This window comes from Tachypleus tridentatus, chromosome 2, assembly GCF_004210375.1.
Source record: "Tachypleus tridentatus isolate NWPU-2018 chromosome 2, ASM421037v1, whole genome shotgun sequence".
Lineage (NCBI taxonomy): Eukaryota > Metazoa > Arthropoda > Merostomata > Xiphosura > Limulidae > Tachypleus > Tachypleus tridentatus.
Window position 1 is genome coordinate 45,112,075 of NC_134826.1, and position 72,089 is coordinate 45,184,163.

General features: G+C 33.8%; 1 protein-coding gene across 1 annotated transcript; it reads left to right on the forward strand.

Moving 5' to 3' along the window:
- Positions 1 to 2,101: 2,101 nt before the first annotated feature.
- On the forward strand, positions 2,102 to 39,872 carry LOC143242490 (cholecystokinin receptor type A-like). Its single transcript, XM_076485923.1, has 5 exons — positions 2,102 to 2,729; positions 17,252 to 17,452; positions 18,914 to 19,084; positions 37,112 to 37,618; positions 39,483 to 39,872. Exons 1-5 carry the CDS (start codon positions 2,282 to 2,284, stop codon positions 39,515 to 39,517), a joined length of 1,362 nt encoding a protein of 453 aa, XP_076342038.1. The 5' UTR covers positions 2,102 to 2,281; the 3' UTR covers positions 39,518 to 39,872.
- The last annotated feature ends 32,217 nt before the right edge of the window (positions 39,873 to 72,089 follow it).

Consider the following 72,089-nt stretch of genomic DNA (forward strand, 5'->3'; position numbering starts at 1 on the left):
GGAACAATTCAAAATATTGAAAGATTAAGAAATACATAATTTAGCACTAAAGCGCATAGAATACTTTTACTATGAATATAACAACTGGTCTACATGCTTCGGGTCTATTATTTTATACTAACTTTTCTACTAACAGAAGAAACTGAGAGTTTATCTGTTTATCTCTAACTTTAATAACTTTTCAAAAATGTCACTAAGCTCATTTATTTATATAAAACAAATTCCAAAAGCTTCAAATGTATGCGTCTTGTGGTAGGAAAGCTGTTAGTCTATAGACTAGAAAACTTGGATCAACACAGCTAAGAATTATGAGATATATTTATGATCGAAGATCTTGTTACATTTAGTATCAAGGTACGTTTTAATTCCCCAGTGAAGAAATCAGCTAGAAAGTGGGTTACTTTGAAGGACAAAAGCAGTGAAATATGCGTTTTTTTGTAGTATTTAAATGGTTAAAATATATGTTCCATGCAAGGATAAATTAAGGGTTATTTACATTATTGAGGTACGTGGTACCTGTTACATTGTTAAGCCATATGTATCATTTAAGAGATGTGTAAGTATCGTTAAGATATATATGATATGAGCTACATATATTATTGAGGTTTGTTTTGGTTGCTGACGAGTACAAAGCCACACAAAGAACTATTTGCAAGCTTTCCACAGCAGGTATCGAAACCCGAATTTTAGTGTTGTAAGGCTGCAGACTTACTGCTGAGCAATTAGGGGTTGTATGATTAAGGTAGTTGTTACATAAAAAAACAGGTGCGTGGTTTGGAATTGTATAGTGTGATTAAGAAACGTGCTAGTATTTTTCATTATAAGGGGTCATACATTGACGACTAGTTATTTCTCCAAAAAGCCAGAATTTATCGATATATCTTGTCTAGACGCTAAGTAGCCTTTCAGCTGTTAAGTCATTAGGACAAATGAGATTAGTCAAATTACTGATTCATTTTCTCTAGTTATAAGTAGCTTTTCGGTTGTTACGTTACTAACAGGACTAAAGTTACTGATAAATCTTGTCTGGACGTAAGTAAATTTCCCGTTGTTTGTTTTTTTGTTTGTTTTGGAATTTCGCACAAAGCTACTCGAGGGATATCTGTGCTAGCCGTCCCTAATTTAGCAGTGTAAGACTAGAGGGAAGGCAGCTAGTCATCACCACCCACGGCCAACTCTTGGGCTACTCTTTTTCCAACGAAAAGTGGGATTGACCGTAACATTATAACGCCCCCACGGCTGAGAGGGCGAGCATGTTTGGCGCGACTCGGGCGCGAACCCGCGACCCTCAGATTACGAAGCGCACGCCTTAACGTTGTTACGTTACTAACAAGAGTATAACTTTTGATACGGCTTAAGTAACTATTGAGTACCTGTTCATGGGTTATTATTAGTATAATAAAGAAACTCAGAGAACTAAAACCTCTTGAAACAACAATTATTGCTTGTTCATTTTAAAACCAGGTGGCTTGTTGTAGGAAATAGTTTGTCCTATTAGGTTACTTCATTATTTATACGAACAGCTAGTGTTGAATTATATACCCTATATCACTCACTATATTTGTCTGTTAACAATAATTTCTAAGTCACTTAAAGTAGAGATATTAGCGCAGCTTTCCAGTGAACGTGTTCTGTGTTACACGGAGAAAAACAAATACCTGACGAATATATCGGCGAGCAAATTCAAATATAAACATGATATTTACGATATATCTACGATATACTTTTACACCAGTTTGAATACATTTTAAATACTATTAGCCTCCTTTTATGTTAGCAAAATTAACATAGTAATAGTTTGAATAATTTTGAATCGTTATGTAATAAATATTTGAGAATTATACAATATTCAAAATATTCAAAAACGGTTTTGAAGTACTTAAAAGGAACAGAGAAGAAGCGTCATCTACGAGTTTTAAGACTCAATCTCTTTTAGACGTAACAACCTCAATTTCCTATCGTTATTGTATGCTCATGCGCAGAGACAAAGCGCGTGCAAGGAAAACGCTGTCACATCTGAAACTGGACATCAGATCTGGAACGCCAACCACTTAGATCAGTTAGATTCGAGATAAAGATCGTTTCAAGGAAGGAAATCGACTTTTTAAGAATATCTTCTAGAAGACACGCGCTTTTGATTTTACATTAAATTCCTCTAATTTTTCTCCATTTTTAACCATTAACTGATTTACTGGCTTTGTTAATTAAACATTTATATAAGGACGACTAATTTTCACTGCGATACATCTGTTTCTCTTGGAGGGTAAATCAAGTCCTAAATATGTCTGATTTATTCCGCTATCTGCTTAAGATAAACTCCACAATTTTGGAAGCCAACAATTTCAGCAAAGATGAATGGCTTCTTATAGAAGGGGAACTAGGGATTTCTATGTTAGAGAATAACACGGAAAAAAACTCTTCTCATAATCACTTTCAACCGAAACATCCTGTTTCATTCTCTTTCGACTTTATCTGGACAACGGCTGTAATAACACGCGTCTGTCTGTATTCTGTTATCTTTATATTCGCTGTCTTGGGAAACGCCTTGGTCATCACCATCTTAACCCACAACAAGAGAATGCGAAACGTCACAAACACGTTCCTTCTGAACCTGGCTATCAGTGACATACTTCTTGGAGTCTTTTGTATGCCTTTCACTTTGGTTGGAAGTTTACTTAGAAACTTCATATTTGGCAACTTCATGTGTCGTCTTATCCCTTATTTACAAGGTGAGAGATTGTTGTTGTTTTCTTAATGCTAACAAAGGTTAATTGGTTTCAGTCTGTTTGTTTTGGTTTGTTTTTTAATTTCGAGCAAAGTTACTCGAGAGCTATCTGCGCTAATCATTCTTAATTTAGCAACTGCAAAATGAGTGACGGCTAGTGCAGGTAGCCCTCCTGTAGCTTTGTGTGAATTTCAAAAAACAAACAATTCTTTATAACTATTAATTTTAACTTTGTTTAACTCCAGCTATTTTCGCGAGACATATGTCCTTATATTATATACGTTCATACAAATTTCTCTACAACTTTTACCTATGGTAAAGAAGAAGGCGTTATTTTCCAAAAGCGCTGGATTTATTGAATTTATTTCCCATGCACATATTGCGACAGTCACTATTTTAAAGTAGCATAACAGGAAATCTAAAAAAGAAAAGTACAAAAACAATTTTAGATATCTTTCAGCGTATGTCTTCAAAGCACCGTGTATGTATATGTAGTTGTAGGCTCTTCAGATGTATCTAGTTTTGCGTTGCTTAAACGGAATGTACAATAAACACAGCAAAGTATCGTATAGTAGTAAGAAAAAACGTTTTCATGTAAAGATATTCTTACACAAATTTGAACACTATCTGAAACACAAGATAAAACAACAGTGTTCCATCATGGACAATTGTTATTAAAGTAAGGTTTGTGAACCTGACGATGACCGAAGAAGGTTGAAATGTCGTTCGATCCTCTATATAGAGTTTCCTCTACCCATACTAGCCGTTTTTACATATATATAGACATTCTTACTTATTTAGTTTAATAAAATATTCTGTGTGACGTACAACAGGTTTCTATCAATAAAGCATCCTTTACAAGGGCACCCCAACTGGAATAGCGATAAGTATTCGGATTCAAAACGTTAAAATCAGGGGTTCGATTCCCCCGTCGTGGACACAGCAGATAGCCCAATGTGGTTTTGATATAAAAAACACGCACACACTTCTGAAAGGTACAAAAGGTCTTTTTAATAAAACATTTTTATCACAACAATTATGACCAGTGTATTTGAAAAGAGCATGCATTTATCATAACAGACATCATCAGGATGTCTTGCAGTTTAGTTTTAAAACAAATAATATTGCCATCCTATTTTACATGTGATCAATAATTACTAATATCATGAAGGATAAAACAGCTGATTATTAATTTTATCTTCTTACTTTTGTCTAATTTGTTTCAAAATTTAGCACAGTGCTGTGCAAGATCTATTTGTGCATAGCTATTCCTAATTTTCAATTGATATATCAGCCTTATCCAGATCGTAAGACTCTTACTGATCTCACATTTTTCTCCTTTTCACGCTAGACGGCCCGGCATGGCCAGGTGGTTAAGGTACTCGAGTCATGGACTCGAATCCTCATTGTACCAAACATGTTTGCCCTTTCAGATGTGGGGGCGTTATAATGTGACGGTCAATCCCACTATTCATTGGTAAAAGAGTTGGTGGTGGGTGGTGGTGACTAGCTACCTTTCCTCTAGTCTTAAACTACTAAATTAGAGACGGCTAGCACAGATAGCCCTTGTGTAGCTTTGCGCGAAATTCAAAACAAACCATTCACGGTAGAAATACCTAGTTGCCTTGCGCAAAGATTTTAAAATATTACAAAGCTTTCGCTTAGTATTTTATATAATTCAATTTGGTATTTTAATACTTTTCTAGATTGTGGAAATTTTGTGGACAGACACAATTTCGATAAAAACAAAACATTCTTTTCATTTTAGAACATCTATTTTTTATTAAGATTCGAAAGTTTCAACATGTTTAATTTTCTGTAATTTTTCTGATAATTTATTTTATTAATTAAAGCAGTAATCACTACAAGCTGTAACTCATTAAAAAAAACATGACCAATGTTCACAAAACTTTGTCAGTAGCCCGGGACCTCTTCTTTGAAAAAGGCTTTGGTTTGAATTTCGCGACAAGCTATACGAGGGCTATCTACGCTAGCCGTCCCTAATTTAGCAGTGTAAGAGTAAGGGGAAGGCAGTTATTCATCACAACTCACCGCTAACTCTTAGGCTAATCTTTTACCAACTAATAGTGGGATTGACTGTTACATTATAACGCCCCATGGCTGAAAGGCCGAGCATGTTTGGTGCGACGGTGATTCGAAACCGCGACCCCCAAATTACAATTCGAACGCCTTAATCATCTGGCCATGCCGGGCCATTCAAAAAGGCATTACATTTACTTGGCTTAGACTAAGTATCGTGTTTCTGTCAAATATACCTAATAAATTTAGGCTGCTTTGAACAAATATAGGTTGTTTTTAAGAAATAATAATTTCTTTTATTTATGTTTCACGCGTTTTTGCTAACATAACAAACTTCGTCTTTTGTCTTGCTAAAAAAAATATTATTTTAGTTTTGAGATATAATTTATAACAACATATTTTCAGAGACGAGACGACTGCCGAAAGAATTGTTACAAAACTTGTGTTGTTTTGAGCTCCTCATTAGAGTTCTATGTCTACATATCCTCACGGAAACTTTGCGGGTCAATATTTTGACAAGCTATGAATTACTTCTGAAGTTTCATTAGTAAATATTCAGACCACATGTTGTAGCGCAGTAATAGGATGACAACGAAACGTTGTGATAATGCAGATACTGACAGACAAGGAAAACCATTTGAAAAATATTACATAAATGTTTTTAAGACATGATTGTTTCTTAACAAATATAAACCTCCATTTTGGAACTTGCAGAAGGAAAAGTTCACTTGCGAGACTCCTCGAAGCTGCACAGAATTGGAAGCTAGAACCTTTTTTTTTTGTAATTGTTTTTCCATACATTATATTAAATAGATATTATATGAAAATACTATGTCAGTTTTTAAACATTTTTGAATACAAAATTGGTAAAATATAATTAGAATAATGTCATTATTTTGAGGTATGATGTGTAGGTGAGCTGTTGACATGAGAATAATGTCCTGATAAGTTATTGTTGTCTTCTTGATGTAAAGCTACACAATGAGCTATTTACACTATGTCCATAACGGTGAATTGAAACCTGGATTTTTTTTAGTTGTAAATCTGTAGACTTATCGTTCTATTAAGGAACGTGATATTAGGACTAACGAAAGTTCGGCTAATCTGAGTACTCACAGTTAACTCTTGGATTACGATTGTTTAAAGATAATAGGATTTGACCGTTATTCTTGAGGTGCGTTTTTGTGGTATTGGATCATGAGCCATGAATACTTGGAATAACAAAAGATGAACGTTTATCACTAAGCACGAAATAGATAAAACAAACACGAAACTGTAGTTCGTCGCTGTAGAATAACAAGAGTAGAGATGTACGTTAATTTGATCTGGTTATTTTTCAGTTTATGAAAGACAGACAACTGATTTAAATTAACATATAACTAATGTAATTTATCTTCCTCATGTAGGATCAATCTTGAATAAGGAAACACATTATGCTAATATAATAATAGGTAGGCAAATAACGATTTATAATCATAAGGAAGAATTTTACTGATAGTAGAAAGTACTTCATGTTTCCACAGAAGATTGATATACATGTTATTATATTAGCATAATGTGTTTCCTTATTCAAGAATCCTTCCAATATTATTTTTACGAAGGTTTTCCTGTCAGACAAGAAACAAATATGGATTAAACTCATATAAATTGACGTATTCATTGTGTGGCAAAAATCCGAAGGACTATTACCAAAAATAATCATAGCTATAAAAACTGATAATGCTAACACGGATGAACAGTTAATCCATAGTAAGGAACCACATGTTGAAGTGACTGATAAAGGTAACATGGAACGCCAAGTTAACCCATGCTAAAAAGTTACGTCATATGCTGCAGTAACTGATAAAGGTTACATGGAACGTCTGTTAACCCATGGTAAGGAACCACATCTTATACTGAAGTAACTGATAATATGAATGCGATCGAATATCTTTATTTTTCATAAATTTGTCTTTGGATAAAAACGTCGTATATAAGGTAAATTTATTGGAATCCCATTTTAAGCTGACAAGATAGAAACAAAACATTATAAAGAGTTACAAACAGGTCACAGTTTCGCGTCAACATTAGCTTCAGTAGGGGAGTCAATTAAATGAAGACAGTTAAAATTACTGACTCATTCATATTCAGACTTGATTGAAACGCGTAACGTAAATTACCTTTGGGGAATGGGGTAAAACTATCTTGTTCAAGTGCAACGTCGAGATTATCTCAGACGGAAAGAAGATTAAATATAATTTGAGTGATGAAATGAAACGATTACTATTTAACCTTAAGTATTGTCAAGACAAAAAGAAATTACTTTTATAATTATCTTAAAACTGAGATAAATTTACGTTTTATAAAAAGATAACTAACTCATTCTTACCTATTTGTCCTAATGTAATAGAGTCTTTATATGTTTGTTTTTTGTTTTTTTAATTTTGCGTAAAGCTACACGTGGGCTATCTGCGCTAGCCGTTCCTAATTTAGCAGTGTAAGACTAGAGAGAAGGCAGCTAGTCATCACCACTCACCAGCAACTCTTGGGCTATTATTTTACCATCGAATAATCGGATATACGGTTGAAATGGCGAGCATAGTTTGGTGTGACGGGAATTCGAACGCGCGACCCTCGGATTACGAGTCGAGTGCCTTAACCACCTGGCCATGCTAGGTCCTAGATTCTTTAAAAATTATAAGAACTGTCGAGTATCATAACGACATATCCACTAGTATTTATCCTGTCTATAAAAAAACAATATTTCTCACGTTTTTGAAGGGGATGAGGAACTTATGTGTACTCTGATAACGCGTGTAAAGTATCAATCCTAGTATATTATAGTAATTTATATTTATGTTTTCATTTAAAACTGACACGTTACCACAAGCCAAATAATTTCACACTGTTGACAAGTTCCACTATCGTTTATAAAGTACTTAAGGTGGAGTGACACTTTGGACAGAAACGTGCCCGTTCTTTCATGCCCCCTCAAATTTTTCTTCAAGATAACCCATTTAACAAGGGAAGGTTTTCACCTTATCTTCAAATATATATTCATACCGTCTCCGACATACCGTTTAAAACGTAATGGTTTTTTATAACTGTAAAATAAAAACTGAAACCTAACATTTTCAAAACTGATTCTGTGTCAGTTTCTTTCTTTTTAACTATAATAAAGGAATACGCCTACAGTTTTCCAAAGTTAATTGTCTATTTTAAATATGACATAGATGAAAGACCAAACTCCTATCTCATGGCCTGTAGTTATCTTGTTATAAGAACATGGTGTTATCGCATTTACTTCTGTGGCCGACAACTAACCACTCTATAGGACCTCTAGATATATAAATATTAGTTTATTTTACTACAAGCTGATTAAATTGTTTTAATCCTTTTTTATATCAACTACGTAGCGACCAATACATAACATTCTGAGAGTGTTACTTAGAGAAAACACAAGTAAAATACGCGGGTTCTCATTAACAGGGCAAACAACTTATGACAGCCTCTGTTATTTTTATAACTTATATGACAAGTTGCGTGTAGAAATAAAAATATTTCGAAACAGTGTCGAAAGTTCCATGACCACTTACAATGTACTTTATTGTACGTTCAGTGAATTTACTATGTTTGTTTATAAAAGTAACTTTATATTATGAGTTAACAAAACTTGGGTGATATCGAACAGACATAATTGAATAAAAAATGAAACATTTGTGCTTTGCCAATTCTTAGTGGGGCTCAGTATGGCCCAGGTGGCTAGGGCACTCGACTCGCAAGATGAGGGTTGTGGGTTCGAATCCCCGTCACACCAAACAACGCTCGCCATTTCAACCGTATATCCGAATATTCGTTGATAAAATAATAGCCCAATAGTTGGCGGTGGGTGGAGATGACTAGCTGCCTTCACTCTGGTCTTACACTGCTAAATTAAGGACGGATAGCTCAGATAGCCTTCGTGTAGCTTTGCGCGGAATCCATAAACAAAAACAAAATATTTTCACTCGACAACACAAAATTCGATCTCTAATAACAAAAGTGCTCTACTTTTATGAAGGACAATTTTAACTAAGATATCAGGATCTACACTCAAGGCTCAGACGAAGTTTTCACAGTGGAAAAGAACTGTCAACTTACTAGAAGGAAAATATATAACAAAGAGAAGTTGTAACTGAGGTATTTAACTATTTCTGCCCCTTATTTCATTTCAAAACCATTCTATATATTTTATTATATATAAATTCCTGGTCTTAAAAAAATCAATAATGTGGGAAGAACACATAGGAGATACTTTTTTATTTACATTTTATTTTCCTTTTTTTACGGAAAAAATCCCAACCTTAAATGAAATTGTTGTTGTTGTTTTGGCGTAAAGCTGCACAATAAGTTTTCTGTACAGTGTGATAGCAAACCCGGATTGTACTAGTGATATTAGTATAACAATAAATATTTAGTTGTATTATCGCTTTATAACTTTGGTATATTTATAATAAAGCAAAATGTTTATTACTAAAAAAAATTATAACATATAAGAGGAGAAATGACAGTTATTAACAAATTTGAAGCCCAAGGTACTGCTGGCCTGGCATGGCCAGGTGGCTAAGGCGCTCGACTCGTAATCTGAGGGTCGTGGGTTTGAATCTCCATTACATCAAACATGCTCGCCCTTTCAGCCGTGGGGGCGTATTATTGTTTCCATCAATCCCACTATTCGTTGGTCAAAGACTAGACCAAGAGTTGGCGGTGGGTGGTGATAACTAGCTACTTCCTCTCTGGTCTTACACTATTAAATTAGGGATAGCTAGCGCAAATAGCCCTCGTGTAGCTTTGGGCGAAATTCAAAAACAAACAAGCCATTGTACAGCCTTAGGGTAAAAAAAAAACACTATTAGTTGCGTTAAAACTGTTGGTTTCAGAATTTTCTCAACAGCTGTCTTTAATTCTGAACTGATTGATTAGCACTGACCACAAAGCTAAATAATAGGTGTCCCTAATTTTGAACTGATATAGTAGACTGAAACCAACTAACTAGTTACTAACACTGACCACAAAGCTATATAATAGCTATCTTTAATTTTGAACTGATGGAATAGTTTGAACTAACTAACTAATCACTAGAGCTGATCACCAACTCTGTAGCTAATATTATCTGATAGAATAATGAAATTTTATTATAATCCTCACGGCACATTTATGGCATCAAAATGCATCGCTGGATTTTGCAGCAACCGCTTTGAACCATGAATATTTAGATACACAGACCAACTAAACTGACCATTCAGTGAACTACACCTAGCAGTGAGTAAATTGTATATGTACGTGTGTATGTGTGTGTTTATGACTAACTACAAAAATAAAAACGTTATAATATTTGAATATCTAAGAACTGGCATGGCTATCTGGTTTAGGACACTCGACTCACACTCTATGGGTTGAGTGTTCGAATCCGTATCACACCAAAACTTCTCAGCTGTAGGAATATATAAAGTGACGGTCTATTCCACTATTCATTGGTAAAATAGTAGCTAAAGAGTTGGCGGTGGGTGGTGAGAACTAGCTACCTTCCCTCTCTTCTTTCACTGCTAATTTAGGGGCGCTAACACGGATATTTCTCGTGCAATTTTGCGCGAACTTCTAGACAAACAAACTGAATGTCTAGTGCCAGTTGAACAAAAACCGTTAGGAAACAAACAATGAAACGGTCTTCTTAAAAATCTAAATATGTTTCACCTGTATATTTCGAATATTCAATAGATTTAGCTGGTTCGATAGTTGCTGAAATTACAAAGTTGAATATTTTTGTTAGTTACTTATATTATTCATATTGGAGACATTAGAATGTAATTAAATGCCTGAAACTTCGATTTAAATAAAACGCAAAAAAATGAATTTCGTCCTACTATTCGTGTTAAAAGAAAAACAACTGTTTCATATTTTATAATTTGTTTCAATTTCCAGTAGATTTTTATCTGTACGAGAAAGTTTTAAACTGTAAACTTTCATTTAATTATAAAATAAGTTAATATTAAATCACCTTAAAATGTAAACACAAGTAGGCGTGAAACAAAAGAAAAAGCTTTCCCGACAGTTCATTGCAGAACAACGTTGTTAGCTCATCTACATAGCGTTTTTCTCTACCCATACCAGCCGTTTTTACGTATATATATTCTCTAAAGTACTCTTCCGAAAGCTCGGATACTTGCATTTGAACACGTAGAAAAACATGGGTACTATTAATAAAGGTGCAGAGCACCAAAGTGTGTAAGAAATTCGAAATGTTCTCAAGAATAAATTATTACATTATTCTGCATACTGAATACATTTAACTATAATATTTAACATATCGTTTATCGGGTTTTATGACATCAGAAAAATGCAAGCATTTGATTATAGTAAAGCCACATCGGGCTATCTGCTGAGTCCACCTAGGGGACTCGAACCCCTGATTTTAGCGTTGTAAATCCATAGACTTACAGCTGTACCAGAGGGGGGACCGTCAGGAAAACACGCAGGTTCAACAAGTCTTCATACAAAACGATAAATACTTTATGAAATGGGCGTCTCTTTTTGAGGAGCAACAGTTTTTCAACTGGTTTATTACCAATGCTCATAAGTTTGTTAGTTTATCATATCATTTTGTCAGTTTTCTTATTTTCCTTTTATTTGTGCTAGGCTATTAATTTCACTTCTACACTAGTATGATTAAATTCCGGAACGTAACATACAAACTACAGCTCAACTTTTGATTTGTAATGAGCTTACTTATTTAACTTGTACAGTTTTTTATGCGTTTAATGCTTAGTCTTTTTTTCCTTTTCATATAAAATCCATTCGACTTTATTTAAACATTATAATAACGAGTATATTTAAAATAAACTAATCATGCCTGTTTTCCTAGTAACGTGATATAAAAACTAGAAATATTCTGTTCTTCTGAAAGATTTTCTTTAAAGACATGGATTTTGTTTTGAATTTATTAATTTAATTTTGTTTCTCAGTAGATAGGAAGATTAAATTTGTTGTCAGTATTAATAGAAAGTAAAGTTAGAACTTAGCTATTAATTATTAAGAACGTTTCGAGGGAATTATAATTGATTTATATACTGATTATTCATTTTTCCTTTTACTGCTCTTACTGATGATTGTTTGAAGTCCAGTACTAACTGAGATTTCCTATTATTTTAAAGCACATATATCATTAAAAAGATTTTATATGTGTGTTTTCCAAAAACTGGTTTGGATGAAGTTCAAATAATTAGCTTTCTAGAGTATGTTTCGTTAGAACCTGTTAAGCCTAACCTCAAAGGAATAGTTTACCTTTACTTCCCATAGCGCATAAAGTACAGATAGTAATGACTGCGTATCGAAGAATCCCATAAAAGCTGATTGGTCACGTAATAACAAGAGATAAAAAAGGTTTAGTAAGTAGCAAGTTATGTGTTTGTTTGTTTTTTTATTTGTAGAAATGTTTTGTTTGTTTTGGAATTTCGCGCAAAGCTACACGAGAGCTATCTGCGCTAGCCTTCCCTAATTTAGCAGTGTAATACTAGAGGGAAGGCAGCTAGTCTTCACCACCCATCGCCAACTCTTGGGCTACTCTTTTACCAACGAATAGTGGGATTGACCGTCACATTATAACGCCCCCATGGCTGAAAGGGCGACCATGTCTGGTGTGACGGGGATTCGAACCCGCGACCCTCAGAATAGAAGTGTGAGGCTGCATCAGCGGCTCAACAGCAAAAAGAAGCTTAGTATATTAGTGTCGAAAATAACCAATACTAGCTAAAAGCTTACATTCTAGAAAATTCTTATACACGTACTGTTGTGGAAAATTTTAGGCTTTTATAAAGCGCTGTCTGCAAACTATTAACTTTCGAAATAGTTGAATGTTCGAAAGGTGAGGAAGTCAGTGCTTATATTAACCTTTAGGACTCAAAACGTCCTCAGACGTCACAATTTAAACAATCAGAAACATCCCTGAATATACCGATGTGCAAGAGCACTCAGAACAGTTTATGCAACCAAAATTAAGATATTATAAATTGATCAGAGAGAAGGATGGCTTTTGTTTTCAAGGCTAATTGTAAGTACTTTTAAATCATTGTCTTTGAGGATGTACACAGTAGAGAAAATGTACTTTGTGTAGAAACTAAACTTAAAAAAATAGATTTAAAGTGAGTTTCTCTACTTAAAAGATGGAGATGTGACTTTGTTTAAGTATCACTTTCTACTTACTTATATAGTATTACATGTCTTAATATTTTCAAAGTAAATTAGTAAACAAACATTATTTACCTATCTTGAGGTTACTGCTTTTCACAGAAAATAGTATTTACTTTATTGTTTATATGGGACAGCGGTAAGTGTACAGACTTACATTGTTAAAATCCGGGATTCGAGTATTTTCGATGGACACATAGCAAGGTATTCGAATGTGGCTTTTCTCTGAAACAAACCATTATTATCTATATATAAAGGAGAGAAAGTGAAGGAGGGATTTGTTAAATCTCAGATTCTAAAAAGAAGAAAAGGTATCTGAATAAATAATTTAGTGTGATTATTGATTTCTAAAGCACTTTTAAGATAATATGATTATTGATTTCTAAAGAACCTTTAAGATAATTTAATATGAGTATTGATTGCTAAAGCACATATAAGATACTTTAATATGGTTAATGATTTCTAAAGCACTTTTAAGATAATTTATTATGATTAATGATTTCTGAAACACGTTTAAGATATTTTAATATGATTATTGATTGCTAATACACCAATAAGATACTTTAATATGGTTAATTATTTCTAAAGCACTTTTAAGATAATTTATTATGATTAATGATTTCTAAAACACGTTCAAGATAATTTAATGTGATTATTAATTTTATAAATCGCCATTTTAGGTATAAAATCAAGTTTATCTGCTGCTATCTTATTGTCAGAACGAAACCATATTTTAAAATTATAGAGTTTCAAATGATATTTTAATGAAAAAGCTTTTTTTATTCTTGTAATCTTATGCCATCTAGAGTTTAAATAAACGATGACAAATATCATTTGTTTTTAACCGTTTTACGATTTTTCCGAAGATTTTTATTTTGCAAGAATGTTGTTACGAGTTACAGAAAAATGTTAACAGATTTCTTTTTGCTATGGACTTGTACTATGAGTTACACGATGGTTCTAGTTTTATTTCAACAAGATTTATCGACTGTCATCGATATTTGCGTTCAGAAACTCTGGCAGCTAGATTGAATATTGAGTTGTTGCTACGAAATATTCGAACTCGTAGAAGAGAAAAAAAAAGGTTTAAATTAGCGCGAATTCTGCCATCTTTGAAAGATAGAATGCACGAGCCAACTTTTTATCTCCATCTTTGAAAGATAGAATGCACGAGCTAACTTTTCATCTCCTAGAAATTTCATAAAACCACCTGATAAAAAAAGAGCTTGACAGTGAAATCCGGGTTAAACAGACAAAAATAAGATCTGCAGTTTACATTAAAAGGACTCTTTAAAATCGTTTATTTTTGTAACACTAAGAAAATCGGACTATTGAAAAGGTCTCGTCAGTTTTGTTTGAATTTAGCCCAAAGATACACGGGGACTATTTGTCCCTAATTTAAGAATGAAAGACTACCAGCCCTTAGTCTACTTACTCTACTATCAACGAACAGTGTAACTAACTGTAACATTATAACGTCCCCTCGATTGAAAGAGCGAACATATTTGGTGTGACGGGGATTCGAAATAGTCACTCCTCAGACTGGGAATTGAGTGCTCTAACCACCTGAGCTCACCCTTATAATGTTATGACCAATCCCACTATTTGTTGGTAAAAGAGTAGCCCAAGAGTTGGCGGTGTGTGGTGATGATTATCTGCCTTCCCTCTAGTCTTACACTACTAAATTAGGGACGGATAGATAGCCTTGTGTAACTTTGTGCGAAATTCAAAACAAACCAAACCACCTGGGCATGCTGGGCCTATCTAAGTATCATTAGCACTTGTTAACATTCTTAGTGAAATCTTTTGAAACACAACAGAGGAAAAATTGTTGAAATTTATTACTCATGCCTCACCATTTATAAGTCAACTTAAATTTGAGGTACATAGAAATTCTAACGTTTTTTTTAAACTGAACTTTTATTTTTATATAAAAGAAATCACCCTCTATATATATGTGTGTGTGTGTGTATGTATGATGGACATGTTGACATGGTGTATATGTATATATATATATATATAATGGGAACTTTAGCAGGATTTATGTTCTCAGAATGATATGGACACGGAATATATGTAATGAATTTGTTTACTCGGTACTTATATTTGTTTGTTTTGAATTTCGCGCAAAGCTACGCGAGGGCTATCTGCGCTAGCCGTCCCTAATTTAGCAGTGTAAGACTAGAGGGAATGCAGCTAGTCATCACCACCCACCGCCAACTCTTGGGCTATTCTTTTACAAACGAATAGTGGGATTGACCGTCACATTATAACGCCCCCACGGCTGAAAGGGCGAGCACGTTTGGCGCGACGGGGATGCGAATCCGCGACCCTCAGATTACGCACGCCTTAACACGCTTGGCCATCCCGGGACCGGTACTTATAAAGGGCATGTTTCACAAATAACCACTGTGGCTAAGTGATGAATTTGAAGGCTTATAACGATAAAAAATACATTTCGTACCCATAGCTGACTCAGCACAGATAGTTCATTTTGCAACTATACGACTAACAACAAAAGAAAACAACATATTTCACGGTGAAATACTTATTCGAAAGTTACATAAAATTGTAAAGAGGTAATAGAACAATGACATTTCATTAATATATCTGCATGCTATTCTAACAATGCAGCTTTCATAATCAAAATACAATGAGCATTTCATAGCTCTCACTATGAATATGTAAAAAAAACACAAAGTAAAATGTATTATGGTGCTGAATAAAACGTTTTCATGAAATTTTAATACCAAATAAGCAACTTTAATAAGAAAGTTCTACTTTCTGAAAGTAGCAAAATATTTGAGGATTTGTTGTTAGCTGGGTGTTTTCAGATAAATCACGCCTTACACGATATAATAGCTAAGGTTTAAGATATTGAAATTAGTGGTCAGATCAAAAGGTTATTAAAGTTAAAGCATAACTATGTATTAGAGCGACTGGCGAAATGGAGGTTAGGACTTGGTTTGGTTTGTTTTGAATTTCGCGCAATGCTACACCCACCATCAACTTTTGGACTACTTTTCTACCAATGAATAGTAGGATTGACCGTCACATTATATCTCCCCCACGACTGAAAGAGCGAGCATGTTTGGTGTGAAGGGGTTTAGCACTTGAAACAACGGCCACCTTGTAAAATTTACTTTCACTCTTATAACACACTTAAAGCTGAACGTGTGAAGCATTTCCATATTTTTTATATCAAATCTAGAAATGTTCCCGATAAGCTAATTAATATTGCACGACTGGCTTTTTTTGATACACAAACTGAAAATGTTTTTATTATTTGTGAAATCATGACTGCGTGTGTTAATACATACGAGACCGACCAGCACAAAGCTATACAATGGGCTATCTGTTCTCTGCCCACCACGGGTATCGAAACCATGTTTTTAACACTTAAGTCTCCAGTGGCACAGCGATATGCCTGGGGACTTACAATGTTAAAATCATGGTTTCGATACCCGTGGTGGGCAGAGCACAGATAGTCCATTGTATAGCTTTGTGCTTGATTCAAAAGAACAGTTAATGTTTATTGCCCATCTCTCTACTATAATGTTGTGAATACTCACGTCAATCAAAGGAAATAAATTAAAAACGCACTTAAAAAAATCGCATTACGATATAACACAAAAGAAATAATTTAGAAACGTATCTCTACAAAAGGTTGCAGTATTGAGAATGGCTTCGAATTATACATTTATTTCTTCTAATTGGATGAAAATCGTTAGAAATGTACCTATTTTCTGATATATATATCTTTTGTACTTTTGTTATTCTTCAAATTCTGTATTGACGTTTAAGCCAGCGTATATAGACAGAGTCGTATTACTACCGATTAACACCAGAGGACTGTCTGACATATGAATTTGGAGCGACTCCCAGCACTTCAAACACTAAAAGTATGTGTATCAAAAATACGTTATCTGGTTTACATTCTAAGTTGAGTATATGTTAGAGCATCAGAGAACAGCTTGACCATTTGAAATTCCGCCCTCCCTAGTGTCTACAGGTAGAGTTCTCTTATACTGCCCAGTATGCACTCTATCATCCTTCCTCAAGAAATGCTGTCTAGTACCACACCGGCTTTTGTTCGTTGTTTTCTTTACTTATTCTTGTTAACAGAGCAGGAGTAAAACATTCAAAGATCAAAGTTGTTAATATAGTACGCAGCTAGAAGTGTAGTAAATTAATGAAATATGAGGTTTTTTAACATTTGTTTTAGTGTTAATAATTTTTATATGGTACTCAGCTGTTATTTGTATTATATAACTTCATTTGCAGCTGTTTCGGTCTCAGTCAGTGTGTGGACACTCGTGTCTATTTCTATCGAACGATACTACGCCATCTGTCGACCGTTAGTGTCTCGACAGTGGCAAACAATATCACATGCCTACCAAGTGATTTTTTTCATATGGGGAGGTTCTTTGATGATGATGTTACCGGTTGCTGTCCTCAGTCAACTCATACCTACTAATACCCCAGGCGAGTAAAACAACCTGAAACTTATTTTATGTACTTCCTAGCAATGGTAACTCAGACATTGCAATGCATTCATTCTTTTTATATCCAAGTATTTAATATAGACTATATTTCCTGGAAAATTTGTTAGGTGGCGCTTTAAAAGCCACGTTTTTATTCTTTATAAATTCACCTGTAATTCCAAAAATATGCGTATATGATATGAAAACTGTTTGTTTTCTTTAAAAATAAAAATGATATTATTTGGGATGATGGAAATGTACTAGCTTAAGTTGTACATGTAATGTTATTATTGTTTAAATATTGTCTTAACGTGTGTAGTTAAAAAGGAGAAAACATTTAAGTTCTCTGAAAATAATGACTTTCGATAAAACATTTTTGTCACTTTTTTAAGGATAATTCATTTGGTACTGTAGCTGCTGTTATTGTTCATAGGATAGGCAGATTTTTTGTCATTATGGTTACATATTTCTACCAAGCAAAATGTTCTAACTATGGCAGTAATGATAAGCTATATACGTAACAGAACATTTACACTATTCTTCGATACAAAATTATTTTATTTATTCGTTATTGTAACGTAATAGTTATTACTTATCATTTTTTTTTATCATTGTACTGATTATTCGACGTTTTAAATCGTGCTTGATAAATTGTTAGTATCTCAAATTTTCATATTAACCATAAATGCAATTTTCAATTATTAATTTAAGGTTGCCATAAATAATAACAGAATAATTGTACTAACTTTGTAGATGGCCGGGTTACTAATAATATATAAATCAAATAAAAATATTTAAACAAAAATATTTTCAATAATGAAATTAATCACTGCTTAATCTCATCAATATTGAAACCAATCAATGTTAAGACCTGAATATTAAAATTAATCACTGCTTGAGCCCGTCAGTATTGGAACCAATCAATGTTAAGACCTGAATATTAAAATTAATCACTGCTTGAGCCCGTCAGTATTGGAACCAATCATTGTTAAGACCTGAATATTGAAATTAATCACTGCTTGAGTTCCTCGATATTGAAACTAATAACTTCTTGAGTCCCCTGTGAATTTGTTTTCGTGGTCAGTTAATAACAATGAACTGAAAATGCGTGAGATTACTCATTATGGCCCATGTAGACTTCACGAGCGGTGAACAGTATAAAATAAGATCAGTAAATTGAGAGTTCAGATTTATATAAACCTCGAATTAGTTCGTCATTCTCCTAAGTAGCGACCGTCTATATAATCTATTAACAAGAATCCTGTAGGAGAGCTTTATGTTCATAATTTTCATTAGCTATAAAAATAAGCTTCTTAGATAATTAAACCCTCAATTATGAAATTGTCTGATAATTTTGCTGTGAATTATGTAACATTTGTCTAGTCTTAACTAGGGTAATTTTAGTATATATTTTACCTAGAATATTTAATAACTACAATTATTTTTACAATGGTGGCAACAGGAAAACTGAAGTGTAGAGAGGTATGGCCTAACAACTATATGGAGAGGGGATTCAACTTGTTCTTGGACGTACTTCTTCTGATTGTTCCTGTCCTTACCATGTCCGTGACATACTTTTGTATTATAAGAACTTTACAGAAAGAAACCAACAACGTGACGTCATCTGAGCCCGGTAACAATGTGTTTTTTTATTTTCATACATTATGGTAGATCGAAACGTGACGTTTGTTTTAATGGCAAAGTTACGCAATAAGCTGTTTACTGGGTAGCTCAGGGGTACGTTCGCAGGCTTACGACACTACCAATCGGGGTTTGATCTATATTGGGCAGATCACAGATTCCTCGAGTCTTAGTGTTGTAAATCTGTGAACCTTACCATCGCTGGAGATGTAAAGCTTTTAAATATCATGTTTGTTTATTTCAGTGTATATATATATGTAAGTGTGAAAGGTCCGTGAATGTGTCCTCTTTCAAGACCAAATAAAACGAAAATTAAGAATAGTATGTATTTTTATTTCTTGCTTTTGAATTTTATATATCATGCTGTGTTGTATTGACTGACTGACAGACAACACACTACTCTACAGTAGTACGACTAGTTAAAACATGTGATCCCTCCAAGCAGTCTTTGAACCTTTTTTGAGGAGACAATATTTCAAGCTCACCACTGAACCACTTTTAAAAACTTGTGAATCAAAAGAAAAATAAATAATGATAGATAAACAAGAAAGTAGAATGGTAGACACACAGTTAGATAGACAGATAAACCCAATACTGACTAAATTAAACTATTTCGTTAAAGTATCCTAAGTTATTTTTCCAATTCTAACCTGAACTGAATATGTAAAAATAAAATTGAGTAAGACTATATTAAAATATCACAAGATAATTAAAACGATACAAATGTCGTTCCGAATTATTTTCAAGTATTTAGATAAAACTAAACGTTTCGTCATTGTCACGAATAGCTCTAATAGTATCGAAATTTCCTCGGGTCAATATGAAACCCGTGATATTTACCAACTGAGCTAAATAGTTATCTTTCTGGTTCCTGATAACAAGGCACATTTTGACACTTCAAACTATCACTACTCCTTACGAACAAGACCCGTTCTTCCTCCTTACCTAGGGCCTCAGCCTACCCGTTGGGAAACCTTTCTCAGGTGGTATTTTTCTCGGTTCGGTATCTGACTCTGATCTCTTCCAATTCAAATCACACCATAATAAGATAAATATATACATAGTACTGTGCAAAAGTGCTAGGACAAAGTTTAAAGTTAGATTTAAAGCTACTCTCAGAAAACAATGGAAGATAATAACAGGTAAAGCATTAAAATTGTATTTATCTTCATATTTAGTACAACAGAAACTCAGTGGAAGTGATTGAGTTCAGTTAACAGTTAATATATTGTGTTATTTATCTTCATATTTAGTACAACAGAAACTCAGTGGAAGTGATTGAGTTCAGTTAACAGTTAATATATTGTGTTATTTATCTTCATATTTAGTACAACAGAAACTCAGTGGAAGTGATTGAGTTCAGTTAACAGTTAATATATTGTGTTATTTATCTTCATATTTAGTACAACAGAAACTCAGTGGAAGTGATTGAGTTCAGTTAACAGTTAATATATTGTGTTATTTATCTTCATATTTAGTACAACAGAAACTCAGTGGAAGTGATTGAGTTCAGTTAACAGTTAATATATTGTGTTATTTATCTTCATATTTAGTACAACAGAAACTCAGTGGAAGTGATTGAGTTCAGTTAACAGTTAATATATTGTGTGTCTTCCTTTTGCTTTAATAACTTTAAACAGACTTACAGGCATTGTAACAACATATTTAAACAAAGTGTCTTTTGGGGTTTCACTTCAATGTGTCTTATACACTCTCATAAAATTTCTTTCGAAGTGATTTTTTATTTATCAAGTTTTTGATCTACAATATCCCAGATTTGCTCAATTGGGTTGAGATATGGGGATCTGTGGGGACCATCGGATTATTTAAACCACTGACGTATTTCCGTAGTGTTGAAATTTATATTCTATAATGGTATGGAAGAAGTAACACCATAAAAGATAAGAATGACGAAATATTCTCTTGTATTAACACTTTTGTAAGGTACTGTAAATATAGAATTTTTATTATTTATATACACTTCATAACACTTAAAATTATCTAATACTTGAAAAGAAACACATATTTAGGGCTTTTTGAATAAAATACCGCTAGTACCATTACAACCAGCTTGCACATATCTATTACTTTTCCAAACATTCTATTGGTTGTCAGTACTTCAAAATCATATTATAACTAAAAAAAAAAAATCTCAATGCATGAAATTACAAAATCTAAATTAAACATGAAAAGAAAATAATACTGCATAACATATTCTACAGGTGGTAAACATTTCCATATAACATTATATAAGGTACACTGTAAGTATTAAACGTCTCTAATAACACTATATAACGTAATGTGCGGGTATTAAACGTCAAGTCTGTATTTAAACAATGGGAAGCTGAACGTATTTTAGGCGTATCGTCTAAGTTGAACCTTGGTTGCGAAAGGGCTTGAGAGTTTACAAAGTGTAATAAAAAGTAAAAATTAGCACAATAAAATAAGTCAATAAATGGATATAAAATTTATAACGTTTAAAGTAGTCCCCCGCTGGTACATCGGTAAGTCTACGGATTTACAACGCTAAAATTTGGAGTTTGATTCCCCTCGATAGACTCAACAGGTAGCCTGATGTGGCTTTGCTATACGAAAACACACACACGCTATTAAAATAATTTATTAATTCACATAAAGTGGGATACAAATTACAAATAACGGTTTACGGTGGCGTAGTGAGATTGTTCTAATTAATATTTGTCTCAGCAGTGTTAACTGAGTGCAATTAAGTACCGAAGAGAATGCCACTGAACTTAATCGTGTCGCTGACTCACTCACTAATGTAAGATTTAAAATGTTTAATATTGTAGGACGTTAAAAATTTACTGTCGTGATATTTAACTGGTCAACAATTTGTAACAAATATGATGTGACATAAAATTCATTAACTGGTGTATTTATACGTAGCTCGATAGAAAAGACTTATCTGGTTGACTGCTGTTAATTTATGATGATGAGAAACCTGAAGATAACCTAAGCAGATCGAAAAGTTGTGCTGCAGTTTATATTGATTGAAGTTTTAATACCCATACCAGCCGTCTTTAGAATACATTATGACTACAGTTAAGTTTTATGCAGAGCCTTTTAGTAAAAGCAAATAATTACACCGACTTTATTTGACGTGGACAATGTCAAAATCTAGCAAATAAAGGGTTTATTTTTAATCTTGATCGAACTATTACCTATTTACAACTGTTTAACTAGCAGTCTGCCTGTTTGCTTGTTCTTTTTCATGTCTGTATAGTTGTTTGTCAGCTTTTTATTATTATTATTGACCTAAACCAGTTCGGCTTTCCCTATTGGTTAGCGTCACCGGATTGTAGATCTAATAATTCAATATTCGCAAATAACTGCGCTCAGCACTTTGGAATTGAGAGAAAACTAGAGTGACGTCAACTGTATTCGGTCAGAGGAAATTTGGTTTGTTTTGAATTACGCGCAAAGCTACACGAGGGCTATCTGTGCTAGCCCTCTCTAGGGAAGGCAGCTAGTCACCACCACTTACTGTCAACTCTTGGGCTACTCTTTTACCAACGAAAAATGGGATTGACCGTCATATTATAATGTCCCTACGGCCAAAAGGGCATGCATGTTTGATGTTACGGAGATTTGAACTCGCGACCCACAGATTACGAGTCGAGCGCCCTAACCACCTAGCCACGCCAGGACTACGATCAGACAAGAAATAGCGATGTGAGCTGTAAGCAGTTTTGTCTCTAATATATTGTTAGAAACTTAGAGATGGCTGTACAGAAATAACCCTTGTGTAGAGAATACTCTAAAAATATTGATAACCCCCAGTTTGTAATTTGAGTCGTCTTCAGAAAAACAGTGTGTTTCTCCATACAATATATTCACCGTATACTCTTCCCCAGTAACACAATGGTCATTCTGATGACAATCATGATGGGCACAGCACAGATAGCCTATTGTATAGGTTTGTGCTTAACCACAAACAAATATTCACAGCAACCAAGAACAGTAAAAGTTCACTAATATTGGGAACTGTTGTATACTGCAGAAAGTCTAGAGGAAAAACTTATTCATCAGTCGCCAGTGTAAGAGATTATAACACTAAAAATTGGGTTCCGCTACTTTCACAAACCAAACGATTCATGGGTCGGTTCCTTAGTAGTAGTTTGCGAACCAGTAATTTATTCCAGATCAAGTACTAGGATAAGAATAATACGAATACAAAGATAATAAACAATGAATTGGCACGTCTAAATATAAGCATCTTTTTGTTTTATTTGATGTTTGTTGAAGGAGACCACCTTCATCTTGAGAATGTCTTTTGTTCACAAGTGCTCGTTTATCCTTCATTGTTTTTATTCGGCTCTTGTTTGTTTGTTCGTGTTTGAATTTCGTGCAAAGCTACACGAGGGCTATTTGCACTAGCCGTCCTTAATTCAGAAGTGCAAGACTAGAGGGAAGGCAGCCAGTCATTACCACCCACCGCCAACTTTTAGGCTATTTTTTTACCAAAGAATAGTGGGATTGACCGTCACATTATAACGCCACCACGACTGATAGGGCAAGCATATTTGGTGTAACGGGTGGGAGTGCCTTAACCACCTGGCCATGTCGAGCCGATTTGGCTCCTACGATGTACGTTTTACGGATCAATAGTCACTAAAAAATGCATGACATGCCAACCCGAATTAAAGAGATGGCTTTAACTTTCGACATCATTATTTCATATTATATAATTAGAAGTTGCTAAGTTTGCAATCCTACAAAGAGCTTAATTCGAAATGACTTGTTTATTAATTCTGCGAAACATAATCACTTGTGCAGAATTGGGAAGGATGTCACAATTCAACCTGTTTGAAAATCCGTAGAGATCCAACCATTCGAAGAGAATTTGTTAATGGAAATTATACTCATAGCACTAAACTAGCATGACTAATTCTTCTCTTCAATAGCTCCTTATGTGGTTCGCGTTATATTAGTGCCATTAAATAAGCAGTAGAAAAATACAATCTGCTCTTTCGAAGCACAGTTGCGTCATACCAGGATAGCGAGTGTACGTTTCTCATGTTGAACGTTTCGCTTTAGTTAGTTGATTGACGAGACAACATGTAGCATTATACATTATTCCACCAAAATGTTAAAAATATCTTCATTTTGAGTTTGTTTTAAAAGTTATTTTTAACGCTTCACTTGATATGAAATGTTTCATTTAAAAATCATATACGTAAATGTGTAAAATGTAAAAATGACTTAGTATTTAGTGTTAAACAACACACACACAAATAAAGCACGTTATTTCAGACTTTATATTTCATTACAAAGTTCAACGACCTTTGACCTATTCAAAGTGTTACGATATAGTGTTTTATGACCCGACATTTATACCTTAATTAATCATCAGGGGTCAACGAGAGTAAAAGTAACATACTTCCAGAATTCGATTGTGAAAGAGAATCTTTAGGTTTTGTTACCATATTTTAATCCGTTAATTTTTAAATCATTTAATTTTTACTACGTGAAGCCGACGCTGTAATAGACCGTATGCTAATGCTAAATGCTCCATAATAAATACTTAGCTTCGTAGCAAAGAAAGCTCAGGACCTCGAGAACTTTGTTTTCAACCGAACAAAATCGCTGTCAGACTGTCTTTGTAGTTCGTGGAAACTATACTCTGTATTGAAATTAGTTGTCATGAACGAGAAAGATGTAGAACTACGTCTGTCAAATATATATTTACGAGTTTAGCCTATATAAATATTTTAGATCACGTAAATGACCATCAGAAAATTTGACTTGCACCAAAAGTTAACTTAGGGAGTGAATTAAACTGTTTTATAACACTGCTTTCGCTAAGCATAATTATAGTATGAAATATATGCTTAATAAATGCCTGAAACAAATATAAACTAAATTGAGTAAGCATTTTTTTTTAGAATCGCATTTCAGTCTAATAAATTGTAATCTTTTAAAGCTATGTTTAGATCCTACTTGTACGACGTCTATATAATCCAGTATGTTAGGATATGCAGGTGACTTATTGATTGTTAAATGTAATCAATCAACAATACGAAATACTTTAACGACGCCCCCGACCTGTTATTGTTAACAATGTTTAAAAATAAATATAAACGCCAATTTATAATTAAATTCACCACTTGTCACTGAGGTTTACCACTTTTAGGAAATTCTAAGCTTCATCAATAGTCCTGGACAAAGGCAAATCGGAAGAACAAAATCAGACTTCATGTAATGATTTGTATGTTGTATGATTTGAAGTCTTTTATTTTCCACAATAAACATACATTTATGTGACATAAGCGCTGCATATTTTTCACATTCTTTATACAGCACAGACAGTCCATTTTCGTCCTTTATACTCAACAGACAAACCTTATTTTTTTCCCCATCGACACTACTTTGACGTATTTTTCATGAATATTTTCATTTGACCAAACTTCAACACCATTTTCTCGATATACTTAGCTTCATAGAGCTGTACTAAAATAAAACAGAATGACAGTTAAGAACCGAGACTATAAACCATAAAATAATAATAATAAATTAAAAGGAAAAGAATGAAGGACATAAGACAATTGAACTGGAGTGATAAAGAAAGTTAGAAGATGCTACAAAAAATAGCACGTGATATTATGTCAGAGACGAAGTTATTATAAGAATTCCCGAGGTGTGAAAATTAAATGTTCAAGTCTTAAGAAACTGACATTATAAGAGACTAACAAACCTTGTGAACACTTTGTTAAAGAGTTGAGTAAGTGTGTCAAATTGCTAATGACCTGTGTCATAACTAAAGAAAAAAATCAGTTTCGGTTGGCTTCGTTTTAAGGTGCCTGTTATGGATAAAAAAAGAAAAAAAAAGGAAACTGCTGTGTTGCAGTAATTGTCCGGAGTCTGAACATTCCTAGTAAAAACGTGTCGGATTTTTTTTTCTCTGTTCGTCATTAACCGCAGATAATAACTGGATTTGTTAAAGTACGTGGAGAGTTGTTTAAGTTTACAGATAAGACAAATAAACAAGGTTATTTAGGATCAATAATCTTAGAAATTTGTTATTACTGGATGTTAAAAAGTACGTGGAGAGCAGTTAATGTTTACAGATAAAAAATAAACAGCGGTTATTTAGGATCAATAATCTTTGAAATTTGTTTACTTCAAGAGCTGTAAGTAAATTTTTTTATACAGCTTTATTAGCAGTAATATGTCAGAACCAGAACTGTTGTGTGTCAGGTCTTTATTAAGGGCACTGGGAAATTCAATGCGATAATTGCTTTAATTAATTAGTTTATTAATGTTCAGTTTTATACGTATTCGATAATCTGTTAAGGGGCAATTTTCCTGTCGAGAAATTATTAACTTTTCAGTAAATTATATCCTTCCTCTAGTCTAGTTCACTTTGCACTGAAAATTTTATATGTGATATTTGTCTCACAGCAAATGTTTAATATTATAACTGAAAAAAGGAAACGTTCAAATGTAACAGTAGAAAGACCTTTGGGTTATTATAACGTTTCGGTCAATCCCGCTATTAGTTGGTAAAAGAGTATCACAAGAGTTGGCGGCTGGTGGTACTTACTAACTGCCTTCCCTCTAGCCTTACACTACTGCTAAATTAGGGACGGTTATCGCAGAGAGCTCTCGTGTAGATTTGTGGGAAATTCAACACAAAAAGAAACCAAACCAAGACTTTTTGCTTGTTTTACCTGCAATGAAACACAAATAGGAATTTTAGGATTCACATTCCAGGCACAAAAACTCGGCCACACCTGCTGCGCTCTAAGGCAACCTTTTAACAACATAAAGGCGAAAAACGTTGAAAATAAATTAGTAATGAGGTTTACTTTCTTTTATTAATTTAATTTTCAAATATTTTATGAAGAATATTTTTGTAAACTCTCATTATGAAACTTGTTAAATGGACACTAGCCTGGAGCAAACTTACAAGCTAACTGTGTCATACTGTAGTCCATGTTAGTGAATAAATTAGACGTAAGGTATTTGAAATCATTACTATAACGTTCTAGAGTTACTCATTAGTATGCGTTTTAGGTAGCAAGACATTTTCACAGTTTTACATTTCTAAAGATAATAAGCTTTTAAGTTAGAATATTTTCCAACTTGTATGAAAGTTATTTGGAGCAAAATAATTTTACCAACTACTTAAAAGTTTGATTTATACAAAATTAGATGTAATGTCACAAGTAAGTAGAAAGTTGCAATAGAACATTCTCTTTTTTTTAAAACAATTAATTGCAGTGGTACTTAGTGCACGGGCCAACCATGGCCAGGTGGTTAAGGCAGGCGACTCGTAATTTGAAAGTCGCAGGTTCGAATCCCCCTGACATCAAAATTGCTCTACTTTTCACTGTTACCATATCCAGACCAGTGGTATAGCATGCATGGTTTCCAGTTACAAACAAATTACGTCACTTATCATTTTAATGTGTTTTGAAACATAGACTTAAATAATGAAAAGAAGTAATACTATTATTTTACACAACTGTTATTAGATTCCAGTAATAAAATTTTCCTTTATTACGACCGTCTACTTTCTCTGTTAAGCACTGTAATATAATTTCATAGGTAATCACTAGTTTGATCTATATAGTCTTCTGTTTGTTTGTTGAATTTCACGCAAAGCCACAAGAGGTCCATATGCTAATTTTAAAAAGCTAAACTTTTGAGAAGGTAACCAGTGAACATCATCCATTGCCGGCTCGTGGGCTACAGCAATCGAATAGTGGGATTTTATCCTGACTATTATAATGCACCTACAGTCCCAAAGAGGGGAAGGTGGCTTTTTTTTAGGTAACGCTTGTTTGTCTATATTAATCACAAGACTGCACATATGGCTATCTGTGCTCTGCCCATCACGGGTATCGAAACCCAATTTTTAGCGGTACAAGTCCGCAGACATATCGTTGTGTGCCTTGTTAGTTGTGGGGCGTTATAAAGTAAAGTTCAATCCCACTATTCTTTGGTAAAAGAGCTGAAGGTGGGTGGTGATGACTAGCTGCTTTCCTTCTAGTCTTAAAACAAACATACTTCTGTGCCACTAAGGACATGAGGTAACAAAGCCAAACCATGGATCCACAGGCTAATACATATAATTATTTCCACACACCAGAACATTAGTGCTGCCTGCTACATTTCTAACTATACAATCAATGTCTTCTTCTTTTAAACTATTTCATTATTTCTAAATTTTATATATATATATTTCATCACCACGTTAAGACCTCAAAGAAGTTAGTTCACAGTGTTCTTACTACAAAAAATAGTAATTGAGCGAGTTTTCGTATTTAATCAGGAGTTTAGAAAGAACGGAGAAGTTCAATTTTACTGATATAGGTAGCTTTAAAGCTACTAAAAATGTAGTTATATACGACTCACGAGCTCGTAGGAATGGTTTGTTTGTTTGTTTTGAATTTCGCGCAAAGCTACTCGAGGACTATCTGTGCTAGCGGTCCCTAATTTAGCAATGTAAGACTAGAGGGAAGGCAGCTCGTCATCACCACCCACCGCCAACTCTTGGGCTACTCTTTTACCAACGAATAGTGGGATTGACCGTCATATTATAACGCTCCCACAGCTGAAAGGGTGAGCATGTTTGGTATAACGGAGATTCGAACCCGCGACCCTGAGATTACGAGTCGAGTGCCTTCACCACCTGGTCATGCCGGGCCTAATAAGAATTACTGGATATTTTTAAACAGTGTGCGACATTTTGGTAAGTTCTACTTGATAAATATTTTAGTGTGATAGATTGTAAGAAATGAAGGGATAACCATTACTTTGTAATATACTATGAATTTTAGAAATTTCTGAGTAAAGACAGAAAAAGTAATCAGAAATGATATTATAGACTCTGTTTAGAAGGTTTAGAAAAAGGTTTTGTTTGAAACGAGTGTATAAGCCAGTAAATATTTTCTTACGATAAACAGGGTGTTTTTCTTATAGCAAAGCCACAAAGGGTTATCTGCTCAGCCCACCGAGGGGAATCAAACCCCTGATTTTAGCGTTGTAAATCCGGAGACATACCGCTGTACTAGCGGGGGGCGACGATAAACAGACGTGGCAAAGAGACTGTTTACTTTGTTTTGTTTTTAACACTTAAAAACGTTTATTTTCTTTCAAAGTTTACACTTGGATGTTGTGTGTGTTTAGATTTTCTAAAGTCTTCTTGGCGTGATCATTGTTATTAAAAGCTAAAGGGGTATTATTAACGTATTTTGTATATAACAATTGTTTCTTTGTATTACCGTGTTTTTTATATTCGTTACAAAATTATTTGTTTATCATTTGCTCTCAATTATTTTTTTCCGTTTCCAGCGTTTTCTTCATATTTGTTTCTAATATTATTAGCTTTTCATTACTAATGACGTACTTCTCAATTTAGTAGTCGAATGTCGTTACCAATGTTCAAAATGTTTTCGTCGGTCTGTTTTATATTTGTAATCCAATTTTTATTAAACCGCTGAAATTTATCAGTGTCTGCTTTTATTTTTGCGCAGAAGTATACTTCTGTTCGTATAAGTAGGTTTCTTTTGGTTTTTGTGCCCATTTTTGTGAGACAAAACTAAATTATACGATGCGGGCTTGCGATTGAGCGTTTGGTGGCAGAATTGGAAGAACAAACATGGTTTGTTTTCGATCGACTTATGAGTATCGGTTTCTATAGTTCCACTGTTGTTCGTAACCATTATGTCCAACTACCGAAATATATTTTATTGTAAATTTTATTCCATGGTGAAGTCTTAAGTATTTGGTTTAACTTGCTTAGATTATCCATTTCTTCTCTCCCAGTATAAATATTTCTTCCAAATGTTCAGATTCATTTCTGTCGTGTTTTTCTTTGTGGCATGTAATTTTTTGTTACAAATAAACTTAAAAAGGATGCCATAAAAAGAGGCAACTTTAATAGCTATCGCGAACCCAGTAATTTGTTTATAGAGAGCACCGCCAAAGTAGCCAGTTATATACTAAAATAATTTCGGTCCTCCAGTTATTGAGGTTCTTATTATTTGCATTTGGGCGTTTGTGAAGCAAATATTTGTTATTTCTAATCAGAGGTCCGCTGAATTATTAGAGTTTTAGCTTACAAAATCAATCGGAACAGCTGATGTTTTGAAAAACGGTCAGTTATTCTCAATGATAAGTAAGCATTAATAAGCAAAGGAAATAAATTAATAATGATAATATTAAATAAATTTGTTAAAACAAATAAATAAAAATCAGTAACATAATTCCGACGCGTAAAGACGTTAATAAAGTTAGTGAAAGTAAAAGTTAACACAGTCACCACTGAAAATGTTCTTGTTAAAATAGTTGATAAAGAAAAAAAAACGCCTCGATCACTCCCATGTCTGTTTCATTCAAGCCAGTCTGATCCCCCGTTAGTACAGCGGTAAGTCTACGGATTTGCAACACTAAAATCAGGGGTTTGATACCCTTCGGTGGACTCAGCAGATAGCCTGATGTGGCTTTGCTATAAGGAGAAAAAGACACACACACAAGCCAGTCTGAAGAGCCCGGGCATTGGTCGCAAGGCATTATAGGCACTGAATAAAACAGATGTATAAGTTTTCTTTACTAGGGCTCATAATGTTTCACAATAATTTTTATACATTTCACAACATTTAGAAGAAATGTATTCTGAACAAAATACTGAAACAATCGTACATGCGCACTGGTTCTCAATTATAAGCTTGATATTCAAATATTGTGGATTTATTGTTGTTGTTTTTGGAATTTCGCACAAAGCTACTCAAGGGCTATCTGTGCTAGCCGTCCCTAATTTAGCAGTGTAAGACTAGAGGGAAGGCAACTAGTCATCACCACCCACCGCCAACTCTTGGGCTACTCTTGTACCAACGAATAGTGTGATTGACCGTCACATTATAACGCCCCCACGGCTGGGAGGGCGAGCATGTTTAGCGCGACGCGGGCGCGAACGCGCAGCCCTCGGATTACGAGTCGCACGCCTTACGCGCTTGGCCATGCCAGGCCTGTGGATTTATTATTTCTACGTCATCGACTTGGGATATGCTTCATTTGTGATTTTACTTATTATTTCTTAAGAACGTAAAAGCTACTTTTTGTATTTCAGAATTAGTGGAATAATTGTGTTCGTTATCTCTAATTTTTATATATTTCGCTGGTTTACTTTTAATTTGCCACAGTAGTATTCATTTTCTAAGATAATCTGATAACTTTGTTTAGAACAGATACTGCTACAGATCCGTCTTTTGACGCTTCTTTTTAAATAACTTTCTAATAATTATGGAGGCTACTAATATGATAGGTAAAGTTCGTCTCTTTTATTCGTGTATCGCGAACATTTTCTAACAATCTTCATTTATTCAGGATATTTTAAAATGTATTCCCTCAGTTTCTCATTATTATGGATCTCTCTTTTTTCAAAATTGATTTTTCAGTCGAACTTAACTCGTAATTTGTTCAGTTGATAATTTTCGTTTTAGGTTATTTATAGCCACTTGTTGTGTAGGCCCGGCATGGTCAGGTGGGTTAAGGCGTTCGACTCGTAATCTGAGGGTCGAGGTTTCAAATCCCCGTCCCACCAAACATGGTCGCCCTTTCAGCCCTGGGGGCGTTATTATGCCACGATCAATCTCACTATTCGTTGATAAAAGAGTTGACGGTGGGTTGTGATGAATAACTGCCTTCCCTCTAGTCTTACACTGCTAAATTAGGGACGGCTAGCGCAGATAGCCCTCGTGTAGCTTTGCGCGAAAGTAAAAAAAAAACAAATTTGATGAAACTTTGTAGAATGGACGGCAACTGCCTGTTGTGGAGACACAAGTGTGGAGAACGATATTTCGAAAGTCTTCCGCCTGGCCTGAAGATGAAAGACTTCCGAAACATCGTCCTCTACACTTGTGTCCCCTTCATGAATACTTTGCCTAAACAATCTATCAAACAAACTAAACTTGTTGTGTACCACATGCTCGAATGAGACGTTTTCGGTAGCACCCCAATGGCTCAGCGACAGGTCTAAAAGTTTGTAACGCTAAAAATCGGGTTTTGATAGTCGCGATGGGCAGAGCACAGATATATTGTGTATCTTTGTACTTAACAACAAAGAGCAAAAGTCTTAATAAAAAGTCTACTTTTTTTTTTTTTTGTAGAACTGGTTTCTTTCCGTTACGTGTTTTTCGTTGTAATGGAATTAATTCATGTTTTCGTATATTTGTTATAGTAGAAAGAATTCATTTGTCACTTATGTTTGGTTCATTAGAATACGTAGATTGTCTCTTACTTCATTCTTATAATTCATTTTATGAGCGTAATAAGCAGAATTTACCGGATACTTAATTTGCACTCCATAAATTGAATCTTTAAATATTTTGTTAAATACATTCAATATTTATTGTTTATTTGGTGGGTTCTTACTTTGCACTCCATATTTTAACTCTATACCTGTATAGTATTAATTGTACACTGTTATCTATTGTTTGGTTTATGGCGGGAATTTTTCGACTCTAAATTTTCGATGGTATGTTAGCGTATGGGAAGGTGTCATAACTTTTCTGAGCTATTCTTAGTTTGGGTTTTTGAGTTTTTCCCTAAGTGTTTGCTTTCTTTGAAGAAGGAATTTTTACTCGCATATCTCTTTTTAAATAAATACTTTTTTCTCTCCAGTTTCGTATCTTTGAAACTTCATAGCGATTCCTTGTTTACGAGACATTCTACTTCCAAAATGGTCTGTAAAAATTCTTCTGGGTTAACTTTGACGTTTAGTTATTCCGTTTCATTTTTCACATATTGGTTGTATTTTTATACAGTTGTTTATATCATTTTGTCCTCAATTCTAACGCATTAATTTTCATCCAAAAATTGTCAAAAACTCCCTTAACATGACGTTTATCTTCTACTTCAATTTTATTTAAAATCTTCCATTTGTAATTATTTTGTTTGTGATTATTGGTTGCATTTCTGGACTTTTTTTTGGCAAATTTTATCCTTTTAACATGTTTTCAGGAAATGAGTCTATGTGTTGAAGTCATTTCAATAAAACATATTCCTACTGATATCTTCATGTGTCCAGTTTATCCTTCAATTACATTTTATTCCTTTCCCAATGTTGACTGTTGTCATATATTCTTCCTAATCTTTCATCTTTTCTTACAAAATGATTTAGTGATTTTTTCTAGTGTTTAAGAAGTTTATCCATATTTATTTGATATTCCTTCTTCAATACCTTCCGTGAACTTTCTGGATCACTTAGATATAAAACCTCCAATGATAGTTCCTCTGATCGGTTGGTAGTGACTATTAACTTTAAATAACGTACTTGTGACACTTTGACATCTTCTACACGTTGTGCACGACACAAGACTTAAAGATGTAACATCATATTTCTGAAAAGATTATGGGAAGTTTGGTATTGCGGCCACTAAATGAAAGCAGTATGCTTGTTAAAAACATAAAAGCCCGTTAACAAAACTCTCTGTTTAACAGCGCCTCCTGGTAACAGCCTGTTAAAAGGCCCTTTAACAAAATTTCGTCCTTCTGGTAAAGGTTACAGTTGCCCTCGTGCTATTAGAATGTTTGTTTCTCGTTTTTCAGTTTGGGGTAAATCTATTCGATTTCGAATAGACTAGAGGAAAAGCAGCTAGTGAATACTAACTTGTGGATTAGATTTTTGCCACATTACTTTAAAAAATACTTCAGCAGAACTTCGTATTTGTAGTAAAGGTTACACAATTTTTTTTAGAAATACACAACTGAAAGATACTTTAATAAATCTTTTTATTTATATAAAATATTACATATTTCCTGTTGACACACTTAGTGCCCATACATCTTGCATTACTCATGGAGTATGAGTGTCATTATAACAAAGTTTGTATGTATAGAAAAAATCTAAATATGACAACACAACATTTTCACATTGACGCCATGATATGTAGACATCTTACACATACAAAGGACGTGAACTATTGATACGTTTCAATTGTAAGGACCCGGCATGGCCAGGTGGGTGAAGGCGTTCGACTCGTAATTTGAAGGTCGCAGGTTAGGATCCCAGTTGCACCAAAAATGCTTGCCCTTTCAGCCATGGGGGTGTTATAACGTGGCAATCAATCCCACTTTTCGTTGTTAAAAGAGTAGCTCAAGAGTTGTCAGTGAGTGGTGATGACTAGCTGCCTTCCCTCTAGTCTTACAGTGCTAAATTAGAAACGGCTAGCGCAGATAGCCCTCGTGTAGCTTTACGCAAAATTAAAAAACAAATCAACTGTAAGCGTGTGTATGTTTTTCTTATTGCAAATCCACATAGGGGTATCTGCTGAGTCTACCGAAGTGAATCAAGCCCCTGATTTTAGCGTTGTAAATCCGTAGACTTACTGCTGTACCAGCGGGATACCAAATGTAAGCTATAATTTACACATAAAGACGTGCATTAGCGTTATTTATTAAATTTTTACATCTTCACCAACTTTCTTACAAACTACTATTGTAACTACACCACCAAAAAGTTACTTGTCAAAATCAAATTAATCGCATGAAAATACAAGAACAATTTGAAAATTTTAAGATCGATTAAATATGTAGTAACTACATATATATATATATATATAGAGAGAGAGAGAGAGAAATTACATTGAAAGTAACCTTTATTTTAAGCCTGTCATTGTAATTAGAAAGGAATACTTTTGTTTAATCAACGACTGATTATTACGTAGTTCAAATTCCACAGAACAAATTACTTTGTGACCGTATATCATCAAAATTCACTCAAACTAGAATACGACAGATTAAATTGGCATACACGAGTTGGATACTTCCATCTGAACCAGAACCATTATTAGAACTGGGAATACGTATAAAATGTACATCATCATACACTGAGATGAGTTAACTAAAGAGAAACCACACAACAAGGACATTCATTCAGATTAGAAGAAGCTATTTTAGCTGGTAGCTATGTATTAGGCTCTTCAAGTCAAACTGTGCTGGATTAGTTTAGTTATAAGTCATGCATTGCGGGCTTTAACCACGGGACAAACTATTCGGCATTATGAATCATCTATGTTAAGTAACAGCAATTAGGATAATTTAAATAAATTAGCGACATTATATTATTGCTATAATTTTCGTTAAAACAGACCTAAACAAAAACTTGAGCTAGAAACTACTAATTTAGTTTGCTTGGCCTAATCCAGTACTTTTGTATCTGCATATGCTTTTACCCTAAAGGTTTGCTGCTCTAAGTCATCTGTCTATAATACGAATGACAAAAACTAAAAAATTGTCCACATTTACGTTCATGTGAAGCTTTTTTAAAAATGTTAGATCGGTATCTGACTTAACGTAGACATACGCAAAATGTTTGGTGAAACTTGAACGGTTTTTGTTGAATAACTTTGCGCAAGTTGCTTATATTTATACCAAATCTGACGCTTAATTGTAGGCTGTACCAAATTTGACAAACAATTTATGAAAGTTAAGTATGTTTTTCTATCAAATAAAGTTTCCGTACTTTAAAAACAGGAATAGAAGAACTTTAATCAAAATTGGATATTTTATATCTCGAACATTTCTTTATGGGTTATCTTGAGATTTGAACATATCAAATTTAGGGTCCAGTGGAGCGCATCCACTGAAGTATGTGTGATACTTTGAGCTCCGGGAAGTGGAAAAATCTCGAAATTATTACTCCTGTCAATAACGCACAGTGGGTCTTACAGGCTGTTTAGACCGCATGACAAATTACCTTGTGTCTTGATCGAGTTAGACAGAACAGTGAATTACTGTGAACTACGTTAGGATATATCGTCTATAATCTAAGCTCCCAGAACTTAAACACTAACCTTACATTAGCTCATTGAGCAATGTATTAAGCCTAACTGAATCAGTTTTTTGGTTATGTTATTAATCAGAGAAGTTTTTATTTGTTGTTAACCACAGCTGAGCCATTAATAAGTGGAAGGGAATAGAGACGTGATGAAGAAACCGACAGAACGGATTGCTCAGCGATGAGGAGCTTCTTACTATATGTATACTAATCTTAATAACCAGTAAAGATCCCCTTACGCTTTAACTGTCGAGAAGTCTTCTACACGTTTCCATTACACGTGTGTCACATGAACCATGCATACCATAAGTTATTTGTTATTTTAAACACGTTGAAATAGACAACTTTTCCCCAGTTGGGACAGTTAAATTTCTTGTAAGCCTATTTTATTCATTCTGGAATACAGTTTACTAATGTGAACGTTTGTTCTTAAAACAAAAATGGCTGAACTGTGCACCTTCAGTTTGGCACTCTAGTAGTCAACTTGGAAAAATCAGCCTTATTTTATGCTAAATAGAACAGGTAGTTAGTTTGCTGATGTTTACATTCAAAGCTTTCGTGGACTGTATCTCAAAGGTAAGCTTTGGAAGTCTACAAAGCTAAAATTTGGTCCTTATGCTGTTTCGTATTTAATAACATACAAACAATTCATTTAATTAAGACAAGAAAGACGATTTCAGTTAACATGAGTGAGAATCTTACTCAAAGAAAATAACCCTTACTCTCCTTTTAAATATATGAGACAAAGTTAAACATTATCGCAAAGGTAACTATATACACATCAGGAACACCTACAGGAGAATATCTGACTAATGAGAATCATGCTTTGGAAGTGATACTTGACGTAAAACACGTGGCCAGCAGAGCTAAATGGCGTTTTGGAATTCATATTTATCGCTCAACGATAAGAGAATTTAATTTCTTAGAAAAACACAAAATATTTTGTCGCTTATACCAGGATTTTGTTATTAAGTATTTATAACGCTGATACTGGAAGAAGGAGACAGAAAAAAATGTGAAGTTAGTAAAGAACTTTAACTGTGAAGTTTACTTCAACACAAAGTGTAATTTGTTTTTGTTGCTACGATAGGAAACATTTGTGAGTTTCCTAATGTCTGTTACAAGTTAGAAAAAATAATAATTATTTAAATAATATTTATCCCTAGCAAAGGAAAAACTGCTTAAGTTATCATTCTTCTACTGTGTTCTAAGGAATTCCGACTAGAAAGAGAGAGAACACTGGTTCCGATAATTTTTCATCGACGTCATTTCAAATGCTGTGGCGTAAACGCCCCATCTATCGGCGAACAGGTGAACCAACGTGCAGCAATCAACACACAGCAGCTCATCCATTAATTATCCGAGGAAATACTGCAAAGAGCCAAGTAGCCAAACGTAGGGTTATCCAGATGCTATTTGTTCTGGTACTGGAATTTATAGTTTGCTGGACACCTCTTTACGTCCTGAATACGTGGGTTCTTTACGATCATGAAGGCTTGTACTCCAGCGTTGGACCCACTGGAATATCCGTTATTCATTTGCTGGCCTATTGCTCTTCGTGTTGTAATCCTATAACCTATTGTTTCATGTACAACAAGTTTCGCAAAGCGTTTTTATCCTTCTTTGGATTTCAGAAGAAAAAGACGTGGCAGTCCAATTTGGGAAGTGACCTTCCTACAGTCAACAGTATCTTCAGCGCACGGAATACCACGAGACTAGGTAGGTAAACATGAGAAGCAAGTCGAACATTTTAAGATTTGACGTCATTAATGTCACTCATGTAATTGTTAGTTAGTTTGTTTGTTTTTTAATTTCGTGCAAAACTACACGAGGGTTATCTGCGCTAGACGTTCCTAATTAAGTAGTGTAAGACTAGAGGGAAGATGGCCAGTTATCACCACCCATCGCCAACTCTTGGGCTACCCTTTTACCAACGCCCTTTTACATTATAACGCCCCCACGGCTGAAAGGGCGAGCATGTTTGGTGCGACGGGAATTCAAACCCGTGACCCTCAGCTTACGAGTATTTTACTAGAGTATTACAACCTCAGCAATCTCGAGCTTTAAACTGTATGTCTCAGATCGCAATCTAAATTGTATAAGCTGAGACCTTGTTCCAGAATAAATTAAACGAGCGTTTTGTCCAGTTTACTAATTCTAATTTAGTTACTTCTATAGTCAATTCAGAGCTATCCGGAGTAACTATTGACGCATTCTAGTCATTCTCCCAGTGGAAGACAAGAAAGGTTGTTACCTCTATTACTCATCTGATTGTCAGTGCAAAAGATACTTGTATGACTCCAAATACCATACTCAGTAAATTAGAATTATCTTTTCCACAAGAAAAAAAAGTGATACCCTGGATGAATGGCATCGTACAATATGCAACCAAACTGAAAGGAATATGTCGACATTTATAATCAAAGTGATGTGCAATCAGCCCAAAATAACAAATTTGGAACTTTCAATATTAATACAAATAAATAGAAAACATATAGTATGGTTGAACTCCTTGGATTTACCTATTATTTGGCTGCTTTTTCATGACCAGTAAGATAACTGGAAAACGGAATACCAATCATTTTCGGCCACCATAATTATAGTCTTTTTTTATTCTGTTTATGATCAATTGCACAATTTCAATTTAAATTTATTTGTTTATTTAAATATATCATGTTTTATGTACAAAATATGAGACAATTAAACGTGAATATTTAAATAAACCTGTACCAAACCTCACATTTGTTAAGCCCGGCATGGCCAGGTGGGTTAAGACGTTCGACTCGTACACTGAAGGTAGTGGGTGTGAATCGCCGTCGAACCAAATATGCTTGCCCTTTTAGCCGCGATGCGATGGTCAATCCAACTATTCGCTGGGTGTGTTTTCTTATAGCAAAGTCACACTAGGCTATCTGCTGAGCCCAACGAGGGGAATCGAATCCCTGATTTTAGCGTTGTAAATCCGGAGACATACCGCTGTACCAGCGGGGGGCAAAAGAGTGAGCATGTTTGACGTGACGAGTATGCGAACCCGTGACCCTTGAATTAGGAGTCGCACGCCCTAACCCACCTGGCCATTTATTCATTGGTAAAAAAAGAGTAGTCCAAAACCTAGTGGTGGATGGTGATGACTAGCTGACTTCCCTCTAGTCTTACACTGCTAAATTAGGGAAGGCTAATGCAGATAATTCTCGTGCAGCTTTGCGCGAAATTAAGAAAAAACAAAAACATTTGTTAAAGATCCAAAAACCTTATATTTCATTATTTAAACCCAAAATTGTTCTTTTGATGTGAATGAAGTATCTAAGCAAATTTAAAAAGTGCTGATCACAGGATTGTGTCGACCTTATAAATTTTAACAAACAAAGAAAAAAAAGAATTACTTTATATATTGATATTCCCCTTTATTATATATAGTTCTTTAAATACAAGTATATTTATATTTTACCTCAGTATCTACAGACAACAATTCTGCTGCTTGGGTGATATTTGTGTAATTAATAAAATATTAAATACGTAATTTATTTTCATTTTATCAATTTTGAGTTGCTAACTAAGTGTTTTGTTGCGTACTAACTTTCAGAGATTTTTGGACGCATTGAAGACATGAGGCTTTAGATGGACTCATCACGAAAAAAAAATAAAGCCAGTTTCTTAAAAACTAAAACTCGTCGAACTAGAAAACCGGACGGAAGATTATAAACAGTTAATAATTGTTGAAAAGAGTTACTGATTTCTGTAGAACATACTGGAATAGTCACACCACAATTTAAAGTAAAATACGTTTTTTTGGTGATACTAAACATTGGCTGCTGAGGAAAAATAACCGAATCCTTAAAACTCACGTTCATAATATTTCGTTACAGCGTTAATATTTGAAGAAAGTTATGTAAAGACTGAAAACAAATTTATTTAAGGAGTAACAGTTTTTCTCATATTTATATATATATAATATATAATGTTTGTGGTCTGCATTTTTACAGAATATTCATAGTAAAAGACCTCCAGTGTTACAAAATACTTATTGTAGATTGTTTTCATTGTTACGAAATGTTTATTGTAGATGGTTTACAGGGTAACTTAATGTTTGTTGTATGTAGTGCTACGAAATGTATATTTTTAAACGACCGACAGTTTTACAAAATTGATTATCTTTATTATGAAATGTTAATTTTAAACTGTATACACTGTAGCAGAATGGTTTTAAACAATTTACACTGACACAGAACGGTTATTGTAGACGACCTACAGTGGTACAAAATGTATATTGTTGACGACCAACAGTGTCACAAGATGATAAAATGTTTCATGACTAAGCTACTGTAATAAAACGGTAAATGCTCTAACAGATATATATTACTGTAAATGACTGGCACTTTTATAAAACATTTATTCAGCCGACCTGTTGTGCTACAGAACGTTACTGTACTTTGCCTTTCATTGTTCATAAAATATTGGTTGAGTACAACATCGTTGTGTTCTAAACAGTTTTACAGCTTTATATAACAATTATTGTAAACGGTTCTACGGTTTTAAGAGTTATATTTTATAACTAAACATGAAAAGCTATACTTATATTTGTTACAAATGGTTCTAGATTTCCTTGTTGTTGTTATTATAGATAATCTAACAACATTATAAAATACTGTTGAACAAAACAATTATGAGAGAGAGACTCTGAGTATAGCTGCAGATAACACAATAAAACCCGTACTTTATAGCATATAAGTAACCTACAAGCATAACGTAAAATATATATGTTTGACTTAAGATGAAAAAAAAGTAAATATAAGTACAAGGTTATAGATCGAAACAACGGTGCACTTTGATAGTTGAATGGAACAGCAAAACGAAACAACAGTACACTTTGATAGTTGGATGATGTTTGAATAAATCAGTAAAAAAAACAACTTAAGTAAAACATAGACGATAAATACGAGTTAAAGCCATAACTCTTTCGTAAACTTTCGTTTACCATAACTAAACATTATTGTCGTTTACGTATTTGTTTATAAGAGAGAAATATATATTGTAATGAATATTGTATAGTCTACTTTAGTCTTGTAAAGTTTCATATATTTATATACGTCGTAAATCACTTTCCAAAGATATTAATATATTTGTGGAGAAATAGTCAATTGTTTCCTTTGACCTTTCGTATAATGAGCACAGTCAAGTTTTCCCACATTCTGAAGAACTGATATAATTTAAAGAAGTAGAATAGAATAAGTTTATGAAACTGGAAAGAAAAAATGGTTAACTTTACCATACGTACAATACGAAGGAAATAATATAAATAGTACTATTAGTACCACAACCACGATGGATAAGCAGAGCTGTATCTATATATAGTATCATAAGTGGTGGTTACTGTGATTTATTTTTCATCGGTTACATTTTTCTCTTGGCCCTCAGTGGCTCAGCAGTGGGTTTAAATACTTATAACCAATAACTGTGTTTAGAACAACATAGATAAGTCATTGTTTAGCTTTGTGTTTAACAACAAACTCTCTCTCTCTCATGGAAAGCCCCGCGCTGGTACAACGGTAAATGTACGGATTTACAACACTAAAATCAGGGTTTCAATTCCCCTCTGTGGTATTAACAGATAGCCCAATTTGGCTTTGCTATGAGAATACACATTCTCAAAAACATTACTAATTTCGTGATGGGGCTTAATCATTGCTAACTGTATTATTAACTGTACTGGGAAATACGTCCAGTTTCATCATAATACTTTTTGGGTTGGACGGTTCTCTTTCCTAACCATAACCTTCACTTTATAGAAGAGATTGTTGGTCTTGATTGGCTTAAAGTATAGTTTAGGATCTAATTGTTAGCCTGAACATGCTGCTCTACCAGTTTATTCATTTTATATAGAACATCAAAAATCTCTTATTTGACTTCAGTTTGAGAAATGCCTCAACATTTGTAAGGAAACCGTAATGAAATTACCGCCGTTTCTATAATTTGTAAATCACCCTGTTTGTGAGTGCAGGAAATGAAGAGAAAATTAAGAATTTCAATTCAACAGATATCACTAGTCAAGGTGGAGAACGTTAGATTAATGTTTAAAGAACGTTTATTTATCAGTTGTAGGTTAAGCAGGGAAAATAGGCTTTAGTAAGCACTCCTTCAGTAGAATGAAAGAATAGTCACAAACTTAACATTTCAGGAAACATTTGTGGTGTTCAGATATCCTTCTAGTGCTAATTAAGATAATATTAGTCACAAATACGTCTATGATTTTAGAGGAAAGAACCCTCCTCAAACATATATCCGGGAAATTAAAAGTAATTAGACAAGAATACATCTAATCGACCGAGACAACTAATTACTGCTCAACAAATAATAATAAAGAGCGCATTAGTAATAATAATAATAATAATAATAATAATAAAAATCACATGTGTAATTTCTTTGACTCAGAGTACTTTGGAAAACCATTCTTCTCAACGTGTGCCCAGACATTACTATATTCAAAGTCCGCAAGTCACAGAAAACCAGACCTATTCTCATTTGTCATCCGGTGACTGAAGGGGAAAATAAATTAATCCAGTTTAGCGTACATACTTCAAATACTGAAGAGATAAAAATGATTCTGTTTCAATGCAAATCTAATCCCGTTAAAGGCCACGAGAAACTAATCCTATCTTCGCTCAAACCAAAGAGTTTGGTTTGTTACGAATTTCGCGCAAAGCTACACGAGAGCTATTTTCGCTAACTGTCCCCAATTTAACGATGTAACACTAGAAGGAAAACAGTTAGTCACCACCGCCCACCGCCAACTCTTGGGCCACTCTTTTATCAGCGAATAGTGGAATTGACCGTTACATTACAACACCCCTACGGCTAATAGGACGAGCAAGTTTGGTGAGACGCGGTTCGGAACATGCGACCCTCAGATTGTGATTTGAGAGCCCTAACCACTAGGCCATGCCGCACCTAAATCAAAAATGGTGTGAAATGTATCTAAAGTAGTTGAGGAAAAATGTTGTTCTTATCGAGACATAGAAAGGTAAACTTATAATGCTTGCTATAGTAAATAACATTCGTTCTTATCTGTGGTAAATAAATACAAGTAATTTTTGTTTAAAAGATAAATTAAGTTGGTACTGGTGAAATTAATTTTGCTCGAAGCGGGTAGAATTTGTCGTTTCTGTGACTGGTTCTGATGAAGTGGTCAAATTATCCTTCTTTATTGAGAGAAGCTATCCATGTAGATTGGTTAGAATAAACAAATAAGTCATTTCTGAAAATAAATGTAACGGGTATGGATAAAATCAAACATTTACGCGGAAGAATTCAGTGGAGGCACTTAAATTAACATTTAACAAAATATTAAATTAATTAGTGGTACATTTATTAAGTACCATTACGAGTGATGTTCACCTTACTCGTTATGCCTAAAAATGTAGAATTAGAAATATTCTGCTCAACAATGTATCCAGGTTCAATGAGTAAGATCTCCTATGCTCAACCACGTATTTAAGTAGGGTAAGATGTACTCGTATTTCTTTAAGAAGTAAATATTGAAAAGATGTAAATATATGTTCGGTAACATCCATCTTTATCCTGTTTAATGGTAGAAAATCTTTCTTAACCCTTCCATATTTGATATGAATTATTTTGTTGCCAATGTAACTAACCTTACTAACTTGTTAACCATATTTTGTGTATTGGAAACGATTTATAACATGTTGTATTTAGCTCTCAGTGCTAAATGTATGTATATTGTTTAATATTGTAATAAAACGTGATGCTCATCCTTCAAAATGTTAATGTAATGAATACAAAATAACGTGTCAATTGCACGAGTTAAGGGACATCGGTAAGAGTCTGTTGTCAAGGTACAACCTGAATATAATTATGGCTACCAGTATTTAACTTGGTACAGAGATAAAAAGATGAAGTTCATGTCGTTTATTACATTGATAATATACTGATAATTACTCATCTAATTCTGATTCCTTTACCTAACACGAGAAAAGGTAACTTAAACGATTTACCCGAAGCGCAACGAAATCAGTAGCAACAAACCGAAACGCTTTCTTGATTGGCTACAGAACAATCAAGATGAAAGTAGTATCAGTATTTGTTAGTTTCAACGTGAACGGCGCAATATGGGATAAATAACCATTTCAGAGACCCTAAATATCTTGAATAGCCATTTGTAATCCTAAATTGTTCATCAGAAGAAAGGTAACAAGTTCGTAGCACCCACCGCCCACATGGCTACTCTTATCTGAAAACCCCACACATAAAACACAGAGTATGTTCAGTAGCATATTATAGATCAAATCTTTGTCTATGCATAATGTAAACTAATAAAAGAAATATTCAAAAGTATCGGGTAAAGCTCGCAATTGTGGTAAAAAGGGAGTTCCGGAGGGAGAAACTGTCATAATTGAGTAAACTGTGTTTTGGACAATAAGATGATTTCAAATTTGGGGATCTCATGACCATTCTTACGTAAAAATTCGCGCTTAAGAGACCTTTTAGGACAATAACTTACACTTAAATTTTCAAAATGGCCGTTAAACGATGAATAATGGATACATAAGGGATTGTTCATAATAAATATACATTTTCTTTAATGAAACGGCTTCTTTAAATGTAAAGATTACACCTTTTATTTTAATATATGGAAAATAGAGTCTCTCTCGGGGGTTGGTCACCCTTTAAAGTGTTGTAGCATCAATTAAGTGGTGCCCTTGAATACGTTCCAAACTTTCAGTTTATGAACACTTCATAAAAGTGACATCCAGTCCCACTAGTGGGTTAAGAACAACCATGTTAGATGGCGAGTACTGCTGCTTCCTGGTTAATCTATTTTAGTTTTGCAACTCAAAAGCATGGCTATGCCTGAATTTGGAGCCTTTGACTTAACCGTTTAGCCGTTATGACATAAATTATTGTTCAGGTAGAAAGTTCCATATCTTAATATTATTCAACGAGAAAAAGAAAACAGCACCTAATCTAGGAAATATTGTACTTATTAGAACAATAACATAACATTTAATCAAGTAGAATCATAAATGTTTATTCGGTAAAAAATGCTTTGCCAAAACAATTACAAATATCACGTTTCTTTTACCCCAAATTAAGAAAATCATAACGCTTTATTGTGTGATAATATTGTTTCACTTGAGAGAGAAAAAATGTTGAATTTATTAAAACTATAGCATTATAAATAATCAAGTGAAAATACCATGTTTTAATAAACTCAATACTACAACTAATTAAGTAATATCACAACGCTTCATTCGACTAACAGCAACGCGATTAACAGAGTGTTAATACCTTACTAAATCTTTCATCATTGCATAATACTTTTCACAAATTCAAGTTAACAAGTAATATTTCTTCTCATCTTATTTAATTAAAAAAAAACTTATTTCACACAGTCAAATAAAATCGTTATGTTTAGTTATAGTAGGCACATAAAATATGAAAAACGTTGGTTATAGGATTTGAAAAAATGACAGAATAGAATTAAAAACATGAAGTTTCCATGAAATATGTGAAAAAGTATGTTCAAAAGTTCCGCATATAAAATGCATTCGTTTTTCGTTCATGCTCTTTGTATTTCACCCCACCCCAGTGGCATGCCTGAGGACTTCTAACAATAGTTTCATTTATTTGTTTGTTTGCTTTAGAGCAAACCCAAAGCAGGTGACCTACTGTGTCCACTGCATTTTAGTGTAATAAGCCCTGAAACTTACCGCTGTTCCACTGGGTGATGTTACAATAGAGAAATAATACGGCAATAAGGAAATAGAAAGAATAGAAACACATTTACCCTCCTTTATTGTTGCATCCCAGTGGTATATTTGCACATTTACAACACTGTAAATCGAGTTTGGATACCCGTGATGGGAAGATCACAGATAAGTCATTATGCAGCTTTGAGCTTAACTTTAAACAAACAGACTCTCACTAATTTAAAAGGAAACACAATTCTTTCTGATTTATATATGCTTATAGTTTTGTATGTAGAGAAAGATTTAGAAAATAAAAGTTTTATATAAATCATAAATAGTTGAAGCCTTATATTAAAAATCAAGTAATACGGTTTGTAAGTTCAACGAAATTCAGTGATGTTAGGTTTGTTTTGAATTTCGCGCAAAGCCACACGAGGGCTATCTGCGCTAGCCCTCCCTAATTTTGCAGTGTAAGACTAGAGGGAAGGCAGCTAATCTTCACTACCCATCGCCAACTCTTGGGCTACTCTTTGACCAACTGAGTTCTATCTTTATGTGTAAATAAAATAAAAAAACTTTTCAAAGCTGTCTTACAGATTTCAATAGATAATTTCACGTTAATTACGAATTTCGCAAAAACTGTAGAAAAAGAGGAAATAACTAGAATGAAATTCCTAACTACGTGATGTTAAAGTTTAAATAAGAATGAAATTCCTAACTACGTGATGTTAAAGTTTAAATAAGAATGAAATTCCTAACTACGTGATGTTAAAGTTCAAATAAGAATGAAATTCCTAACTACGTGATGTTAAAGTTTAAATAAGAATGAAATTCCTAACTACGTGATGTTAAAGTTTAAATAAGAATGAAATTCCTAACTACGTGATGTTAAGTTTAAATAAGAATGAAATTCCTAAGTACGTGATGTTAAAGTTTAAATAAGAATGAAATTCCTAACTACGTGATGTTAAAGTTTAAATAAGAATGAAATTCCTAACTACGTGATGTTAAAGTTTAAATAAGAATGAAATTCCTAACTACGTGATGTTAAAGTTTAAATAAGAATGAAATTCCTAACTACGTGATGTTAATGTTTAAATAAGAATGAAATTCCTAACTACGTGATGCTAATGTTTAAATAAGAATGAAATTCCTAACTACGTGATGTTAAAGTTTAAATAAGAATGAAATTCCTAACTACGTGATGTTAAAGTATAAATAAGAATGAAATTCCTAACTACGTGATGTTAAAGTTTAAATAAGAATGAAATTCCTAATTACGTGATGTTAAAGTTTAAATAAGAATGAAATTCCTAACTACGTGATGTTAAAGTTTAAATAAGAATGAAATTCCTAACTACGTGATGTTAAAGTTTAAATAAGAATGAAATTCCTAAGTACGTGATGTTAAAGTTTAAATAATAATGAAATTCCTAACTACGTGATGTTAAAGTTTAAATAAGAATGAAATTCCTAACTACGTGATGTTAAAGTTTAAATAAGAATGAAATTCCTAACTACGTGATGTTAAAGTTTAAATAAGAATGAAATTCCTAACTACGTGATGTTAAAGTTTAAATAAGAATGAAATTCCTAAGTACGTGATGTTAAAGTTCAAATAAGAATGAAATTCCTAACTACGTGATGTTAAGTTTAAATAAGAAGGCAATTCCTAACTACGTGATGTTAAAGTTTAAATAAGAATGAAATTCCTAATTACGTGATGTTAAAGTTTAAATAAGAATGAAATTGCTAACTACGTGATGTTAAAGTTTAAATAAGAATGAAATTCCTAACTACGTGATGTTAAAGTTTAAATAAGAATGAAATTCCTAAGTACGTGATGTTAAAGTTTAAATAAGAATGAAATTCCTAACTACGTGATGTTAAAGTTTAAATAAGAATTAAATTCCTAACTATGTTATGTTAAAGTTTAAATAATACGTACTAACAAAGTAAAACAAAATAAAATTATAATTTTTAAATATTTGTTCTTTGGCATAGTAGTTAGAAAACTGAAGTATAATAAACACGTACTTAAGACAAACAAGGATAACACAAACCTATAGAAGCGAGAAAAAGAGAGAAACGCAACAGAAAAACCGCCAATTAAGAAATCATAAAGTTCCAAGCTGAACTGAACTTTTAAGTAAGAGAGCTCAGTTTTCAAACCCTTGGTAAGTTTACAGGATTTCTTCAGTTTCAAGAATGTTCTTCCAACTCCAATGCCTAATTATGCTTGTTATAAGACATTATTATTAAGCCTATTATATCTTTAAACACTGCATCATTTATTCATTCCTTCGGGATTTTGTCAAGAAGAAGTGTATAATAGTATTTTAACTGCACTATGTTCCCTAAAGCCATTGACGAAAACACCTTTCGCTCAATAATGAGCTCCTCAGTCCGAAAACTACTTACGAAAAGCGTAAGTACTTAAACAAATGCTTAGCCAGCTTAGCAAAGACGGTCACATTGTAATAGTTGTTGTTGTATCAAATATAGATCTTCAACTACTGCGCCCCTACCCCGCTAGTATAGCGGAATGTCTACGGATTTACAATGTTAAAAACAGGGGTTCGATTCCCCACGGTGTGCTCAGCAGATAGCCTGTTGTGGCTTTGCTATAAGAAAACACATTCACACTCCACTACTGCCTTTATTGTGTCCCAGCCGGCCTAATAAGCTAAGGTTTGAGCGAGATGTATCGTTTGCAATGAATGTGGTGAACATAATGTGGATGGAATTTGTGTGTTTTTCTTATAGCAAAGCCACATCGGACTTTCTGTTAAGTCCACCGAGGAGAATCGAACCCCTGATTTTAACGTTGTAAATCCATAGACTTACCGATGTACTAGCAGGGGACTCTAAGTAATGAAAATTGCTATGGATCTGAGTAAAGAAGGCAGTTTGAAATATAATAGGCTTAGTATTAAAGTTTTAAAACAAGTATAATTTATTCTAATTATGTTTCGCCAGATTATAAAAGGCGTTACTTCTATTTCCAATATTCTATCTAACCAAATGGATTCAAGAAACTCCAGATGAATTTAATAAACTGTGGTTCATACTTTTGCTATATTTAGATAAGTACTTAATATACATATTATGTATGTGTGTGTGTGTTAATCCATTTTTGATTTCATCATTGTGGTATTGTCCACCAATGAGACAAAGGTAAGTTTTTGTTTGTTTGTTTGTTTGTTTGTTTGTAATTAAGTGCAAAGCTAGACAGTGGGCTATACATTTTCTGGTCCGGCATGGCTAGATGGTCAAGGCACTCGACTCGTAATCTAAGGGTCATGTGTTCGAATCCCCGTCACACCAAATATGCTCGCCCTTTCAGCCGTGGGAGCGTTATAATGAGACGGTCATCCCACTGTTCGTTGGTAAAAGAGTAGTCCAAGAGTTGGCGGTGGGTTGTGATTACTAGCTACCTTCCTTCTAGTCTTACAGTGCAAAATTAGAGACGGCTGGCGCAGATAGTCCTCGTGTAGCTTTGCGCGAAATTCAAATCAAACCAAACTTTTCTGTCTCGAATATCTTCAGTAAGCAAAGATTTTGCGTATGTTTATATATTATTTAGCTAATATTATAAGATCAAACGTAAGACTCTAACATATTCATGTGAGAATCTCTAATAAAGTTACAAAATAGCATGATTTATTTTCTTAAGTAGAAACAACAATAAGTGTATTACATTTCGTTAAAACTTAAGTTTTAATATTTTCAGTAGGATCTCTTTTCAAATATTAAAAAAATATATTAAAGAGCTTTACGGATCAATAATTATATAAATATCCTTACGCATATGCATATGTATGTGTTTACATACAGAGGGGAACAAGCATTCAAAAGTTATAAAACACACGCGTATGAGAAAAACTATATTATTTGCAATGTTTCGAATAAGAGTCTTCATCGAGCAGTTTAAACCTTGTTACACAGAAATAAAAAGGCTTAGACAGAATCTTTGAATGGTTAAGAACATAAAAAACTGAATTACGTACGTATTGAATATAACATATTAACAAGAACGTTGTTAAAAGGAACATTGTTGATGTAGTTCTAAAAACGTTTTAAGATGGAAAACAACTATTATTATAATTGTTATATAGTTTTGATTTAATATATGGTATTGTTACTGTTTACTTACTTAGGTGTGTATGCATAATTTAAACATAAACATTACCCAAACAGTTAAGATAATATCTGTATTATGAGGGAAGGACTGCGTTATAAACAGAAAGACGAAACCTATAACGAAAGAAAACATATTTATAATATAAAGCAAGCCTTAACCAAAACGCTACACAGAGAAACAAAATCACCAGGATAAAGGCTATAATGTAGGGTGTGAGATGGTTATGGTTTTGGGAGGTGACTAGAAAAGTAGAACCCACATAACGGTGGGATACACCGTCTATCAGTTTTAGTGTACACACTATCTACCAGTCTTAGATTCTGTGTATCTCAGAACAGCTGTTATGGGTATTAACACTTTTATTGACAAGCAGAGAACAAGGTTTCGACCTACCTAGGTCATCTTCAAAAACTTAACCTGAAGATGACGTAGGAAGGTAGAAACGTTGGTCTCTGCTTATCAATAAAAGTGTTAGTACCCATGTCAGCCGTTCTGAGATACATTTTTATTACATTTTATTTCAAGTGAGTTTCTCGTCGTCAAGAAGCCTTAGACTCTATTTGTGAAGTCTTTCAGCTAATGTGAAAAAATGAAAATGTATAAAAAATAAATGATAGAAATAAGAATATAAGAGAACAACATAACATGTGGGTGCTAGGCCCACCACGTTCCACATCTACATTACTCTTCACTCTCTGCAGACAGTTGTTGTAAAAGATGATTCTTCACAAAAGGAAATAAATGAAAGAAGAGGGAAAAGTCATACCACTGTGGCTGATAAGTAAAAAGACCTTACCTTCTAAATCGACGTTCCATCTCCACATTATGGTAGTAAAATTCATAAGGTAATATTAAAAATACAGCAGACAAATTACACTTGCATACAATCCATACTCAGTTGTTTAAGCTAGTCTGAATGTTACTAATAATCTAATGTAATTGATAATTTTCGATGTAAAACAGGCCTTAGTCGTTCCTAATTTAGTAGTGAAAGACTAGAGGGGCTGGTCTCTGGGCAACTCTTTGAAGAACGAATAATGAGATTGATCGTCACATAATAACGCCCCCACAGCTGAAATGTTGAACATGTTTGATGTCACGGTGATTCGAACACGATACCTTCAGATTATGAGTCGAGCGCCCTAACCACCCGGCCTTGCTGGTGCTCCATTTTTCGGTACGTTAGAAACAAAGACGTGTCAAAACATCACGTCTTTGAAATAGTAAAATTTGTCACTTGTACTGCTTCTAAAGGATCAGAAATTTAACTCTGAGTAAGATCAGATGTGAATAATCTATGTTCAGATTCGTTTACCTAATCTCATCTATCTAAACCAATAACACGAAAACAGTGATTTAAGCGTCATTTCACATTAATAAGGCTCTTTTCGTACATTGCCAAATTAATGATACAATTTCCCTTAATAGTTTACGTGGAAGAAATATTCATCAAACGAAAACTATTGCACAAGTTTTAGTACTTAGGGTTTCAATCAACATTCTCAAAGAGAACCTTCCATTAAAACGGAAATATTTATATTTTAAACTTAAGTCTATTGAAGAAAACAGTAATGTTTTCCGATAGAATAAGAGTTAGAGAATACGTTTTCCGTCTTATCTCGTTCAAAGATTCTAAGTTTGTTTTTGTTAAGAGTAAAACTAAAAACGGGTTGTTTGTGCAGAGCCTACTACGATTACCGAAACACGAGTTTTCAACATCATAGGTCTTCAGATTCATTGCTAAGTTTCTGAAGGGAAATTTATAAGTACAGTTATTAAATATAATGCCCCGAAAGGTATTTGCTTTTTTCTTTTTCATAAGTATATTTAATGACACATTTTAATTGTAACATATATTATTATTATTATTGTTTTGAATTAAGCACAAAGCTACACAATTAAAGGTATTTGCTTTTTTCTTTTTCATAAGTATATTTAATGACACATTTTAATTGTAACATATATTATTATTATTATTGTTTTGAATTAAGCACAAAGCTACACAATGGGCTATCTGTGCTCTGCCCCTCACGGGTATCGAAACCCTGTTTTTAGCGTTGTAAGTCCGCAGACATACCGCTGAGACACTGGGGGGCATATTATTATTATCAGATGTCTTGAAATTATTTAAGTGAGGCTGACATGACTGTCTTTTTTGGTTTTAGCTCTTAGTCCCGTTTCTATGACAACAACAATTTTGATTTGATTTTTTGATGGGTCAGAGGTTAGTTTACAAATTTACAACGCTAAAATCCGTAGTTCAATTTGCCGTGATACATTAAGTAATTTTTTGCTACAAATTATATGATCAGTTGAAGAGCTTTGTTACATTTCAAAAGAAATATTATTATTTCCAAAGCCCTTGTTTGTGGAATAGGGTATTGAAAATATAAAACAAAAAACAGTTTATATTTACTATGTAAAGTAACTGTCTCTCACCTTTTTTTTGCCATGAATTTGTACATACATACACACATATTGGATATTAGGGTCTATTCAACTGTGTATGATAAATAAGGGATTAACCACATGCTAAGTTATGTGTGTTTTGTTTTGCTTTTTTAAGTTTTATGTATTAACCACACGTGTTGAACACGTTAAAGAAAAACAAGCCACTTTACCTCCTGTGCTCAAGGCTGGTTATGAACCTGCAGATGAGAGAACCAAGCTTTCCTTAATTAAGCTTTGAGCGTGAGTGTAGAAGTAAAGTATTCACTATGAAAACATTATTAAACTGCACACAGAGAAGGCGGGAACATATTTCAATAAACGCTAATGACGCCACTCTCCATTGGAAAATGAGGATCCATCGCTACAAATATTTTAGCTGAAGAAAATACTTAGGAAGGAAAAATCTCTTGAAACGTGATTATGCTGACAGAAGAACAAGACAGAAACATTTAATCTGAAAAACATCAGGCTAAAAAAATACGTCAGCTTTGTTGTTGTAATCTTAACTTACAACCGTCTTTAATTAACTTGAAATGTCTTAATTCTGTTATTGTGTATTTCAATTAAACTTCTGCTAAAATTCAAAACTATCATGTTCTCATAGCGTGAACAATATTTGATAATAGTGCTATACAGATGCACTGATATATCACGAAAGTTCTGCACTAAAAAGTTTGTACCATAACGTTACTATTGCTACACAATCCCGTCCGTACCAACAACGTGACTATTGTCTTGTAAACCCCAAGCTACAGAGGCCCGTCCGTACCAGCAACCCCTCGAGGGCAAATATACCTGTCTACCAACACAGCCAATATACAGTAGCCCCCAGCGATGATCACCTGCTGCACTTGAAGAGATAAACTTAGCTTCATAAAAAAACATTGGAGTTAGCATTAGAATGCCACATCCTAATGTTTTTGTTGGAAACTAACATAACGATGATACTACTTATAGTTTTAACATGAAGTTTGTTGGATCTTAATCCACACATCAAATGGGTTACCCTGCGTGTTGTTCCTTGCTCAAATGGTCAGGTAGTTAAGGCATTTGACTCGTAATCTGAGGGTCACAGGTTCGAATCTCCAACGCATCAACCATGCTCGCCCTTTCAGCCGTTGCGGCGTTATAATGTGACGGTCAATCCCACTGTCCTTTGGTAAAAGAGTAGCCCAAGAGTTGGCGGTGGGTGGTGATGACTAGCGCTACAAACGGGAATGCGTTTTCCGATTGAAATTCTGATCCGACTGAATGGTTTTGATGTCCTTCGATTGGATGTTAGATTTTTTTTTTTCAAATGAGTTGCCATTTAAAACATTGGTAAGACTCGTGGTCTCTAATGCTGTTTGATCGGACACGATGCACATTTAAATACATTGTTGATTACTTTCATCTGGTTTCATTGTTTAATGGTATTGTGAACTATTGATACTTGTCAACAGGATTCTTAATGCATAATTCAAATTGGGAACAACTTTGAACAAAATCCAGTCAGTAGTTTAACTTCCTTAACAACTTTGAATAAAGTTCGATCACGAGATTACGTTTCGGTAAGTTTTTAAAAAATCTACGTGAGGAATATATTTCAAATGAGATTTGAATAAAACCCGTTAAGCTCGTGGAACTGCTCTAAATAAAGCTCAATATGGAGTATAAGTTGAAAAGCATCATTAAAAAACTTAAGGCTATTGTTTACATTATGAAAGTACTAGAAGCTAAGCTCATTCATATGTAGAATCTGTAGAACCATTCAGTAGACAGAGCCGAGAAGTTACCTTTCCTCTTATTCGTCACTGATAAATGGTTAACGTAGATAGTCCAAGTTTAGCTTTGCGCGATCCTCAAACCAAACCATACATGGGTAACGTTAATTTAAATTATAAAGTTATCTAAATGAATACCAGAAACATGGATTATAATAGCAAAACAACAACTTCAAACAACCTTGAACCAAAACCACGACGTGTGTAAGTTTTTCAGCTACTACAAGAAAATCGTTTAAAATTCATGTTGCGTTAAGCCTTTTCTGGAGTTTATGATGTGGATAGACATTGATATATGATGTATACACATTGATGTATGAAGTGGATATATATTGATATACGATGTGGATACACGGTCATATCCTGTGAATGTACTTGCCTATGAAATCTTAAATAACAGTACAATTGAACGTCTTAGCAAACCAACGTCTGTATATATATATAGTAGTTCTCTAGCACATAATACTGATATTGGATTCTTAAATAACAGTATGAGTGTTGAGTAATAAATATTTTGTACGATTTGTTTGTTTTTAATTTCACGCAAAGCTACACAGGGCTATCTGCGATAGCCCTCCCTAATTTAGCACCGTGAGACTAGAGGGAAGACAGCTAGTCTTCACCACCCACCGCTAACTCTTGGGGTTCTCTTTTATCAACGAACAGTGGGATTTACCATTACATAATAACACCCCCACGGTTGAAAGTACAACCATGTTTGGTATGACGGAGATTCGAACCAGCGACCTTCAGATTACGAGTCGAGTGTCTTAACCACCTGGCCATGCCAGGCCTATTTTTGTATGGATAGTTACGGTGAATCTCCACTATTCGTTGGTAAAAGAGTATCCCACGTGTTGTTTAGAATTAAGCACAAAGCCACACAAAGGACTATCTGTGCATTGCTCACCACGGGTATCGAAACCCAGTTTTTAGCAGTGTGAGTCCACAGACATACCACTGTGTCACTGGAAGGCACAGTAGAGCTTACTGTCGTTTTGTTTTGTGATATATTCGTTAGTTCTCATCTTCCTGCGGCCATAGTTTCTCATGTAGGCTAATTAAATAGTATGCTTTTTTCTTTACTAATTCATCCATATGATAACTGGAAGCAAAGTTTATTGTAAAAACTTTCGGATATTGAGCTCATAGTTTTATATATGAAGAGTAATACATTTTTTTTTTTTAAATTATGTATTCTAGTGGATTGGTCTAACGATGGCATTCTTAATTAGACAGAGGACAGAAAGAAATACAACAAACAACCTGAAACATAATCATAAATTCACGTATATTTGCACTGACTAATTAATGAACAGCTTTTGTTAACGATATTTTTCTATTTATCTTCTTTTGTTTTGGCAATTGAACTGAGTAAAATGTATTTAAACTGTTTCAAAAAAACAATTAACACTTCAGCTTCAAAAATAATGGCTAATTCTAGACGTAATTTCATTGGTATAAGTTGTGTCTGCAAGGCTTAATATACGAAAAACATTTTCATTTCATACATATATTAAAATTATTAGTGCAAATGTATCTTGCGGAAATTGCTCCAAACCAAACATTCTTAGAGCAACTAGTCACTGTTAGTGTACCTTATGAAACTGCTCCAAACCAACCTTTTTTAGAGCAATTGGTTACTGTTTGTTTGCCTTGTAAAACTGCTCCAAACCAAACCTTTTTTGATTGGACGCTGTCTGTTTGTCTTGTAAAACTACTCCAATCAAAAGTTTCTTTACAGGGGCTTAGCACTGTTTGTTTATTCTCTAAATTAACTTGAAATCAAAATTTTTTCACCGTAGTAAGACATTACTTGTTCGTTCTGTGAAATGTAGTACAGATAAAAGTTTAGCTGTTAATTAAACGTAACTGCTAATTAAGATAGAAAGGAAAATATCATTTATTCACGGTTGTAACGCACTTCTGTAGCCAAACAAAATAAAGTTAAACATTAGTTTATATGGATAGATTGTTTTTGTTTATTTGGTGCAAAGCTAAACGAGGGCTATCTGCGCTAGCCGTCCCGAATTTAGCAGTATAAGAAGTAGAAGGAAAGCAGCTAGTCATCACTACTTGGGCCACTCTTTTACCAACGAATAGAAGGATTGACTGTCACATTATAATGTCTCAAGGCTGAAAAGGCGACCATGTTTGTTGCGACGGGAATTCGAATCCGCGATCCTCAGATTAAGAGTCGAGCGCCTTAACCACCTGGCCATGTCGGACTATAGATTTTATTTTCTGAACACGATATATATATATTTGTGCGTTTGTGTGATTAGTTTAGTAAAGAAACTATTTTATAAAGACGCTTTCTAAATTAGTTCTTTACTGCTCGTGAACAGTCATATGTACAAACATTGTTATGGTTGCAATGTAATTTTCTATTTGAACTTCTACAAGGGAATAATTCTACTTAGTCAGACAAAAACAACAATAACTCATTTAAAAAAAGAAATAAAATCCTTTGTATCTTTAATTTTTATTCGGCTGTATATTAATCATGACCACCTAATTACTGGAACGGAGAAAGCTATGCAGTGGTGTTAGTTGCGTGAATGTATATTTTCTAAATAAGCTCACAAAACTATGTATTCCTAAAGACGACAATACACCTTTAAGAGAAACCATTTTGATGTTAACTCGAATGTTAATAAACTCCATGCCTAAAAAGAGTTTCTGTTCCTGAATTTTTAACATTCCCAATAAAAAGGTTTAAGTGCTCTTACATCTCGTCCGGACTTGGCCAAGTGCTCGACTCGTAATCTGAAAGTCGTGGGTTCGATTCCGTATTACACCAAACGTGTTCACCCTTTTGACCGTGGAGGTCAAAATGTTACGGTGAATCTCCACTATTCGTTGGTAAATAGTATCCCATGTGTTGTTGGTGTGTGGTGATGACTAGCTGCCTTCCCTCTAGTCTTACACTTCTAAATTAGGGACGGCCAATGCAAATAGCTCTCGTGTATCTTCCGCGAAATTCTTTAAATACAAACAATAATTTAATTAGATGGAAACTAGCACAGTTTTATAAAGTAATATTCAGTGATAATGATTATTTAGTAGGAAAGTTTCAGAACCAAGTAAAACATTATTCCTTGCAATGCTCTGTGATCAGAGCCTCCGGTGGTTCAGCGATAAGTCTTAAAGGTTATATAACAAAATAACTGCGTTTCAATACCCCCACATTGTGTAGTTTTGTGTTTAAAAATAAACAAAGACAACAAAAACAATGTGTTTTTACACATTTATTGAAGATACGTTTTTATTTCTTGGTTTCAGTCTTCGAGACTATCTGCTATTGTTTTGTTCATATAAATTATCGCAATACCTCTTAGCACTCCTTCAATTATAATTATTCAAATGCTATAAGTAAAAAATTAAAAAAGAGGTATGGTTTTAAACAGGAAAATATATCAATAAAAATTTAGAAAACGAAAACCGAAGTTAAGCTTCGTGACATTTTTTTTCGTGACATACCTTAATGTGGATGAAGAGGTAGCAATCTCATCTCGTCCAGTTTCGTGTTTCATACAGCAAATAAAATTATAAAAAAAAAAACATGTTGTTCACGAAGGAACGCCCATTTATTGCTCATGCTAGATAAATTCCAATATTTTTTTGTTACGTTTCTCCTCAAAATCACACTTAAAATGTAGATGGCGCTTATATTTTGAATTATATTGGTTTCTTCACAAGTAATTGACAAAGCACTTTTTAACGCCAATCTGCACTGCGCTCTGTCTACGACGAGGAAGATGTAAACCAGAGATTTCAGTCCGTAAACTAACTGTTAACCTTCCAGAGAACGACTGTAGTAACAGATATTGGTCATTCAGTAGCTTAATAGGAGAACTTTAATAACATGACTTAATTCGCTAAATGAAGTTTGATCGTTTTAATAAAAAAACAATAACAATAGACAAACATAACGGAAAAAGTTATCGCTAAATAAAACTATGTGGGTTGGTTATTGAACTTCAAATATAAAACCAGACAAGATAGGATGGAAATAGACCTATCAGTTGATCGACTAATGACCACAAAACAAACTAAGCTGTTTCAGTTTTACGTGGAGATCAATATAACTATATATCTGGATTTCCCAGTTTGTCTATGGAAAACTTGGTGTTTGAAAAGAACTTCAGCCTTCATCAGTATGCATTTCGTTTAAATAACTTTAAAATATTACTTTTATGACTATTTTATGATTGAAAATTCTGTTGTTGTTTTTATCAGTGAGGATTCCAGTAATGTAGGAAATTTATTCTCCATGAAAACTTGACAAGGCTTAGTCCGTTATGTGATCAAATGATACGTTTACTTCCATCTATATCTTGTTTGGTTCCTTTTTTGAAGACCAGTAGCTAGCCCTACATAGCTTTTTTAGTTAGCTACATGTTTCTTTATACTTGTTTGTTTAATTTATTTTACAAGATGGCGTACGTGGTTTACCGGGTTATAAAGTGTATTCTAAAGCTTTATACATTTTGCATCTAATAATGAAATTAGTAGTAAAAAATCGTGACGACTGTTTTGGTCTACGAACTGATGATAAATCTATATTTATTGTTAGGACTAATTAGGCGCTAGGACTGTTGAAGAAAGATGATGATGAACGAAAATAAAAAATATCGTTTTGGACGCTCTGGATGTCTGTAAAAAGGCATATATACCGAAAATTGAATGATTATGTCAGGCATCTTTTCAAATATAGCTTCCGATGGCCTGTAAACAAGAAAATACAGATGTCTTTTGTAATGTTTTAGTATAGACGTCAATGCCATCCCTACGTAGATAGTACTAGGGCGCTCTCGGATATGTAACATAAGTAATTTAGATAGTGAATACCAGCACTTTAACAAGATTATTAAATCGTATCTTAAGTACAGATATATCAGTTGTTTAGTAATAAAATATCTTAAGTAATTAAACTATCAGTTGTTTTTTAACCGAATATTGTACGTGCCCAGATTATCAGTTGTTTAATAACACAATGTGGTAATAACCTGGATTATCAGTTGCAGTGTTTAACAGAAGAATATCGTAAGTACCTAGATTACCAGTAGTTTAATGGTAGAAGATGGTAAGTACTTAAATTATTAACAAAATGTCTTAATTGTCTATATTATCAAATGCTTGATAACACAATATTGTAAGGGCTTGGCATGGCCAGGTGGTTAAGGCACTCGACTCGTAATCTGAGGGTCGCGGGTTAAAATTTCCGTCGCACCAAACATGCTCGCCCTTTCAGCTTTGTGGGCTTTATAATGTGACGTTCAATCCCACTCTTCGTTGATAAAAGAGTAGCCCAAGAGTTTGTGGCGGATGGTGGTGACTAGCTGCCTTCCCTCTAATCTTACACAGCTGAATCAAGAACGGCTAGCGCAGATAGCCCTCGCGTAGCTTTACGTGAAATTCAAAACAAAACAAAAACAAACAATATCGTAAGTGACTATATTATCCGTTGTTTGATAACAGAATATAGTAATTACCTAACTTATAAGTGATTTAATAACAGAATTTCATAAGTGTCTATTATAGGTTGTTTGATAACAGAACCTCGTAAGTACTTATATTATTAGTAGTGTAAAAAGAAGTAATTACTTTTATCAACATAATTTTAAATTTCTGGCAACATAATTCCGTAGTTTAGTGACAAAAGGTTGTAAGCTCAATAACTGGGAAAGTCGTACTCTTAATTCTGCAGCATATATGTGTCCACTATGTCACGAGTACTACCTTCACTTAACGAGATCTTTAGTATCGATAAGTGGTGTCAACTATGCTTTCTGACTTACACTAAGAGAAAGAAAAGTTTTAGAAAGTCGTATAAAAAGTTCACTTGTTTAGTAACATAACTTATACAATTAAAAAATATAACGTTGGTAGTTTTGTAGCAGTATCGCAATAAAACGAGAGTACATAACAGAAATTGGGTTGGACAAGTTGGTTAGTAGGTCATTTATTTTGGAAACGTTCAGGTGGCAATCCGTTATCATTTGGTCCGTTTTGACACAAGATTAATCACTTCCTAAAAATAACAAACAGAAGTAAAACACTTCTGTTATCCCTACGCTCGAATTGTCACCGTGATGCATGGACTCATTCGGAGTTGAGGACTAGATTTCTTTTTTTAATAATAGGAAATGTATACTGTGGTGGTTATGGATAGTTCGGGACGAACGACAGCCCTCTAGCGGCAAGATGACTATAGCTACCTATAATTGAAAAATATGACTGGGTCAATCCGTTTGACTTTCAGTTAACGGTATGTTTAATTCATCTGGACTTGAGTTAGAGTCGGAGTCATCATAATACTACATTTGTCTTTGTAGATTTCGAGTCCTACTGTTAGAGAGCACCACGAAACAAATTACCAATGTTATCACCGAAAATATCATTTCTGAACTTCAATGGATCGGGTGTGCCAAGTGGTTTGCGTGCATGGCCTGTGAATTCGACTGTGTCGAACTGTAAATCTGGAAATTCCAAATTCGCGTTCCATTGCCGAAAAGATAAATCGATTCACACTTTAAAGCTATGACTGTATTATATAGATAACAATCAAGCCCAATATTTTATTAACAGTTTGCTTCCCGTTGTCACAAAAAAAACAACATTTTCTGCATTTTTGAGTTATGGACATGTTATAAATGTAACAGTTAAATTCCACTGCTCCATCAGACAGACAAGTGTAGCCCAAGTGTCGGTGGTAAGTACTGTTAACTATCCATCTTTGCATGAAGTTCAGAAATAAATAGATAAAACTTTGATTTCATCATAATTCCTCACTGATACTAGTTTTACTCGAATTTAAGAACCGAATTATAGGTGATATGTTTGTTTGTTTTAAAGTGAAGTCACATTGAGCTATCTACTCTGTCCACCAAAGGGAATCGGTCTCCGAATTTCAGAGAGTATTTACCTCTTTCCCATTAAGGGAAAAGGAAAGTATGTTGCAATCGGTAGCATATTAAATGTACGTGTGTGTGTTTTTTGACATGGCTTTGTAAACTTACTAAGTCCTGCGAAACGATTCTTTACGAAAGTATCCTACTTAAAACGACCAGTAAAAGTTACTTATGTTTCCTAATAACAATTGACATGAGATTTGTTAAAAACACAATGTATTTAAGTACGCCTAGTGAATATCTTGGTTAATTCAGTTTATGTGATGTGATTACACCTGAAAATATATGTTGATAGTTTTTAGAGTAAAGCTACACAATTGTTTTCCTTATCTCTGACCACAGTTTGGAATCGAACCTCGAATTTATGATTGTAAGACAAAAGATATATGAAAGTATATACGAAGGCTGTTCAAAAAATACGCGGACTGTTTGAATTGCGCGGCTTCAGTTGGTTCCAGGGGAATCCGCTTGGTGTCGCTAGGTTTGCACAGATCAGCTGATTACGACGCCATTTCCCGATTGCAGATATCTTTATTTGTGTATTAGCTACGCGGTTTTAAGTGAAGTGCGATTTTTTCGTTTGGCGGATTTCAGAATGAATGACCTGAAGGAGCAACGACTTGTTGTGAAATTTTGTGTTAAACTTGGAAAATCTGCGACTGAAACTTTAGCTATGCTTAACACGGCTTACGGTGATGTTGCTATGAAGCGTATGGCATGTTTCAAGTGGCACGAACGTTTTAAGGATGGTCGACAGTCCATTGAAGATGATGAGCGTCCTGGACGTCCTTCCACGTCAACTGACGACCCACACGTCGACAAAATCAACACCCTGGTGCGGGCAAATCGATGTCTGACTGTCAGGGAGCTTGCTAAAGAGTGTGGGATATCAGTTGGATCTTGTTACGAGATTTTGACCGAAAAATTGAAGATGCACTGCGTTGCTGCGAAATTCAGCCCTCAGAACTCGTGAGTTTTTTGGCCAAACACTCGAACACTGTTCTTCCCCACCTCCCCTACTCACCTGACCTTGCTCCTTGCAATTTTTTCTTGTTCCCCAAACTCAAAAGACCCTTGAAAGGAAGAAGATTTGAGACGATTCCCGAGATTAAGGCAAATGCGACGAAGGAGCTGGAAGACATTACAAAAGAAGCGTACCAGGACTGTTTCAACAAGTGGAAACACCGTTGGGATAAGTGTGTGCGTTGGGGAGAAGAGTACTTTGAAGGAGTCCCAGACCTGTAACTTCTAAATAAAGTACATTTTGTTTTATGACGTCAGTCCGCGTATTTTTTGAACAGCCCTCGTAAAATTTTGAATACCCATATCAGCCGTCTTGAGATACACTTTTTACTTCGAGTGGGTTTATTGTTATCACAAGTGTACAATATTGTTATTAATAAACTTTTCACAACGAGGAAGTCGAGTCTCATTAAAATATTCGTTAATTTATTTGAAACTTTTCTTCTAGCAAATCACATCGCTACGAAACCATCAGTTTCTTTGTGGTAATATTTAGCAAGACAGCCAATAGGATCTAGAGTTATGTCAGACACAGTAGTAACATTTGTGTCAACAGCCAATTAAACAAATATTGGAATTCTTTGTAATATCATTTGTCCGTATAATGATTTGTTCTTCCACTGGGACGTTTCGGTCACAAGTTATATTTTAAACTGCCATTATTTTTTTCATTACTTCCTAATACTACCATCAGGGTCGTTTTTTATATTAATTAATTAGGCATCCACTGAGATGGCCCGGCATGGCCCAGCGCGTAAGGCGTGCGACTCGTAATCTGAGGGTCGCGGGTTCGCGCACGCGTCGCGCTAAACATGCTCGCCCTCCCAGCCGTGGGGGTGTATAATGTGACGGTCAATCTCACTATTCGTTGGTAAAGAGTAGACCAAGAGTTGGCGGTGGGTGATGATGACTAGCTGCCTTCCCTCTAGTCTTACACTGCTAAATTAGGGACGGCTAGCACAGATAGCCCTCGAGTAGCTTTGTGTGAAATTTCCAAACAAACAAAAACAAAAAAAATCCACTGAGATATTTTTTAAAATTCCAGTAACATATCTACTGTCCGGAATATTTTTGTTACTGGTTGTTTACATAACATCAAAAGCATATTTGCTTTTGATACTTATAAAACTACTAGATGTACCTTTTTACAAGAATTATCAGTATTTTATATTCCCGGGTATATTAATATAATTAGGAAGGAAGTCAGAGGCCATTTGTTTGTACTCAGAGAATTTTCAAGACTTGATGAAGAAAATTTTTTCTTTCAAAAGAAATTTACCTAAAAGGTAGTATAAAAAAAGGGAGTAAGGGAGTATAATTTAAGCCACAAATTATCTATCGAAGCTGCCTTTAAAGAGATTTAAATATGGTTTATGGTAGCAAAAGGGTTGTTACTTTCATAGTTTAACCAAAGACCAAGTTAATAATAATATATAATATTTCAGCAAAGAGCAATAGTTTTATATTTTTAACTAACTGTCCTTGTTCTACTTTATTTAGTTGACAAAATAATGTTTGGTTTAAAGTTATTTTTAAATGAATGACCTCAATCACTTTATAAATAAGATTATTTTTGTTACTATTTGTGTGTTTGGCACTTGTTACTTAAATTCCGTATTCAATATGTAATGAAATTTCTACCTTTAACTTGAAACAGGTGCTTTAGACTTATAACATGGTATGAATATGAAAGGAAAACCAATTAAATTCCTGGAGCCCATATAAACTATTTAAAGTATTTGTGCCTTTATTCCAGAATATATAAAACTGACCACTAAGTTTTAACTAAATGAAAAACTAATGAAAACTTTACATCCAATTGAACTATTCTTAGACAGTCGTTAAAAAAAACAAAGAGAAATGTTAAGTCTGGGTGTTGTTGATTAGTTGTTTATAATTTCAAAACTCAGAAAGAGCTATGCTCAAAACTGTAACCAACATGTGTATCCGCAACAGCAACTGTTTAAAAACTGTGAGCAACATGTGTACCAGCAACAGCAACTGTTTAAAAACTGTGACCAAAGTATGTACCAGAAACAGCGTATGTCATCAGATGGAATGGAGCCAGAGTAAAGTTAAAAATTTTTAAAACAAATCTTAAATATTAATTAAAAATGAACAATGGCCAAGAATCCCCGGGAACTTTGATGTTTCATATTATTTCTTGTGAACTGAAAATTTCTAAACGGCTAATTATCTAGAATGTAAAACAAAATACGTTCCCTAACATAAGCTGCATTAGGGATTACTCCTGGCTTATAATAGCTAGTATGCTTTCGTAACTTCTTGTTATGATGGCGTTAGTGTAATACTGAGGCCCATTCTACTGTAATAAGCGCTTTGCCGCCAGTGGCCAAGATATTTGGGTAGATGTTATGGATTGTTGGCAATGTAATACCCTGTGTATATTCTGGAAAGTTATATGGAACTTCTTAACGAAAACGGGAAATTTAAGATATGCGTTAGTTTTCAATACTAAGTTTATAAAAAATTATTCAGTGTGAAAAAAAAAGTACTGACAGAAAACAGTAGTGTTCAAATGAAGTAACATTACCTGGATGTAAACTAATAGCTAAGTTTCTGGATAGAGGAAAAAAAACATGAGTTTGTTTTTGTTGTGCTATGAGTTAAGAAGAAAATTGAATACCGAAAAGAAATAACATGAACAGTAGCTGATACTGATTTTCTTAGTTTGCGTCGTGCATGTCTGTCGGTGTCTTGAGGTAGACACCACCCCCACTCTGCTACGAGAAAGCATTTCGTCTTAAACGATGAAAACATTCGTAATGACTTAGAATCAAAACACTGATAAATGAACTAAAAATATATATACCGGAATTGTTTAAGTCATTTAGTATTAGATACTCAAACTAGTTATATTTATTTTGGCGTCATTATTTAAGTCTTTGTTTATTTCAATATATTTTTAGGTTGTGATTTTGTGTTATTAAACCCAAAGCTACAGAACGGGCTATCTATGTTTTACTATCTGCGAGTATGGAAATCCCATTTTAGTGTTATAAGCTCCCAGACTTATGTTTCCGGGGGTCAGTATTAGTGATTTAGAACTGCTATCCAAATGCTAATCTATATTACAGCTCTTATATTCATGCTTTTGAATGCGTGATGGAAATAATCTTGAAATATTGATTTAGTCGTTCGAGATGCACAAATTTTAGTCAGTGATGCATACACGTGGTCGCAAGGAATTGCCAGTAATGCTGGCAAGATTTCATGTAAATGTATATCCAATAATTTTATTAGCTGAGATATTTTGCAGTGCTTTTGAGAAGTGGATAAGACACACTACACAAAGTAGCTGTTAGTTTAGTTAATACACGTGTGTGATGTAATGCGAAAATAACAACATACAAACTGAATCCACTAAACCTACACACATTTTCAGTTTGTTTTTTCCCTTCACATGACTTTAATAATAATTTTATGTTTTCAGGAATTTTTGCTTGAAATTAAGCACAAAGCTACGCAACTGTGACCATACAGTTGAAAAGCATATAGTACTCTTCCACAGACAAACTTTATATATATATATATATAAATTAATTGTCATCATAACAGCAATCTAATTTCTTGGTTTATTTTATTTTGTATCAGACGCTCATCAAAGTGTCCTCCTGGGAAATGTTTTTTAGTGCTCATCAGAGTTACTACATGCCTATTACCCGGCTTTCATAAATATAATAGTGTCAAAAATAGTGAAAGTTAGAAGTAAACTGTACTGTAAAAAAAGTAGCTAAACTTATGGAAGTTTTGTCGGTATTAATTACACGGGCGACAAACTTAAACTAAATAAAAGTTGATTCGGTTTTAATAACATATTTTCTATAATTCAGGTACGAAAATTTCAAAAATAATAGTCTTTTGTTTGTGTAACGTATAGACTTTTTTAATCTGGAAGGAAAAAAACACTTACTTAGATCAAATTATTATTTAGTTTACCACAGTGAGCAATTTTATTATTATGTTTGCTAACAAAAAATACAAACAAACTGAAGAAAAGGGAAAAACATTGATGTCAAACAAATATGCATTCTCATTCATCCTGGGTGTCAGGCCCGGCATGGCCAGGTGGTTAAGGCACTCGACTCCCTAATCCTATGATCGTGGGTTCGAATCCCCATCACACCAAATATGCTCGCCATTTCAGCCGCGGGAGACGTTATACTCTGTGGTCAGTTCAACTATTCCTTGATAAAAGAGTAGACCAAGAGTAATGATAACCAGCTGCCCTCCCTCTAGTGTTACACTGCTAAATAAGGGATGGCTAGCGCAGATAGCCCTTGTGTAGTCTTCGGCGAATTCAAAACAAACCAATTCATACATAATCATAAACTTTCATTTCATATCGAAACCAGCTTACCAATTTTTTTTCTGTCAAGATTTCAAATGACATAAATAAATGAAACGTCCTTTCGTAATGTGTACATATTGAACTTTTTTTCTTACAACGTCTTTTTTTTTTAAGCTTACGAATAAAGATTTCAAATTGGTGCTATTAGTATTACTTATAGTTATTGTTGAATTACTTAACGTTTGTTTATAACTCGTAAGGAATTCAATCATAAAACCGAATGGAGCTCAAACATTTTATATAATAAAATATTAGGAAAGTCCTGTGTAGAGATTAATTCTAATTTAAAGTTTTTAAGTTGTTCAAAACTTTTTATCACGTTGTGTTTCAACTCAAATTCGCTTACAGGCATGAATTTAAATGTCATGTTAAAACATAATTCTAGAAGCGATATATATGTATATGCATATATATGCTAATTTGAAAGTCCTGTTTCACCTAATGTTTTTGTTATAGCATAGCCACATCGGGCTCGAATCCCCTTGGGGGACTCAGCGGATAGTCCGATGTGGCTATGCTATAACAAAAACACTCACATACACAATTAATGTAGTGCCGTTGGCTCTGTACAACCATATAATACGAACATACTTCAAAATAAGAAGACTTTGACACAAGAAAAAATATATATAGTCTGTTTTCTATATTAAACTGTTTCTCTAAAGAAAATTTGTTCTTCTAGAATTTGACATACACTGCACATGCTGAAGTTGACATACACTTCGTGGAAAACTAAGCCAGTGTTAGCCACAATATTGCTATTTTATAAATCTTTAGATGTTTAAAATGGTTTTGTTTGTATTTTTTTATTTATTTGTAGATAAGCACAAAGCTACACATAGACGATCTGCCCACCACGCGTAACGAAACCCAGTTTCTAGTGTTGTAATATTTGGAGAATTTGTGTTTGTTCGATATCAGCTTTGTAGGTTATTTTATTTCATGTTACTTCATACGTGAAAACAGATTATTTCTCTCAAATATTTGTATTGCATGTGGCATTCAAAGAATTTGTTTTGAAGAAAGAAAATAATGAAGGACCTTAACTGTTAGGTACTGTGTCTGATGATATGGTATCAATTATTTAACGGCCTTATTTTGGGAAATGTGTAATATTACTAAACTTTAACAAACAGTCAAGAATTTCATTCGTTGATATGACTTCAATAACGTAACAGATTCATTTTGAAGAACATGTAACATAAGCAAAAGTACCCGTCCCCAGTGATGGGAAAAGTTTGAATTAATATATTAATTTAAATTATTTCATGGACTTCAAAAAGGTTAATTGTGTCACATTTAGAATCAAAGCTCTGATATACGTATGTCGCCCACGATGAAGCTTTGTGTCTTAGCTAAAACAAACAAAAATATTTAAACCGCCCACTGCAAAAAATAATTGTTGAATAGTTCAGTCGTGCTAAGAGCCATTCAATAATACCATACATTAACTTTGGTTTTTTTGTTCTATAAGCTACGTCACATTTAGAAATGTGGATGATATTGTGATTAGTTTCTAACAATTTAGTGTAGAATATTCTGCTTCTGGAATAATTTAGTGTAAAATATCCTGCTTCTGGAATAATTTACTGTAGAATATCCTGCTTCTGGAATAAAATTTGACATCAATATCATTCGTGCCTGTGCTCTCGCCATTTCAAAGGTGAATGTTGAGCTTCATCTGCGTGCACAGCTTTTTCAAACGGAAAATTGACGAACACTCCGATAGATACCAGGGTTTGTAATATATATATATATATAATATTACTAAATCTTAAATATAAATAATATTACGAAATCTTAAAAACCTGTCAAGATATGTATCCATTGATATGGCTTAAAAGAACTTACCTTTTAAATATGAAATCATACCTTGAAATTTTGCATATTTCAAGAATCAATATGTATCATTAACAAAGTTTTAACATTTATTTACTTTTCTTTAAAGTTTGTAAATCAAGCAATTTTTAAAGATTATTGTGTTCACTTGTGTGTTTCTGAATATGACGTATCATTCAAAAACCGTGAAACGTAAGGTTTAAACTAATATTATGTATTTTTGGATACCATGCATTCTCAGATAATTACCTATATTTCTGGACACTACGTATCTCAAATAGATAATTTCATTAGCTTTTTTTAAATGTATATATATATATAAGGTAGAAAAATAGATTAGTTCAATGTATATCCAAAAATACTGCATCATCTTACCAGATTACATCCAAACTGGTATAATAATGTATAAAGCTCAAAAACAAATTTTTAAATCAATAAATAACGGTAAATATATTTAGCAGAAACATGATGTATGTAGTTGTATCTTTCCGATGCATTTCTAAAAAAATGCAAATTAATTAGAAATATATATATTAACTAACACATACGCTCAACGCACAAATAATAAATAGGGGTCACGAATTGAAAGTTAATCTCTTCTCCCAATTAAGTTATTTTCCAGAGGAGATGGTGGCTGAAAGTGCATGCTAAGTTTGGTGACAACCGGTCCAGCAGTTCGCCAAGTATTAGCGGACTTACATACAATTTTATTTCCAGTAATAGTTAAGACATAGTGTAGTACTGGCTTACTTCCTTATAATTATTCAATAGAATTCAGCCACCATAAAAAGAAAGTTGTTAATGCTCAGTACATTTATATTAAATAGAATATCTTCGTAACAATTATTACGGTTTCGAGCTTTGTTATTGAAGAGAGAAAAATGTTTAATAAGCATTTTTATATGGAAGAGTGCAAGTGAAAAATCAAAGCTATTAATTTTTCTTAAGTGGCGATTCGTCCAATCAATTTTGTTAATTTTGTTTTAAATTTGTTCTACCGTTGAACAATATCACATTAAAGAAGCTAAAGGAACTTTCCTTTTTGTTTAGAATTCATTTTACTTGTTGTTCACCATGACCATAAAAAGGCTACAATTCGGGGTTAAAGGTCACTGAAGCTAATGCTATGTTCAGTTGACTATTTTGATTTCGTTTTTTTGGTTAAGAGAAAATCCAAAATAAAACTATTTAACTGATCATAGCATTAGCTTCAGTAACTTCTGTTAACAGTAAAACCTTTACACTATTTTTTTCGCGTATTGTTGCAACACAATAATTAAAAGATGTGAAAATTCAACACTGTTTCCCAATTCATGAAAATACCAAATTTCAGTTAGTTACGATTAATACCAGTGATGTTATTGTCTGTAAAAAAAAGACAGTTTCCTACATTTTGAATGAAATTTATCAGCTACTTTTGGCAAAGTATTACAGTTCTATTGATAGTCATTACTAATTATCTACAGTGTGTATAATGGCATGTATTGAAAGGTGGTTCTTTAGAATTAAAAAATACAAGAATAGTGAAAAGTCCAATCTATCTATCTTTAGTAAAAGTGTTTTATTTCTTCAACTTCCAAGGTGAAAATGTTGTATTTCCAGAGTTCTTTTGATGTTTCAGTGTAACGCTTTACTTCAAAGAATATTGAATGTTAGAAGAGAAGACAATAAATTTGATATGTCGGAATGATGCTTGAACATTTGATTTTCATTTTAACTGTAATGAAGTAAAAAGCAGTGTTCTCATATATATTAAAATTGGTAAATGTAATTTTTTTTTTAATCGATATTCGTAAAATAAAAGACAACAAACTAGGGAACAATATTTTAATCAGATCGTCTTGAAACATTAAAGTATTAAAAATTAAAACAAATTATCCAGCTTTAACATTCGAAAACAAAAAAACAAAATAGTTCAAAATACTTTCTGTAGTTTTGTTAAACGATATAAAAATAGTTTTACATATTTTACAGAAGAAATCGAAAAATATAATAATAGTTTTTCATATTTTACAGGAAAAAGGTCGAATAATATAATAATAGTTTTACATATTTTTACAGAAAAAATCAAATACTATAATAATTGTTTTACATATTTTACAGAAAAATAGAAATTTTAAAATTCTAATCAAATATAATTCAGACTAAAACTGTATTTTTGAAAATGTTGGTGCTGATGAATACTGCGTATTGTCGTCATTGATTTTAAACTCATAAACTGAAGAGAAGGCAAGAAAGTTAACGAAGGTTCTTTCTCAATATGTTGTTAAAATTTAGTCGAGGTACTAGGCCCGGCATGGCCAGGTGGGTTGAGTTGTTCAAATCATACTCTGAAAGTCGAGAGTTTGAATTTCGGTCGCACCAAACATGCTTGCCCTTTCAGCCGTGGGGTCGTTATAATGTAAAGATCGATCCAACTATTCGTTAGTAAAAGAGTAGTCCAAGAGTTGGCGGTGGGTGGTGATGACTAGCTGCCTTCCCTCTAGTCCTACACTGCTAAATTAGGGACGGCTAGCGCAGATAGCCCTCGTGTAGCTTTGCGCGAAATTCAAAATAAACAATACTCGGGGTACTTGAATGGTTTTTCCCAGTGAAAATTGCGTTCATTAATTCTCAGCTATTACAACACACTACATTTTGCTCACCACGCTTAGGGAACAAGTTTCTGCAGGTCTCTTTCTGGATAGTGTCCCAATTTAATCCACATTCGTTTATTCTATAATGTTGTTAAATATAAGAGTAATGATTTATATTTTGTATTTTTGACCAAGTTATTAAGGCTGCCTACTGCCATTCCTAATTTTGAACTACTGATTAGAAGGAATGCGGGCAGTTAGTAGATTCTGACGTCTACCATTCACGTTAGTGAACTGATTGTCACTCTTTTAACGTATACTCTGATTAAAGAGCAGAAAATAGTTTGTGGTACCTCATGAATACGAATCCAAGTCACCAACTTCGAAATGCAGCTCTCTACCGCAAGGCTAACCCGTGTCCATCCCATCTTAAATTATAAATTCCACATTTGCTAACATGTTAATTATTTTAATCTATTAATATTTTGCGTCGGAAAGTTCTGTTGAAATACTCTCTCCAAAAGCAATAAATTTTGAGTTGTGACATGCAACTTACCTAACGTCAAAAAGTGTAAAAATGCAGTTCTGATACCTTTCGTTCACTGCCAGTTTACATCAGCTGTAATTCTCACGCGAATTTCTGATTTACATATTCAAAATTATTTTAATATAACCCATTTTAATACAACTTCATATAATTAAAATAAAGTTATTTTGCATAACTTCTTTAATGGGTCTGGCATGACCAGGTGGGTTAAGGAGTTCGACTCGAAATCTGAGGGTCGCGGGTTCGAATCCCCGTCCCACCAAACATACTCGCCCTTTCAGCCGTGAGGGCGTTATAATGGGACGGTGAATCCCACTATTCGTTGGTAAAAGAGTAGCCCAAGAGTTGGTGGTGGGTGGTGATGACTAGCTGCCCTCCCTCTAGTCTTACACTACTAAATTAGGGACAGCTAGCGCAGATAGCCCTTATGTAGCTTTGCGCAAAATTCAAAAACAAAACAAAAAACTTTTATAATATGCGTATTTTAAATTCAGGTTATTCAAAACAATAATCTCGATGAAAACTATGGAATTTTACATAGAGTCTAAATTGAACGATACATTTACAATTTACTGTATCTTTATTTTAGTGTTGAATACCAATGAATCTGCACAGGGGCGCTTTCTTTGATAAGTCTCTACCATGACCTCGCCTCTGCAGGCATGTACAGTATGCCTTATTAAATGTTGTAAATGAAACGTTATGTGTTTAGTAGGATATATCAATATTTCAAACATATTTAAACCAAATGCGATGGAACAATTATAAAGTTCTGTGATGATTACCAATTGGGTCGAGCGTGCATAGTGGTTCGCGCCATCGAGCTGTCAATTGGAGGTTTCATGGCTTATTTC

Coding starts and splice junctions, on each gene's coding strand:
- LOC143242490 (XM_076485923.1), top strand. CDS start 2,282: ATGTCTGATTTATTCCGCTATCTGCTTAAGATAAACTCCACAATTTTG. Junction 2,730..17,251: donor TCTTATCCCTTATTTACAAG/GTGAGAGATTGT, acceptor CTTCATTTGCAG/CTGTTTCGGTCTCAGTCAGT. Junction 17,453..18,913: donor CATACCTACTAATACCCCAG/GCGAGTAAAACA, acceptor TGGTGGCAACAG/GAAAACTGAAGTGTAGAGAG.